Raw genomic sequence first — 72,089 nt, 5'->3', positions numbered from 1 at the left:
GTTTAGGTTTTGGAGTTTAGGGTATAGAGTTTATAAGACCTTAGTAAGTGCTTTCAATCTTTAGGTTTTAGGGTTTATAAGACATTTGTAAACGATTTTAGGGTTTATCCTTTAGGCTTTTAGCATTAGGATATAGGATTTGGGGTTTGGGGTTTATGGTTTGGAATTTAGTGTTCAGGTTTTATAGCACCTTAGTAAATTCTTCTAATAAACACTTAAATAAAAGTTACAAAATTATTTTTAATAGATCATAAAATTCTTAGGTTTTATGGTTTAGGGTTTGGGGTTTGGGGTTTAGGGTTTAGTGTTTAGGGTTTATAACTTTAGTAAATAATTTTAATAAACACTTAAATAAAAGTTACAAAACTCTTGTTAAATGTTATAAAAAGGTTAGGGTTTAGGGTTTAGGGTTATAACACTATTAAATGCTTTTAATAAACACTTTAAAAAGTTACCAAAATGTATGTTAATATGTTATAAAATTCTTAGTGTTTAGGGATAGGGTTTGGGATTTATAGCACTTTGATAAATTATTTTAATAAGAACATAAAAAAAGGTTACAAAACACTTGTTAAAATGTTATAATATGCTTAGGCTTGAGGGTTTAGGATTTAAAATTCTATAAAATACTCATGGTTTAGCATTTAGGGTTTATAACACTTTAGTAAACGATTTTAATAAACACTCAAAAAAAAGTAAGAAAACACTTGTTAAAATGTTATTAAATACTTAGGGTTTAGATTTTAGGCCTTAGGGTTTTGGGTTTTGGGTTTAGAATGTTATAAAATGCTTACGGTTTAGGATTTAGGGTTTATAACATTTTAGTAAATGCTTTTGATAAACACTTCAATAAAAGTTACAAAAAGCTTGTTAAAATATCATTGAATGCTTAGGGTTTAGGTTTACGGTTTAAAATGTTATAAAATGCTTAAGGTTTAGGGTTTATGGTTCACAAGACTTTAGTAAATTCGTTTTTATAAACACTTAAAAAAAGTTATGAAACACTTTTTAAAATGTTATAAAATTCTTAGTGTGTAGGGTTGAGGATTTAGTGTTTAGGTATAACACTTCAATAAATTCTCTTAATAAACACTTAAAAAAAGGTTACAAAACACTTTTTAAAATGTTATAAAATGCTCACGGTTTAGGGCTTAAAATGTTATAAAATGCTTAGGGTTTATAAAGCTTTAGTAAATTCTTTTAATAAACACTTAGAAAAAAATTACAAAACACTTGCTAAAAAGTTATAAAATGCTTAAAGTTCAGGTTTGATGGACACTTTAGTAATTTCTTTTAATAAAAACTTTAAAAAAAGTGACAAAACTCTTGTTAAAATTTTATAAAATTCTTAGGGTGTAGGTTTTATGATTTAGGGTTTATAGCACTTTAGTAAATTCCTTTAATAAACACTTAAAAAAAGTTACAAAAATCTTATTAAAATGGTATAAAATATTTATTGTTTTGGGTTTTAAAATGTTACAAAATGCTTGCTAGATTCTAATAAAATGCTTAGGGTTTATGGTTTATAAAAATTTAGTAAATTATTTAAATAAACACTTAAAAAAAGTTTTTAAGGCTTGTTAAAATGTTATTAAATTCGTAGGTTTTAGGGTTTGGGGTTTAAAATGTTATAAAGTGCTTATGGATTAGGGTTTAGGGGGTGTGGATATTAGGTTTTATGGTTTATTTTTATAATGATTTATTAAATTCTTTTAATAAACACTTTAAAAAGTTAAAAAATGGTTTTTAGGGTTTAGCATTTTTTGGGGTTTTCAAGGCTTAGGGTTTTTTTTAGGGTTTAGGGTTTATTGTTTTTTAGGGTTTTGGGGTCTTTATGGTTTATGGTCTTTTAGGTTTTTTAGGGTTTAGGGCTTAGGGATTAAGGTTAAGTGATTAGGGTTTAGGAGTTTAGGGTTTATAGCACTTTAGTAAATGGTTTTAGTAAACACTTAAATGAAAGTTACAAAACACTTTTTAAAATGTTATAAAATCCTTAGGTTTTAGGGTTTGGGGTTTAGGGCTTATGGTTTAGGTTTTGGAGTTTAGGGTATAGAGTTTATAAGACCTTAGTAAGTGCTTTCAATCTTTAGGTTTTAGGGTTTAGGGTTTATGAGACATTTGTAAACAATTTTAGGGTAATTTTAGCATTAGGATATAGGATTTGGGGTTTGGGGTTTAGGTTTTAGGTTTTATAACACTTTAGTAAATTCTATTGATAAACACTTAAAAAAAAGTTACAGAATACTTTGTAAAATGTTATAAAATTTTTAGTGTTCACGATTTACCGTTTGTGGTTTACCGTTTGGGATTTAGGGTTTCTAGTTTACAGTTTAGGTTTTAAGGTTTATGGTTTAGGATTTATAACACTAAAGTTACAAAACACTTTTTAAAATATTAATAAAAATTTAGGGTTTAGGGTTTAGGGTTTAGGGTTTCGGATTTATGACACTATAGTAAATTATTTCAATAAACACTTAAAGAAAAGTTTAAATTTTTTTATAAAATGTTATAAAATGATTAGTGTTTAGTTTTTAGGGTTTGGTGGTTTAGGGTTTAGGATTTCTGGTTTATAGTTTAAGGTTTATAACACTTTAGTAAATGCTTTAATAAACACTCAAATAAAAGTTACAAAACACTTTTTAAAATGTTTTAAAATGCCTAAGGTTTAGGTTTTAGGGTTTATAACACTTTAGTAAATGCTTTTACTAAACACGTATATAAAATTTAGAAAACGGTTTTTAAAATGTTATAAAATACATAGGGTTTAGGTTTTAGGGTTTCAAGTGTAGTGTTTGGGGCTTAGGGCTTAGGTTTTATAACAATTTAGTAAATTATTTTAACAAAAGCTTAAATAAAAGCTACAAAATGATTTTTAAAATGTTATAAAATGATTAATGTTTAGGGTTTAGAGTTTAGGGTTTGGGGTTTATGGTTCAAGGCTTAGGTTTTAGGGTTTATAAATATTTAGTAAATTACTTTAATAAAAAGTTAAATAAAAGTTACAAAACACTTTTCAAAATGTTATAAAATACTTAGTGTTTAGGGTTTTGGGTTTTGGGTTTAGGTCTAGAAAATTCTTTTAATAAACACTTAAATGAAAGTTACAAAATGCTTTTTAAAATGTTATAAAATGATTAGTATTTAGGGTTTTGGGTTTGGGGTTTAGGGTTTAGGTTCATGTTTTAGGATTTGTGCTTTATAAGGATTTAGTAAATTCTTTTAAAAAACACTTAAATAAAAGGTAGAAAACTCTCTTTAAAATGTTATAAAATGCTTAGGTCTTAGGGTTTGGGGTTAGGGTTTAAGGTTTAGGGTTTATAAGGGTCCAGTAAATGATTTTAACAAACACTTAAATAAAAGTTACAAAACAATTTTTAAAATGTTATAAAATGCTTAAAGTTTAAGTTTTAAGGTTTAGGTTTTAGGGTTTAGGTTTTGAGAGTTTAGGTTTTAGGGTTTAGGTCTAGAAAATTCTTTTAATAAACACTTAAATGAAAGTGACAAAAAGATTTTTAAAATGTTATAAAATGATTAGTATTTAGGGTTTTGGGTTTGGCGTTTGGGGTTTAGGGTTTAGGTTCATGTTTTAGGATTTAGGGTTTATAAGGATTTAGTAAATTCTTTCAAGAAACACCTAAATAAAAGTTAGAAAACTCTTTTTAAAATGTTATAAAATGCTTAGATTTTAGGATTTAAGGTTTAGGTCTTAGGGTCTCATGTTTGGGGTTTAGAGTTTAGGGTTTAGTGTCTATGGTTTATAACACTTTAGTAAATTATTCTAATAAATGCCATAATAAAAGTTACAAAATCATTTTTAAAATGTTATAAAATGATTAGTGTTTAGGGTTTGGGATTTAGGGTTTACGGTGGTTTAGTGTTTAGGGCTTATGTTTTATAAGACTTTAGTAAATGGTTTTAATCAAGGTTTAAATAAATGTTATAAAATTCTTCTTAAAATGATATAAACTGCTTAGGGTTTAGTGTTTACGGTTTAGCCTTTGGGATTTAGGGTTTAGGGTTTAGAAGACCTTAGTAAATGATTCTAATAAACACTTAGATAAAAATTCCAAAACACTTTTTAAACTATTATAAAATGCTTAGGGTTTAGGGTTTTGCATTTTGATTTTAGGTTTTATGTTGAGGGTTTAGGGTTTAGGTTTTAAGGTTTAAAACACTTTAGTAAATTCTTTCAATGGACACTTAAATAAAAGTTACAAAATGGTCTTTAAAATGTTATAAAATGCTTAGGATTTAGGGTTTCGGGTTTTGGGTTTAGAGTTTAGGCTTTAGGGTTTATAACACTTGAGAATATTCTTTTAATAAATACTTAAATAAAATTTATGGACTACTTTTTAAAATGTTATAAAATTCTTCGTGTTTATGGTTTAGAGTTAAGCGTTTGAGGTTTATTATTTGGGGTTAAGGGTTTAGGGTTCAATGTTTTGAATTTAGGTTTTATAACAGTTACATAAAAGCTTTTAGTAAAATTTACAAAACACTTTTTAAAATGTTATAAAATTATTAGCATTTACTCCTTAGGGTTTAGGGTTTGGGGTTTGGGGTTTAGGGTGTAGGTTTTAGGGTTTAGGGTTTAGGGTTTAGGGTTTGGCGTTTGGGGTTTAGGGTAGAGTGTTGAAGGCTTATATAATGCCTAGGGTTTACGGATTTGTAGTTTAGGGTTTAAGGTTTAAGGTTTAGGTTTTAAGGTTCATAACACTTTTAAAATGTTTTAAGATGAATAGGGTATGGGGTTTAGGCTATAGGGTTTAGGGTTTAGGGTTTAAGGTTTTAAGTCTAGGGTTTAGGGTTTAGGTATTATAACACTTTAGTAAATTCTTTTAATAAACATTTAAATAAAAGTCACGAAACAATTTCAAGAATGTTATCAAATACTTAGGATTTAGGGTTTACAGTTTAGGGTTTAGGGTTTAAGGTTTAATTTTTATAAAAATTTAAGGTTTGGGGTTTAAGGTATAGGTTTAGGGTTAAGCATTTAAATTTTATGCATTAAGGATTAGGGTTTACGGTCTAGGTTTTATAACACATTATAAAATGCTTAGGGTTTAAGTTTTAAAATTTTTCAGTTTGGGGTTTAGGGTTCATGGTTTTGGGTTTATAACACCTTAGTAATAGTTTTAATAAACACTTACATGAAAGTTACAAAACACTTTTTAAGATGTTATAAAATGCTTGGGGTTTAGTGTTTAGGATTTGGGGTTTACGGTTTATGGTTTAGGGTTTGGGGTTTAGGGTTAAGGGTTTAGGGTTTAGGGTGTAGACATGACCCACCCCAACTTAAGGGGGTATCTTTTGCTACATATGACACGTAATGCATTCATCATGTTGAGCGTCGAGGATTTGTGAAGAAAAATAAACAAAAGGAAACAACTTAGTGAAGAAGGGTGCAAATACAAAGGTCAAGGTATCTCATGTACCACAATTTTCTCCCTCCTACACTCAAATACCGAAGTGTTGTCTTCCCTTATTATTTACACTCAAGGGTTTATGGTTTAGGGATTAGGGTTTGGGGTTTAGGGTTTAGGATTGAGGGTTTATAACATTTTAGTAAATTCTTTTAATAAGCACTTAAATAAAAGTTACAAATAGTTTTTAAAATGTTATAAAATTCTTAGGCTTTATAATTTAGGCTTTAGGGTTTATAACACTTTAGTAAATGTTTTTAATATATAGTTTAATAAAAGTTACAAAACACTCTTTAAAATGTTATAAATTAATTAGGGTTTATGTTTTGGGGATTAGGGTTTAAAGTTTATAACACTTCAGTAAATTATTCTAATAAACAAGTAAAAAATGTTACAAAACACTTTTTAAAATGTTATGAAATGCTTAGGGTTTAGGTTTTAGGGTATAAGGTATAGGGTTTAGGGCTTGGGGTTTAGGTTTTAGGCTTGACGGTTTATAACAATTTAGTAAATTATTTTAATAAACACTTAAATAAAAGTTACAAAACGCTTTTTGAAATATTATAAAAGGCTTAGGGTTTAATGTCTAGGGTTTAGGTTTTTCAGTTTAGGGTTTAGTTTTTATGGTTTAGGGTTTATAACACCTTACTAAATTATTTTGATAAAAACTTAAGTAAAAGTTACAAAACTATTTTTAGAATGCTATAAAATGCTTAGGGTTTAGGTTTTATAAGACTTTAATTAATTCTTATATTAAACACTTAAATAAGACTTAAGAAACACATTTTAAAATGTTATAAATTGCTTAGGGTTTAGTAAATCCTCTTAATAAATAGTTAAATAAAGGTTAGAATTTTTTTTAGGATGTTATAAAATGTTTAGGTTTTAGGGTTTATGGTTTGGGGTTTCGTGTTTAGAGTTTAGGGTTTATTGTTTATAACACTTTAGTAAATTATTCTAATAAACAATTAAATAGAAGTTACGATATGTCTTTTAAAATGTTATAAAAATATTAGGGTTTAGCATTTATGGCTTAGGGTTTAGGGTTTAGAGTTTAGGGTTTAGGGTTTAGGGTTTTCGGTTTAGGGTTTAGGGTTTAGAGTTTAGGGTTTAGGGTTTAGAGTTTAGGATTTAGGGTCTAGGGATTAGATGTTTAGGGTTTATAGCACTTTAGTAAATGGTTTTAGTATACAATTATATAAAACTCACAAAACACTTCTTAAAATGTTATAAAATACTTATTTTTAGGGTTTGGGGTTTAGGGCTTAAGGTTTAGGGTTTAGGTTTTGGATTTTAGGGTTTAGAGTTTATAGGACCTTAGTAAATGTTTTCAAAATTTAGGCTTTAGTGTTTAGGGTTTATAAGACCTTAGTAAATGATTTTAGGTTTAATCCTATAGGCTTTAGGCATTAGGATATAGAGTTTGGGGTTTGGGGTTTAGTGTTTAGGTTTTCTAACACTCTAGTAAATTCTTTTAATAAACCCTTAAATAAAAGTCACAGAACACTTTCTAAAATGTTATAAAATTCTTAGTGTTTAGGGTTTACTATTTGGGGTTTACAGTTTGGGATTTAGGATTTCGGGTTTAGGATTTAGGTTTTAGGGTTTGTGGCTCATGGTTTATGGTTTAGAATTTATAACACTAAAGTTGCAAAATGCTTTTTAAAATATTAGAAAAAAATTAGCGCTTAGGGTTTAGGATTTAGGATTTATAACACGTAAATTATTCTAATAAACACTTAAATAAAAGTTTAAAACGATTTTTAAAATGTTATAAAATGATTAGGGATTAGGTTTTAGGGTTTGGGGGTTTATGGTTTAGGATTTTGGGTTTATGGTTTAAGCTTCATAACAATTTAGTAAATGCTTTTAATAAACACTTAAATAAAATTTACAAAACACTTTTTAAAATGTTGTAAAATCCTTAGGGTTTAGGTTTTAGGGTTTATAACACTTTAGTAAATGCTTTCAATAAACACCTAAATAAAATTTAGAAAATTCTTTTTAAAATGTTGTAAAATACATAGGGTTTAGGTTTTATAAAACTGCAGTAAATTATTTTAATAAAAACTTCAATAAAATGTACAAAAAGGATTTTTAAAATGTTATTAAATGATTAAGGTTTAGGGTATAGGTTTTAGGGTTTCGGGTTTACAGTTGAGTGCTTAGGTTTTAGGGTTTACAACAATTTAGTAAATTATTTTAATAAAAAGTTAGATAAATGTTACAAAACACTTTTCAAAATGTTATAAAATACTTAGCGTTTAGGGTTTTTGGTTTAGGGTTTAGGGTTTAATCTTTATAACACTTTAGAAAATTCTTTTAATAAACACTTAAATGAAAGTTACAAAATGATTTTTAAAATGATATAAAATGATTGGTATTTAGGGTTTGGGGTTTAGGGTTTAGGGTTCATGTTTTAAGATTTAGGGTTTATAAGGATTTAGTAAATTCTTTTAATAAACGCTTAAATAAAAGTTAAAATTCTCTTTTTAAAATGTTATAAAATGCTTAGGGTTTAGGATTTGGGTTTAGGGTTTAATGTTTAGGGTTTATAAGGGTTCAATAAATGATTTTGATAAACAATTAAATAAAAGTTACAAAACACTTTTGAAATTTTATAAAATTCTTAGAGTTTAGGATTTAAGGTTTATGGTTTACGGTTTAGGTTTGGGGTTTATAGTTTAGGGTTTAGTGTTTAGGGTTTATAACGCTTTAGTAAATTATTTTAATAAACACTATAATAAAAGTTACAAAATGATTTTTAAAATGTTGTAAAATGATTAGGGTTTAGGGTTTACATTTACTGTTTGGGGTTTAGGGTTTAGGGTAGTTTAAAGTTTTGGGTTTATGGTTTATAAGACTTTAGTAAATGGTTTTAATCAAGGCTTAAATAAAAGTTAGAAAATTATTTTTAAAATGATATAAATGCGTAGGATTTAGTGTTTACAGTTTGGCCTTTGGGATTTAGGGTTTAGGGTTTATAAGACCTTAGTAAATGCTTTTATTAAAGACTTCAATAAAAGTTCCAAAATACTTTCTAAATTGTTATAAAATGCTTATGGTTTAGGGTTTTTAGTTTTGATTTTGGGTTTTAGGTTTAGGGTTTAGGTTTTAGGGCTTATAACACTTTAGTAAATGCTTTTAATAAGCACTTAAATAAAAGTTACAAAATAGTTTTTAAAATGTTATAAATTGCTTAGGATATAGCGTTTAGGCTTTATGGTTTAGGGTTTCAGGTTTCGTGTCCGGAGTTTATGGTTTTGGGTTTATAACACTTGAGAAAATGCTTTTAATAAATACTTAAATAAAATTTATGGACTTCTTTTTAAAATGTTATAAAATTCCCAATGTTTATGGTTTAGTGTTAAGCAAGGATAAGTTTAGGGGCGAATGTTCGCCCTTTGGCGAAATTAAGGGGTTTTAAATTTTTAGTGGGTGAATATTTTGTATCATAGTACATTTTTACAAATCACCTCAAATAGCCCACCTTATTTTAAGGGAGAGGGTAAAAAAGGTAAATTTATCCCTTGAAATTAGGACTTACAACCTTCCATTCGCCCATTTTCAAGAATAGGTTTTATTTAAGTGAATCCTATGGGCCAAATACCATATTTATAAAAGAGGTATGGTAAATTAATAAAAATATAAATAAATGAGAGGTATGGTAAATAAATAAAACATTTTTTATATTTACTCCATAAGTCACCTTATATACATGTAAGGGTGTAAACAAATAAAAATATAAGTAAAGTGGAGGTATGGTAAATAAATAAAACGTCTTTTTATACTTACTCAAAAGGTATGGTAAATAAATAAAAATATAAATAAACCAGACATATTGTAAATAAATAAAACCTCTTTTTATATTTAGTCCATAACCCTCGTTTCTATTTATGAAGGCTCAAGAAAGAGGTTTTATTTAAGTGAATCCTATGGGCCAAATACCATATTTGTAAAAGAGGAATGGTAAATTAATAAAAATATAAATAAACGAGAGGTATGGTAAACAAATAAAACATTTTTTTATATTTACCCCATAAGTCACCTTATATTTACGAACACTCAAAAAATGGGTTATATTTAGGTGAAACCTATGGCCAAAATACTATGGGACAAATACCATGGACTAGATTGTTCTTAATACCGTGCAAAAAACTATTATTAACCCTAATATTAGAATTAATAAAAATAAAAATGGCACATGGTATTGACCCATGGTATTCACCAAAATGGCACATGGTATTGACCCATGGTATTCACCAAAATGGCAATGGTATTGACCCATGGTATTTGGAATGTAGCCTATTTGGGGGAATTAAACCAGCATGTAGCCTATACTAAGATTCACTAGGACTTTACAAAGTTTTTTTATTTAGTGAAAGACTCGCCAAGATCTTACAAGATTTTATAATTGAGTAAAATATTCGCCATGCCTAGTGAGAGATTCGCCAAAAAATTATATAAACATAATATATTATTAATAAAATCGCCTTCAAATCTTAGTAAACACTTAAATAATATCTACAAAACACTCTTTCAAATGTTATAAAATGTTTAGCATTTATGGTTTAGGGTTTAGGGTTTGGGGTTTAGGGTGTAGGGTTTAGCATTTGATATTTAGGGTTCAAGGTTTAGGGTAGAGTGTTTAAGGTTTATAAGATGCTTAGGGTTTAGGGTTTTGTGGTTTATAACACTTTAGTAAATTGTTTTAATAAACACTTAAATAAAAGTTACAAAACACCTTTTAAAATGTTATAAAATGATTAGGGCATAATTTTTAGGCTATAGGGTTTAGGTTTTAGTGTTTAGGGTTTATGGTTTATAACACTTTAGTAAATTCTTTTAATAAACACTTAAATAAAAGTTACAAAACAGTTTTTAAAATTCTATAAAGTATTGAGGGTTTAGGGTTTGGGTTTTAGGGTTTAAGGTTTAGCATTTTAAGTCTAGGGTTTAGGGTTTAAGTTTAGGGTTTAGGGTTTACAGTTTAGTGTTTAGGGTTAGGGGTTTATGGTTTAGAGTTTATGGTTAAGGGTTTATAGCACTTTAGTAATTTTTTTTAGTAAACACTTATAAAGGTTGCAAAATGTTTTTAAAATTGTTATAAAATGCTTAGGGTTTAGAATTTACGGTTTAGGATTTAGGGTTTGGGGTTTAGTGTCTAGGGTTTAGGGTTAAGCATTTGCGGTTTAGGCTTTAGGGATTAGGGTTTATGGTATAGGGTTTATAACACTTTATAACATGTTTAAGGTTTAAGTTTTAGGATTTTTGGTTTAGGGTTTAGGGTTTAGGGTTTGGGTTTTAGGGTTCATGGTTTCCTATTTATAACACCTTAGTAATTGTTTTAATAAAAACCTAAATAAAAGTTACAAAACAATTTTTAAAATGTTATAGAATGTTTAGGGTTTAATGTTTATGATTTGGTGTTTATGGTTTATGGTTTAGGTTTTTGGGTTTAGGGTTAAAGGTTTAGGGTTAAGGGTTTAGGGTTTAGGGTTTAGGGTGTAGGGATGAAACACCCCACCTTAAGGGGGTATCCACTACTACATATTACACATAATGCATTCATCCTATGGAGTCTCTAAGAGTTATGAAGAAAAATAAATAAAAGGATAAAGGTTTATGAAGAAGGGTGGAAAAGCAAAGGTCGAGGCATGTCATGTACCACAATTTTCTCCATCCTACTCTCACATATCTGGGTGTGGTCTTACATTATTATAGATACTCATAAAATTCTTAGGGTTTATGGTTTAGGGATTAGGGTTTGGGATTTAAGGTTTAGGATTTAGGGTTTTTAAAAATTTTAGTAAATTCTTTTCATAAGCACTTAAATAAAAGTTACAAAAGTTTTTGAATGGTTATAAAATTCTTAGGCTTTACCGTTTAGGGTTTAGGGTTTATAGCATTGTAGTAAATGTTTTTAATATACACTTAAATAAAAGTTACAAAACACTAATTAAAATGTTATAAATTAATTAGGGTTTAGGTTCTAGAGTTTAGGTTTTAGGGTATAAGGTATAAGGTTTACGGTTTGGGGTTTAGGGTTTAGGGTTTAGGTTCTAGGGTTTATAACACTTTAGTAATTTGTTTTAATAAAAACTTAAATAAAAGTTACAAAATTCTTTTTGAAATGTTTTAAAGGCTTAGGGTTTAGCGTTTATGGTTTATGGTTTATAGTTTAGGGTTTAGTGTTTATAACACCTTAGTAACTTATTTTCATAAAAACTTCAGTAAAAGTTACAAAACACTTTTTAGAGTGCTATAAAATGCTTAGGTTTTAGGGTTTCTAAGACTTTAGTCAATTATTATAATAAACACTTAAATAAAAGTTAAAAACACTTTTTAAAATGTTACAAATTTCTTAGGGTTTGGGGTTAAGAGTATAGGGTTTATAAGACTTTAGTAAATCCTCTTAATAAACACTTAAATAAATGTTAGAATTTTTTTAAGATGTTATAAAATTCTTAGGGTTTAGGTTTTAGGGTTTACGATTTAGGGTTTATGGTTTAGGGTTTTGTGTTTAGATTTTAGGGTTTAGGGTTTATAACACTTTAGTAAGTGATTTTAATAAATGTTGAACTATAAGTTACAATATGTTTTTTAAATTGTTATATAATCACTAGGGTTTAGCGTTTAGGGTTTAGGGTTTAGAATTTAGAGTTTAGGGTTTAGGGTTTAGGGTTTCAAGTTTTGAGTTTATGGTTTAAGGTTTAGGGTTTTTTGTTTAAAGTTTAGGGTTTAGGGTTTAAGGTTTAGGGTTTAGGATTTATGATCTATGGTTTAATGTTTATGGTTTAGAGGTTATGGTTTAAGGTTTATAAGACTTTATTAAATGATTTTAATAAACGCTTAAACAAAAGTCTTAAAATAATTTCTTAAATGCTATAAAATGATTAGGGTTTAGGGTTTAGGGTTTGGGATTTATTGCTTAGGGTTTTGGATTCAAGGTTTAGGGTTTAAGGTATGGGGTTTTGGGTTTAGGTTTATGGTTTAGTGTTTAGGGTCTACAACATTTTGGGAAATGCGTTTAATAAACACTTAAATAAAAGTTACAAAACAATTTTTAAAATGTTATAAAATGGTTAGGGTTTACAGTTTATGGTTTAGGGTTTGGGGTTTACGTTTTAGGGTTTAGGTTTTTGGTTTTAGGGTTTATTTTTTGTTTTTAGGTTTAGGGTTTATTTCTAAATGTTATAAAATTCTTAGTGTTTAGGGATAGGGTTTATGGTTTACGGTTTTGGATTTATAAAATTTTGATAAATTCTTTTAATAAGAACATAAAAAAAGTTACAAAATGCTTGTTAAAATGTTATAAAATGCTTGCGCTTTAGGGTTTAGGATTTAAAATTCTATAAAATGCTTATGGTTTAGGGTTTATATCACTTTAGTAAATTCTTTTAATAAACACTTAAAAAAAAGTAAGAAAACTCTTATTAAAATGTTATAAAATACTAAGGGTTTAGATTTTAGGCTTTAGGGTTTTGGGTTTTGGGTTTAAAATGCTATAAAATGCTTATGGTTTAGGATTTAGGGTTTATAACATTTTAGTAAATGATTTTAATAAACACTTCAAAAAAGGTTACAAAAAGCTTGTTAAAATGTCATTGAATGCTTAGGGTTGAGGTTTAGGGTTTAAAATTTTATAAAATGCTTAAGGTTTAGGGTTTAGTGTTCATAAGACCTTAGTAAATTCTATTTATAAACACTTAAAAAAAGTTGCAAAACAATTTTTAAAATGTTATAAAATTCTTAGTGTTTAGGGTTTAGGGTTTATGCCTTATAACACTTCAATAAATTATTTTAATAAACGCTTAAAAAAAGTTAAAAAAAACACTTTTTAAAATGTCATAAAATGCTCACGATTTAGGGTTTAAAATGCTATAACATGCTTAGGGTTTAGAGTTTATGGTTTAGGCTTTATAAAACTTTTGTAAATCCTTTTAATACACACTTAGAAAAAGGCTACAAAATACTTGCTAAAAAGTTATAAAATGCTTAGGGATTAGCTTTGAGGTACACTTTAGTAAATTCTTTTAATAAACACTTTAAAAAAGGTTACAAAACTTTGCTTAAAATTTTATAAAATTCTTAGGGTGCAGGTTTTAGGGTTTAGGGTTTATAACACTTTAGTAAATGCTTTTAATAAACACTTAAAAAAATTTACAAGGAACTTATTAAAATGTTACAAAATGCTTGCTAAATTGTAATAAAATGCTTAAGGTTTAGGGTTTATAACAATTTAGTAAACTCTTTAAATAAACACTTAAAAAAAAGTTACAAAGGCTTGTTAAAATGTTATAAAATGCTTAGGGTTTAGGGTTTGGGGTTTAAAATGTTATAAAGTGATTTTGGTTTAGGGTTTAGGGTTTATGGATTAGGAGTTTAGATTTTATAGCAGTTTAGTTAATGGCTCTAGTAAACACTTAAAAAAAAGGTACAAAACACTTTTTAAAATGTTATAAAATCATTAGGTTTTTTGGTTTGGGGTTTGGGCCTTGTTTTTAGGGTTTAGGCTTTGGCGTTTAGGGTTTAGAGTTTATAAGGCCTTAGTGTAGGAATTTACAGGGTAAGTTCCTCAGAAAGAACACCAAAAGGACACCGCTCACAACCAGATCACAAATCAATACACCAGTATTTTTGACGTGGTTAAAACCCTCAAAGAGGGAAACAGTCCACGGCCTACGCCAACGTGGCTACTACAGACAATTTATTAATCAAAGAATGAAAATTTACATAAGCTTCTCTCATGCACGGATTACACGAACAATGACCCTCCATGTGCTTTAAATAGAACTCATGGACCAATCGGGTGTCAAGCCACGGATCAAGTGTCGGTAATACCGAGGAGAGAGTGAACCGTCGGATCACTACATATCGTGACCGTCGGATTGTAAGTTACAAAATGTACAACAGTAAAGAAACATACTTTACCTAACTCTATACTAGACCAAGTTGAACTTAACTATTTCCTATGTGTCGGAATATCCTAACATCCCCCCTTAAGAACAACTTGGGATAGGATTGAAGGATTTACAAATATGACACAATAGGAGAAGGAAGGAGGCACTAGAGCCTATCCCCCCTTAGTGACAACTTCCTGAACTCCAAGCATATATCGAAGTTTAGTGAACTTCGCCTCTGTGAGAGCCTTTGTGAAGATGTCTACAACCTGATCATCTGTTGAACAATATTGCACTTCAAGAACATGGTCATGAATGAGCTTTCTGATGAAGTGCATGTGTAGTTCAATGTGTTTGCTGCGCTGATGCTGGACTGGATCTTTGCATAGCTGAATGGCACTTTGATTATCACACCAAAGTGTGGTTGGATGCTGCTGCTCAAAGCCAAACTCTGATAGGATCTGACGAAGCCACAAGGCTTCCTTACTAGCTTCCACAAGACCACGATACTCTGCTTCTACTGATGAAAGAGAAATGGTAGCCTGTTTCTTACAAGCCCATGTAATAGGTCCTGAACCAAGAGTGAAGACATAACCGGCAGTAGACTTCCGATCATCAGGGTCACTAGCCCAATCAGAATCAGTGAAACCAACTAATAGAGGAGCTGCTTTAGCACTGTAATGAATCCCAAACTGAACTGTACCTCGAACATAACGAAGTATTCTTTTAGCTTCTTTCCAATGACTTTCACGGGGGTTTTGCATGAACCGAGCAACAAGGCCAACAGCAAAGGAAAGGTCAGGACGAGTATGGGTTAAATACAAGAGTTTTCCTACAAGTTGACGGTATAATGTAGCATCAACTTCAGGAGAAGTACACGAGACTGAAAGTTTGACTCCAGACTGAAAGGGAGAAGGGGCTGGCTTACAGTCTTCCATGTGAAAATGACAAAGAATATCACAAGCATACTTGGACTGGGAAAGGGAAATACCCTCCTTGGATTGCAAGACTTGAAGACCGAGAAAATAGTGTAAGTGTCCTAAGTCTGTCATTTCAAATTTCCTTTTGAGGCTAGACTTCACATGGTTTATAAGGTTGGGATCACTACCAGTAAGGATGAGATCATCAACATAAAGGACAAGGATGATAAGAGAGTTGCCCACTTTCTTGGTGTAGACAGTATTGTCAGAATGACACCTAGAAAAGCCAGATTCTAAAAGAAAGCTATCCATTTTGGCATACCAAGCAAGAGGAGCTTGCTTGAGACCATAAAGGGATTTCTTAAGTCGACAAACAAGGCTGGAGTCTGTTTGTATGAAGCCAATGGGTTGTTCCATATATATTTCTTCCTGCAAGTCCCCATGCAAGAAGGCAGATTTAACATCCATCGGATGGACTTCCCATTTTAAAGAGGCAGCAAGAGAGAGAACAAGGCGAATAGAGTTCATTTTGGCGACAGGGGAGAAGGTTTCAGTGTAGTCAATGCCTTCAACCTGTGAAAAGCCCTTAGCAACAAGACGAGATTTATGTTTATCAACTTTCCCATCTGGTCCATACTTGGTTCTATAAACCCATTTACATCTAACAAGTTTGCATCCCTTTGGTAGAGGAACAAGATCCAATGTATCATTTGCCAACAATGAATGATATTCTTCATTCATAGCTGTTTCCCAATGTGGATGGCCTGAAGCTTCTGCAAAAGGGTCAGGATCATGATTTACTGGAGCTTGAGCCAGTAAAAAAGAGGCTCTTTCAAACTAAGAACGTGTACGTCGCTGATTTGTAGGATCACCGGCAAGATCACCTGCTGCATCCCGAGTAGCACGGACCCATCTTGGAAGTTGAGGATCCTGAGAAGGTGGGGGAGGATTATCATCCTCACTTTCATCATCTGAAGAAGAAATGTTTTCAAAAGTAGAAGAGGTAGGAAGAGGTGGCACATCCGCCGGACTAGGATCGCAGGCTCTGATACCATGTAGGAATTTACACGGTAAGTTCCTCCGAAAAGAACACCAAAAGGACACCACTCACAACCAGATCACAGATCAATACACCAGTATTTTTGACGTGGTTAAAACCCTCAAAGAGGGAAACAGTCCACGGCCTGCGCCAACTTGGCTACTACAGGAAATTTATTAATCAAATAATGAAAATTTACATAAGCTTCTCTCATGCACGGATTACACGAACAATGACCCTCCATGCGCTTTAAATATAACTCATGGACCAATCGGGTGTCAAGCCACGGATCAAGTGTCGGTAATACCGAGGAGAGAGTGAACCGTCGGATCACTACATATCGTGACCGTCGGATTGTAAGTTACAAAATGTACAACGGTAAAGAAACACACTTTACCTAACTCTATACCTAACTCTATACTAGACCAAGTTGAACTTAACTATTTCCTATGTGTCGGAATATCCTAACACTTAGTAAATGCTTTCAAGCTTTAGGGTTTAGGATTTAGGGTTTATAAGACCTTAGTAAATGATTTTAGGGTTTATCCTTTAGGATTTAAGCATTAGGATATGGGGTTTGGGGTTTAGGGTTTAGGATTTATAACACTTTAGTAATTTATTTTAATAAACACTTAAATAAAAGTTACATAATTCTTTCCAAAATGTGATAAAGTTCTTAGTGTTTAGGGTTTACCATTTGGGTTTTACAGTTTGGGATTTAGGGTTTAGAGTTTGGGGTTTAGGTTTTAGGGTTTATGGTTTATGGTTTAAGGTTTACGATTTATAATACTAAAGTTACAAAACACTTTTTAAAATATTAAAAAGAATTAGTGTTTAGGGTTTAGGGTTTATGATTTATAACACACTAGTAAATCCTTTTAATAAACACTTCAATAAAAGTTTAAAATGATCTTAAAATGCTATAAAATGATTAGGGTTTAGGTTTTAGGGCTTGGGAGTTTATGGTTTAGGGTTTCGGGTTTATGGTTTAAGGTTTATAACACTTTAGTAAATGCTTTTAATAAACACTTAAATAAAAGCAACAAAACACTTTTTAAAATGATGTAAAATGCTTAGGGTTTAGGACGTTTTTTAAAATGTTATAAGATGCATAGTGTTTAGGATTTTGGGTTTAGGTGTAGTGTTCGGGGCTTAGGTTTAGGTTTTATAACACTTTAGTAAATTATTTTAATAAACACTTAAATAAAATGTACAAAACGATTTTTAAAATGTTATAAAATGATTAAGGTTTAGGGTATAGGGTTCAGGGCTTGGGGTTTACAGTCCAAGGCTTAGGTTTTATGGTTTAGGGTTTATGTTTTAGGATTTATGGTTTATAAGGATTTAGTAAATTCTTGTAATAAACACTTAAATAGAAGTTAAAAAACTCTTTTTAAAATGTTATAAAATGCTTAGGGTTTAAGGTTTATGGTTTATAAGGGTTGAGTAAATGATTTTAATAAACACTTAAATACAAGTTACAAAACATTTTTTTAAATTTTATAAAATGCTTAGAGGTTAGGATTTAAGGTTTAGTGTTTATGGTTTCATGTTTGGGGTTTAGAGTTTAGTATTTAGTGTTTAGGGTTTATAACGCCTTAGTAAATTATTTTAATAAACACTCTAATAAAATTTACAGAATGATTTTTAAAATGTTATAAAATGATTAGGGTTTCAGATTTAGGGTTTAGGGTTTAGGGTGGTTTAGCATTTAGGGTTTATGGTTTATAAGACTTTAGTAAATGGTTTTAATCAAGCCTTAAATAAAGGTTACAAAATTGTTTTTAAAATGAGATAAAATGCTTAGGGTTTAGTGTTTACAGTTTGGCTTTTTGGATTTAGGGTTTAGAGTTTATAAGACCTTAGTAAATGATTTTAATAAAGACTTAAATAAAATTTCCAACACACTTTTTAAACCATTATAAAATGCTTAGGTTTTACGGTTTTGGGTTTTGATTTTGGGTTTTAGGTTTAGGCTTTAGGCTTTAGGTTTTAGGGTTTATAACACTTTAGTAAATGCTTTTAATAAACACTTAAATAAAGGACACAAAAATATTTTTAAAATTTTATAAAATGCTTAGGATTTAGTGTGTAGGCTTTAGGGTTTAGGGTTTAGGGTTTAGGGTTTCAGGTTTCGAGTTTAGAGTTTAGGGTTTAGGTTGATAACACTTGAGTAAATGCTTTTAATAAACACTTAAATAAAAGTTACATACTGCTTTTTAAAATGTTATAAAATTCTTACTGTTTATGGTTTAAAGTTAAGGGTTTAAGGTTTATTGTTTGGGTTTAGGGTTTATGGTTTAGGGTTTATAACACTTCCATAAAATATTTTAATAAAATATTAAATAAAATTTACAAAACACTTTTTAAAATGTTATAAAATGCTTAGCATTTGCAGTTTAGGGTTTAGGGTTTTGGGTTTAGGGTTTAGGGTTTAGGGTAGTGTCTTTAAGGTTTCTAAAATGATTATGGTTTAGGGTTTATGGTTTTCTTGTTTACTATTTAGGGTTTAAGGTTTATGACACTTTTGTAAATGATTTTAATAAAAACTTAAATTAAAGTTACAAAACACTTTTTAAAATGTTACAAAATTATTAGGGTATAGGTTTTAGGTTATAGGGTATAGGGTTTAGGGTTTATGGTTTATAAAACATTAGTAAATTCTCATCCCCCTCTCTTATCCTTATCTGATGATATCCACTTTTAAGATCTAGTTTTGAAAAATACTTTGCTCCAGTCAAGCAATCCATTAAATCTTCAATTCTGGGTAACGAAAATCTGTACCTGATTGTGATTTTATTGATGGCCCTCGAATCTGTACACATTCTCCAGCCTCCATCCTTCTTTGGGCTCAGCACTATTGGCAATGCGCAAGGACTCAAGCTTTCTCTAATCAGCCCCTTATCAAGCAATTCTTGCACATGTTTCTTAACTTCTTCATTTTCTGCAGGAGTCATTCTATATGCTGCTTTGTTAGGTAGGCTTGCTCCAGGAATCAAATCTTGATGACTGATTCTTCGAATGGGTGGTAATTCATTAGGAAAATCATCAACAGTAATATCACAATATTTCTCCAGCATTTCTTGAATTTCAATGGGTAAATCAAAAACTTTAGTAGAAGTCATTATTACCTTGGGCTTGCAAATTACAGGAAAATTTACCTCATTTTCTTCAATCTTCTTCAGGTATTCCTTTCCTCCAAGTAACAAAGTTTTTGGATCAGTCTTCTGTCCCGGTACATCTCCTTCTTGCAGAGGCAGCAATGTATGATTGACACCATCATTTCGAAACTTGTAGGTGTTTCTTTTCCCATCATGTATGGCTCCTCTATCATATTGCCAATGTCTTCCAAGCAATATGTGACACACATCCATAGGCATCACATCAAAAACACTAATAACATGAACTAAAATTATTAATATAGTGATAACATGAATTAAATAATGATAATGATTAGTATAGTAGTGTTACAAAATAATAACACATAAAACATAAAACAAACAAACAATATGTTAATAACAAGAATTAAATAATGATAATGATTAGTATATTAGTGTTACAAATTAGTAAAACATAAAACATAAAACAAACGAACAATATAGTAATAACATGAATTAAATAATGATAAGATTAGTACAATAGTGTTACAAAATAGTGTTATAAAATAGGAAAACAAAAAACAAAAACGAACAAACAATATAGTAATAACATGTATTAAAATGATTAATATAGTAATAGCATGAATTAAATAATGATAATGATTAGTATAATAGTGTTGCAAAATATTGTTACAAAATAGTAAAAGATAAAATATAAAACAAATGAACAATATAGTAATAACATGAATTAAATAATTATATTCATTAGTATAATAGTGTTACAAAATAGTGTGACATTATAGTAAAACATAAAACATAAAAGAAACAAACAATTAGTAATAATATGAATTAAAATTATTAATATAGTAATAACATGAATTAAGTAATGATAATGATTAGTATAGCAGTGTTACAAAATAGTGTTTCAAAATAGTAAAATATAAAACATAAAATAAACAAACAATATGCTAATAACAAGAATTAAATAATGATAATGATTAGTATATTAGTGTTACAAAATAGTAAAACATAAAACAAATGAACAATATAGTAATAACATGAATTAAATAATGATATTGATTAGTATAATAGTGTTACAAAATAGTAAAACATAAAACATAAAACAGACATACAATATAGTAATAGCATCAATTAAAATTATTAATATATTAATAACATGTATTAAATAATGATAATGATTAGTATAATAGTGTTACAATATAGTAAAACATAAAATAAAAAATAAATCTAGTAATAACATGAGTTAAATAATGTTAATATTTAGTATAATAGTTTTACAAAACAATAAAACCTAAAACAAACAAAAAAATACATTAAGAACATGAATTAAATAATGATAATGATTAGTATAATAGTGTTACAAAATAGTCTTACAATATAGTAAAATGTAAAACATAAAACAAAAAATCTATATAGTAATAACATGAATTAAAATTATTGATATAGTAATAACATAAATTAAAATCATTAATATAGTAATAACATGAATTAAAATTATTAATATAGTAATAAATTGAGTTAAATAATTATAATGATTAGTATAATACTGTTAAAATATAGTGTTACAAAATAGTAAAACATGAAACATAAAACAAATAAACAATATAGTAATAAGATGAATTAAAATTACTATAAGAGTAATAACATGAATTAAATAATGATAATGATTACCACAGTAGTGTTACAAAATAGTGTTGCAAAATAGTAAAACATAAAGCATAAAACAAACAAACAATATGCTAATTAGATGAATTAAACAATGATAATGATTAGTAGAGTATTATTACAAAATAGTAAAACATAAAAAAATAAAACAAATGTACAATATAGTAATAACATGAATTAAATAATGATATTGATTAGTATAATAGTGTTACAATATAGTAAAACAAAAAACATAAAACAAACAAACAATATAGTAATAACATGAATTAAAATTATTAATATAGTAATAACATGAACTAAAGAATGATAATGTTTAGTATAATAGTGTTACAAAATAGTATAAAATAAAACATAAAACAAAAAAACAATATAGTAATAACATGAATTGAATAATGATAATGATTAGTATAATAGTGTTACAAAATAGTAAAAAACAAAACATAAAACAAACAAACAATATACTAATAACATGAATTAAAATTATTAATATAGTAATCACATGAATTAAATAGTTATAATAATTAGTTTAAAAGTGTTACAAAATAGTCTTACAATATAGTAAAACATAAAACATAAAATAAACAAACAATATAGTAATAGCATGAATTAATTAATGATAATGATTAGTATAATAGTGTTACAAAATAGTGTTACATTATAGTAAAACATAAAACATAAAACAAACAAACAATATAGTAATAACATGAAATAAATAACGATAATGATTAGTATAGTAGTGTTACAAAATAGTAAAACATAAAATATAAAACAATCAAACAATATAGTAATAACATGAATTAAATAATTATATTGATTAGTATAATAGTGTTACAAAATAGTGCTACAATATAGTAAAACATAAAACAAAAAAACATTATAGTAACGAAATGAATTAAAATTATTAATATACTAATAACGTGAACTAAATAATGATAATGCTTAGTATAATAGTTTTACAAAATAGTAAAAAACAAAACAAACAAACAATATAGTAATAACATGAATTAAATAATGATAATGATTAGTATAATATTGTTATAAAATAGTAAAACATAAATATAAAACAAATGAACAATATAGTAATAACATGAATTAAATAATGATAATGATTAGTATAATATTGTTACAAAATAGTAAAACATAAATCATAAAACAAACAAACAATATAGTAATAACATGAAATAAATAATTATAACGATTAGTATAATAGTGTTACAAAATAGTGCTACAATATAGTAGAACGTAAAACAAACAAACAATATAGTAAAACATGAATTGAAATTATTAATATAGTAATAACATGAATTAAATAATTATAATGATTAGTATAATAGTGTTACAATATAGTAAAACGTAAAACAGAAAACAAATAGACAATATAGTAATAACATGAGATAAAGTTATTAATATAGTAATAACATGAATTTATATTATTAATATAGTAATAAGATGAATTAAATAATATTAATGATTAGTATAATAGTCTTATAAAATAGTGTTACAATATAATAAAACATAAAACAAACAAAGAAACAAACAATATAGTAATAACATGAATTGAAATTATTAATATAGTAGTAACATGAATTAAAATTAATAATATAGTAATAAAATGAATTAAATAATCTTAATGATTAGTACAGTAGTGTTACAAAATAGTAAAACATAAAACAAACAAACAATATAGTAATAACATGAATTAAAATTATTAATATAGTAATTACATGAATTGAATAATGATAATGATTCGTATAATAGTGTTACAAAATAGTAAAACATAAAAAATAAAAGAAACAAACAATATAGTAATAACATGAATTAAAATTATTAATGTATTAATAACATGAATTAACTAATCCTAATGATTAGTATAATAGTGTTAAAAAATAGTAAAACATAAAACATAAAACAAACAATATAGTAATAACATGAATTAAAATTATTAATATATTAATAACATGAAATAAATAATGATAATGATTAGTATAATAGTGTTACAAAATAGGGTTACAAAAAACATAAAAAACAAACAATATAGCAATAACATGAACCAAATAATGATAATTGTTAGCATAATCGTGTTACAAAATAGTAAAACAATATAGTAATAACATGAATTAAATAATGATAATGATTAGTATAATAGTGTTACAAAATGGTGTTACAAAATAGTGCTACAAAATAGTGAAACAGAAAACATAAAACAAACAAACAATATAGTAATAACATGAATTTAAATTATTAATATAGTAATAACATGAATTAAATAATGGTTGTGATTAGTATAGTAGTGTTCCAAAATAGTGTTGCAAAATAGAAAAACATAAAACATAAAACAAACGAACAACATGCTAATAACAAGAATTAAATAATGATAATGATTAGTATAGTGCTACAATATAGTAAAACATAAAACATAAAACAAGCAAACAATATAGTAATACCATGAATTAAATAATGTTAATGTTTAATATAATAGTTTTACAAAATAGTAAAACGTAAAACAAACAAAAAATACAATAATAACATGAATTAAATAATGATAATGATTAGTATAATAGTGTTACAAAATATTCTTACAATATAGTAAAATGTAAAACATAAAACAAACAAACAATATAATAATAACGTGAGATAAATAATGATAATGATGAGTATAATAGTGTTACAAAATAGTGCTACAAAATAGTGTTACAAAATTGTAAAATATAAAACATAAAACAAGCAAACAATATAGTAATACCATGAACTAAATAATTATAATGATTATTATAATTTTGTTACAAAATAGTAAAACATAAAACATAAAACAAACAAACAATATAGTAATAACATGAATTTAAATCATGAATATATTAATAACATGAATTAAATAATGGTAATTATTAGTATAATAGTGTTACAATATAGTGTTGCAAATTAGTAAAACATAAAACATAGAATAAACAAACAATATAGTAGTAACATGAATTGAAATTATTAATATAGTAATAACATGAATCAAATAATGATAATGATTAGTATAATAGTGTTACAAAATAGTAAAACATAAAACATAAAACAAACAAACAATATCATAATAACATGAATTAAAATTATTAATATAGTAATAACATGAATTAAATAATGATATTGATTAGTATTATAGTGTTACAATATAGTAAAACAAAAAACATAAAATAAACAAACAATATAGTAATAACATGAATTAATTAATGATAATGATTAGTATAATAGCGTTACAAAATAGTGTTACATTATAGTAAAACATAAAACATAAAACAAACAAACAATATAGTAATAACATGAAATAAATAATGATAATGATTAGTATAATAGTGTTACAATATAGTAAAACATAAAATATAAAACAATCGAACAATATAGTAATAACATGAATTAAATAAGTATATTGATTAGTATAATCGTGTTACAAAATAGTGCTACAATATAGTAAAACATAAAACAAACAAACAATATAGTAATGAGATGAATTACAATTATTAATATGGTAATAACATGAACTAAATAATGATAATGCTTACTATAATAGTTTTACAAAATAGTGAAAAATAAAACAAACAAACAATATAGTAATAACATGAATTAAATAATATAAGATTAGTATAATAGTGTTATAAAATAGTAAAAAATAAAACATAAAACAAACAATCCATATAGTAATAACATGAATTAAATAGTGATAACGATTAGTATAATAGTGTTACAGAATAGTGTTAGAAAAAGAATAAAACAAACAAAGAATATAGTAATAACATGAATTAAAGTTATTAATATAGTAATAACATGAAATAAATAACGAGAATGATTAGTATAATACTGTTATAAAATAGTAAAACATAAAATATAAAACAAATGAACAATATAGTAATAACATGAATTAAATAATGATAATGATTAGTACAATAGTGTTACAAAATAGTAAAACATAAAACATAAAACAAACAAACAATATAGTAATAACACGAAATAAATAATTATAATGATTAGTATAATAGTGTTACAAAATAGTGCTACAATATAGTAAAACATAAAACAAACCAGCGATATAGTAAGAACATGAATTCAAATTATTAATAAAGTAATAACATGAATAAAATAATTATAATGATTAGTATAATAGTGTTACAATATAGTAAAACATAGAATAGAAAACAAATAAACAATATAGTAATAACACGAATTAAATAATGATAAGATTAGTATAATAGTGTTATAAAATAGTAAAAAATAAAACATAAAACAAACAAATAATATCGTAATGATTAGTACAATAGTGTTACAAAATAGTAAAACATAAAACAAACAAACAATATAGTAATAACATGAATTAAAATTATTAATATAGTAATAACATGAACTGAATAATGATAATGATTCGTATAATAGTGTTACAAAATAGTAAAACATAAAACAAACAATTAAAATTATTAATATATTAATAACATGAAATACATAATGATAATGATTAGTATAATAATGTTACAAAATGGTTTTAAACAAACAATATAGTAATAACATGAATTAAATAATGATATTGATTAGTATAATAGTGTTACAATATAGTGTTACAATATAATAAAACATAAAACATAAAAGAAACAAGCAATATAGTAATAACATGAATTAAATAATTATAATGATTGGTATAATAGTGTTACAAAACAGTGTTACAATATAGTAAAACATGAAACATAAAACAAACAAACAATATAGTAATAACATGAATTAAATAATGATAATGATTAGTATAATAGTGTTACAAAATACTGTTACGATATAGTAAAACATAAAAACAAAAAACAAAAAATATAGGAATAAAATGAATTAAAATAACTAATATAGTAGTAACATGAATTAAATAATGTCAATGATTAGGATAATAGTGTTACAAAATAGTAAAACACAAAACATAAAACAAACAAGCAATATAGTAATAACATGAATTAAATAATGATAATGATTAGCATAATAGTGTTACAAAATAGGGTTACAAAAAACATAAAACAAACAAACAATATAGCAATAACATGAACCAAATAATGATAATGATTAGCATAATAGTGTTAAAAAATAGTAAAATATAAAATGTAAAACAAACAAACAATATAGTAATAACATGATTAAATAATTATAACATGATTAAATAATTATAATGATTAGTATAATAGTGTTAAAAAAATAATGTTCCAATATAGTAAAACATAAAACATAGAACAAACAAACAATATAGTAATAACATTAATTAAATACTCATAATTATTAGTATAATAGTGTTACAACATAGTGTTAAAAATAGTAAAACTTAAAACTTAAAACAAACAAAGAATATAGTAATAACAGCAAGTAAAATTATTAAGATGGCAATAACATGAATTAAATAATGATAATGATTAGTATAATAGTGTTATAAAATGTTGTTACAAAATAGTGCTACAAAATAACAAGCAAAAACATAAAACAAACAAACAATATAGTACTAGCATGAATTTTAATTATTAATATAGTAATAACATGAATTAAATAATTATAATGATTAATATAATAGCGTTACAAAATAGTAAAACATAAAACATAAAACAAGCAAACAATATAGTAATAACATGAATTAAATAATGAATTATGATTAGTATAGTAGTGTTACAAAATAGTGTTGCAAAATAGTAAAACATAAAACAAGCAAACAATATAGTAATACCATGAACTAAATAATGTTAATGTTTAGTATAATAGTTTTACAAAACAGGAAAACATAAAACAAACAAAAAATACATTAATAACATTAATTAAATAATGATAATGATTAGTATAATAGTGTTACAAAATAGTCTTACAATATAGTAAAATGTAAAACATAAAACAAACAAACAATATAGTAATAACATGAATTAAATAATGATAATGATGAGTATAATAGTGTTACAAAATAAAGCTACAAAATAGTGTTACAAAATTGTAAAATATAAAACATAAAACAAACAAACAATATATTAATAACACGAATTAAATGATTATAATGATTAGTATAATATTGTTACAAAATAATAAAACATAAAACATAAAACAAACAAACAATATAGTAATAACATGAATTTAAATCATTAATATATTAATAACATGAATTAAATAATGATATTTACTAGTATAATAGTGTTACAAATTAGTAAAACATAAAACATAGAACAAACAAACAATATAGTAGTAACATGAATTGAAATTATTAATATAGTAATAACATGAATTAGAATTATTAATATAGTAATAACATGAAATAAATAATGATAACGATTAGTATAATAGTGTTACAAAACAGTAAAACATAAAATATAAAACAAACGAACAATATAGTACTAACATGAATTAAATAATTATATTGATTAGTATAATAGTGTTACAAAATAATGCTACAATATAGTAAAACAAAAAACATGAAACAAAAAAAAATATAGTAATAAAATGAATTAAATAATTATAATCATTAGTATAATATTGTTACAAAATAGTATTACAAAATAGTGCTACAATATAGTAAAACATAAAACATGAAACAAACAAACAATATGGTAATAACATGAGTTAAAATTATCATATAGTAATAACATGAATTAAATAATGATAATGATTAGTATAATAGTGTTACAATATTGTAAAACATAAAATTAAAAAAACAAGCAATATAGTAATAAAGTGAATTAAAATTGTTAATATATTAATAACATGTATTAAATAATGATAATGATTAATATAATAGTGTTACAATATAGTAAAACATAAAACATAAAACAAACAATCAATATAGTAATAACATGAGTTAAATAATGTTAATGTTTAGTATAATGTTATGAAACCAGCTCAAGAAAAGATAGAAAAGATAGATCAACGCCTTAGAATTCAGCCTCTTCGAGGGGGCAACCTCCTTTACATTACATAAATGAACAATTCTTGGATGATACAAATGACAAAACCTCCTTTCTATATATAGGAGTCTAAGGAGTCACAATATAATCCAGCCGACCTAACAATAATAATATAAAGCCACAAAAATAACAATAGAGGGATTCTATGGGGCACAGAAATAACAATATGGGGGTAATAGGGGCACAACAATATAAATAAGGGGTATAACTACAATAGTAATGGGGTAATCACTAGTATTATAGGGACCCAACATGCCCCTCTCCTTCAAAAAAGTGTTGTCCTCAACGCTTGAGTAGTTCTGGATACTTCTGCATAAAATTCTCATCCTCCCATGTGGAATCTTCAGCGGATAAGTTCTTCCACTTGATAAGATACTCTGAAATTGATCGATTTCGTAGCTGTCGAGTTCTTGTTTCTGTGACTGCTTCCGGTTCCAATATAATTTTTCCTTCCTCGTCAAGTTCTGGCAATATTGTTTGAATTGGGAGCTTGTCACCTATAACCTTCTTTAAACATGAAACATGGAAAACTGGGTGCAATCGAGAAGCTGCAGGAAGCTCCAATTTGTATGCCATAGTACCAATCTTTTGCAACACCTTGTACGGACCATAATACTTTGGTGATAATTTATTATCCTTCTTAGCTTGCTTTAGGGACATTTGCTTATATGGTTGTAGCCGTAGGAATACCCAATCACCTACATCAAAACTTCTTTCACTGCGATGTTGATCTGCCTGTTGTTTCATTCTATTTTGTGCCAACACGAGGTTATCCTTTAAGAGTTGGAGGACTTGTTGTTGATGTTCGATGTGATGTTCCACTGCCTGAACCTTAGAATTTTCTCTTAAATATGATGTGATGGATGGTGGTTGATACCCATAAAGTGCCATAAATGGGGTCATTTTTGTTGCTGTATGGAAGGAAGTGTTATACCACCATTCAGCCAGAGGCAACCATTTGACCCATTGTGTCTGTTTATCAGATACAAAGCAACGAAGATATCCTTCCAAACATTTGTTTACTATCTCAGTTTGCCCATCAGATTGAGGATGATAAGATGAGCTATGAGCTAACTGAGTACCAAGACAAGAAAATAATTCTGTCCAAAAATTTCCAGTGAAAATGGGATCTCTGTCACTTACAATAATCTTTGGGTTTCCATGTAGCTTTTGAACTGTTTCCATAAATGCAGTAGAAACTGTACTGGCTTTAAATGGATGTGATAATGCACAAAAGTGTGCATACTTGGTAAGTCTGTCAACTACCACCATGATGACACTCTTTCCCTCAGACTTGGGTAAACCTGTGATAAAATCCATTGAAACCTCCTCCCAACGTTGGCTTGGAATGGATAAAGGTTGTAATAGACCCGGTGTCTTAATTGTTTCAACTTTATTTTGTTGGCAAACCAAACATTCCGCCACAAACTTTTGAATATCTGATTTAAGGCCATCCAAAAAAATTCCTTCTTAACCCTGTGGTAAGTTTTTAAAAATCCTGAGTGCCCTCCTAAGGGAGAAGTGTGCAATTCCATAAGAATCTTTTGTTTTAGCTGGGAATTCTTACAGAGGTATAAGCGATCTTTGTACCATAACGAATCATTTTTCCAGCTAAATGTATCAGAAGTACTGGAATCTTGTTGTAGCTTTCGAATAAGTGCCCACACTTCTTCGTCATTCTTCCATTCCTCCCTTGCTTCGTTTATCCAATCTGGTTGGATAATAGAAATGGCACACAACAATGCTTCCACATCCTCATCCTTTCTTGAGAGTGCATCTGCCACCACATTTTGCTTCCCTTTTTTGTAGATGATTTCAAAGTCATAACCCAACATCTTTGTGACCCACTTTTGTTGCTCTTCAGAGGATAATCTTTGTTCTAAAAAGTATTTAAGGCTATCATGATCCGTTTTTACCTTGAAGTGTCTTCCCATTAGGTAGGGTCGCCATTTCTTAAGTGCATGGAGTATTGCCAACATTTCCTTCTCATAAATAGCTTTGCTTAAAAACTTTCCCTTGATTGGACGACTTTCAAAAGCAATGGGTCTTTCATCTTGCATTAGAACAGCACCAATTCCATTTCCTGAAGCATCACATTCCACAATAAAGGTTTTTGTGAAGTCCGGTGTAGCTAAGACCGGTGCTTGGCACATTGCCTCTTTAAGATGTTCAAAGGCCTTTGTTGCTTCCGGAGTCCATGAAAATGAATCTTTCTTCAATAATGTTGTTAGAGGTGCTGCTATTCTCCCATAATTCTTAACAAACTTGCGATAATACCCTGTCAACCCAAGAAATCCTCGCAGATGCTTTATGGATGTGGGGATTTTCCATTCCTTAATGGCTTTAATTTTGCTAGGGTCTACCTTAACTCCTTCATGAGATACAATATGACCCAAATATTCCACCTCCTGGACTCCAAAGAAACATTTGGATCTTTTTGCATATAATTGTTTCTCCTCCAATAGTTGTAGCACCCTGTCAACATGTTCAACATGATCCTTCCAAGACTTGCTGTAGATTAGTATATCATCAAAAAATACTAACACAAATTTTCTAAGGAATGGTTTGAAAATTGAATTCATCAAACCTTGAAATGTTGAAGGTGCATTGGTAAGGCCAAAAGGCATGACCAAAAATTCATAATGACCCTCATGAGTTCTAAATGCCGTTTTCGGAATGTCTTCAATCTTCATTCTGATTTGATGATATCCCGAACGAAGATCCAACTTGGTGAAGTAAATTGATCCATGCAATTCATCCAGTAATTCATCAATGACAGGAATGGGGAACTTATCTTTAATAGTGAGCTTGTTGAGCTCCCTATAATCCGGACACATGCGCCATGATCCATCCTTCTTGTGCACCAATACTACTGGAGCTGAGAAAGAACTTTGACTCGGTTGAATTATACCAGCCTCTAGCATTTCTGCAACCATACGTTCAATTTCACTTTTTTGGACATAGGGATATCTGTACGGCCTGATGTTTGGAGGAACACTTCCTGGAATCAGATGAATAGCATGATCATGATCACGCATAGGTGGGAGACCTTTGGGAGTCTCAAATACCTTGGAATGATTGTCCAGGACTTTTTGGAGATCTGGAGAAATAGATGATTCCAATGTGGAAACATCTAGCGAACATAATTGTGCAATTACACCTCTTTGCTCCTTTTTTAGAAGCTTTGTCATGCCATTAGAGCTGATTATCTTTCCTGGTTTCCCTGCAATACCCCTTAATTCAACTTCCTTTCCTTCCGTAGAAAATTTGATGAAAAGTTCTTGAAAATTAAAAGCTATTGTACCCAAGGATTGTAGCCATTGGACTCCTAGTACAACATCAGCACCTCCCATTGGAATGGAAAGCATTGGGCTAGTCAATACATATTCTCCCATGGATAGCTTGATATTATGGCACTTTCCAGAGCAATTTATTGTTCCTCCATTTGCAATCATCACTTGACACTCTGGTGCTGGATATAGGAAGCAATTCAATTCTTTTGCTACCCTACAATGAATAAAATTGTGGGTGCTTCCTGAATCAATCAACACTATTACCTTTTTCTTCTTGATTTGTCCTTCTATCTTGATGGTTTGAGGAGTGGTAATTCCCGCCAATGCATTACAAGATATGGTCGGATTTATTTGTTCTTCATCTAGGCTTTGTTCCTGGAGTATATCTTCTTCTTTTGACCTTTCTTGCTCCTTTTCTTCTTCCTCTTCACAATCTATGTAGAATAATTTCTTCTCAGCACACTTATGACCTTTAGTGTATTTGCTATCACAACTGTAACAAAGCCCTTTTGCTCTTTTTTCTTCCAATTGTTGTGGTGTCAACCTTATAGGTTGTGGAAGACTAGGGGCAACAACACTTCCGTCTTTATAGTTGTGAGTGGTATGCTTCCTGGTTGCCATAATTTTGCTTTCCATTTTTCTTGCTAACCTGAATGCCTTCTCTAATGAATCAGGTTCCCAAAGGCGAACATCATGTTGGATATTATCCTTTAAAGACCCTATGAACACATCAATCCTATGCTCCTCTGGAATATCTTTTACCCTTATGTTCAATTTTTGGAACTCCTCAATGTGCTCCATTATTGAACCCTTTTGTTTGAGACTTATCAATTGGCTAAAAAAAGTGTTGCTTTTTGTATCCTCATAATGTGCTATCAATTCTTCCGTAAAAATTGCCCAAGTGATAAATTGTTTACGAGAGCAAAGCCATTGATACCATACAAACTGATTTGGTTCCAAATATACAGTTGCCATACGTACCTTTTGTGCATTTTGCACATTATTGAGATCGAAGAATTGCTCCATCTGTAATATCCATGTGGCGGGATCCTTGCCATCAAACTTCCTTATATCGATTTTTGGAATATGGTGATTCTTTGATCCAACATTAGCATCTATGGAATCATTATTAGCATTTCTTTAGTTCTCATCATGACTTTCCTTTACTACATTTTCACCATTAGTGACCCTTTCTTGTAGCAACTTCCTCAATTCTTCCATGTCTGTCTTCAAATCTATCTTCAAATCAGCCATGTTTCTCTTCAAATATATCTTCGAATCAGCCATCTTAGCTTCCATGCCCTTTATCTTAGATTCCATGCCATTTATCTTAGATTCCACGCCACTTATCTTAGCTTCTGTTAGCTTTTGTGAGCGTGACATTTGTTGCACTTGTTCTTGTAATTTTGATATATCATGTAGCATTTCTTCCTCTTCTTCATGAGTCATGCTAGAGCTTTCAGGTTCCTTACTAGGTGTTTGCATTTTCTTTCCTCGGGGCATCAGTTACCGATAATAATGCTTTACTATGCCCTTTGAATTCCGTTAAACCAAGCTTACAAAAAAATAAAAAAAAAACTACACACCTTTTTTCACTTTATAGAAGCCTGATATTGAATCTGATGTATCTCTGTAATTTCGGATCATCTAGTTCTGAAATTGCTACCTGTAGTAGCCTTCTGTGTCCTCTTTCCAATGCCACAAGTCTGATCCAAATTGGATTCTCCAAGGAAGAGTTATGTGAAATCTCCCACAGTGACTTGCTTTTAGACTGGTTCAGTAGAGCGAACTTGTACGACGTGCCACGAGTCACTGTTTCAACCTTTGAATCTAAAACACACACACAAGAAACTACAGTCCGTCCTCTTTCTGTACCTTCTTACGAAATTTCAATCCGATCCCCAGAGAGAAAGTTATGACGATTTTCCCCAGGTCACCTGTTTTGAATGTAATTCAGGAGTCTGCAAAAAGACCAACTTCCTCAGATCATATCTCCACAAATATCGCGCAAAAAGCTCTGAAATTGGACCCAAGGTTCAGCGCGATTTCTTCTCAAATGGGTTTTTTTTGCGACTTCTGAAACATCACAGAAAAAAAGTTATAGCGAAAATGCCACGATGACCTGTTTGGAGCAGCGAAACCCTAGAATCCAAAGCTCTGATACCAAATGTTATGAAACCAGCTCAAGAAAAGATAGAAAAGATAGATCAACGCCTTAGAATTCAGCCTCTTCGAGGGGGCAACCTCCTTTACATTACATAAATGAACAATTCTTGGATGATACAAATGACAAAACCTCCTTTCTATATATAGGAGTCTAAGGAGTCACAATATAATCCAGCCGACCTAACAATAATAATATAAAGCCACAAAAATAACAATAGAGGGATTCTATGGGGCACAGAAATAACAATATGGGGGTAATAGGGGCACAACAATATAAATAAGGGGTATAACTACAATAGTAATGGGGTAATCACTAGTATTATAGGGACCCAACATATAATAGTTTAACAAAATAGTTTTACAAAACAATAAAACATAAAACAAACAAAAAATACATTAATAACATGAAATAAATAATGATAATGATTAGTATAATAGTGTTACAAAATAGTCTTACAATATAGTAAAATGTAAAACATAAAACAAACAATCAATATAGTAATAACATGAATTAAATAATGATAATGATGAGTATCATAGTGTTAACAAAATAGTGCTACAAAATAGTGTTACAAAATTGTAAAATTTAAAACATAAAACAAGCAAACAATATAGTAATAACATGAATTATAATTATTAACATAGTAATAACATGAATTATAATTATTAATATAGTAATAACATGAGTTAAATAACTATAATGATTACTATAATACTGTTACAATATAGTGTTACAAAATAGTAAGACATGAAACATAAAACAAATAAACAATATAGTAATAAGATGAATTAAAATTAATAATATAGTAATAACATGAATTAAAATTATTAATATAGTAATAATGAACTAAAAGAATGATAATGTTATATAATAGTGTTACAAAATAGTAAAAATAAAACATATAACAAACAAACAATATAGTAATAACATGAATTGAATAATGATAATGATTAGTATAATAGTGTTAGTAAAAAATAAAACATAAAACAAACAAACAACATACTAATAACATGAATTAAAATTATTAATATAGTAATCACATGAATTAAATAGTTATAATGATTAGTTTAAAAGTGTTACAAAATAGTCTTACAATATAGTAAGACATAAAACATAAAATAAACAAACAATATAGTAATAACATGAATTAATTAATGATAATGATTAGTATAATAGTGTTACAATATAGTAAAAACTAAAAACATAAAACAAACAAACAATATAGTAATAACATGAAATAAATAAATATAATGATTAGTTTAATAGTGTTACAAAATAAAAATACAAAATATAAAACAATCGAACAATATAGTAATAACATGAATTAAATAATTATATTGATTAGTATAATAGTGTTACAAAATAGTGCTACAATATAGTAAAACACAAAACAAACAAACAATATAGTAACGACATGAATTAAAATTATTAATATACTAATAACATGAATTAAATAATGATAATGCTTAGTATAATAGTTTTACAGAATAGTAAAACATAAAACAAACAAACAATATAGTAATAACATGAATTAAATAATATAAGATTAGTATAATAGTGTTACAAAATATTGTTATAAAATAGTAAAAAATAAAACATGAAACAAACAAACAATATAGTAATAACATGAATTAAAGTTATTAATATAGTAATAACATGAGATAAATAATGATAATGATTAGTGTAATATTGTTATAAAATAGTAAAACATCAAATATAAAACAAACGAACAATATAGTAATAACGTGAATTAAATAATGATAATGATTAGTATAATAGTGTTACAAAATAGTAAAACATAAAACATAAAACAAACAAACAATATAGTAATAACATGAAATAAATAATTATAACGATTAGTATAATAGTGTTACAAAATAGTGCTACAATATAGTAAAACATAAAACAAACAAACAATATAGTAAGAACATGAATTGAAATTATTAATATAGTAATGACATGAATTAAATAATTATAATGATTAGTATAATGGTGTTACAATATAGTAAAACATAAAACAGAAAACAAATAGACAATATAGTAATAACATGAAGTAAAATTATTAATATAGTAATAACATGAATTAAATAACGATAAGATTAGTATAATAGTGTTATAAAATAGGAAAAAATAAAACAAAAAGCAAACAAACAATATCATAATAACATGGCTTAAAATTATTAGTATATTAATAACATGAATTAAATAATGTTAATCATTGGTATAATAGTGTTACAAAATAGTAAAACATAAAACAAATAAACAATATAGTTATAACCTGAATTAAATAATGATAATGATTAGTATAATAGTGTTACAATATAGTAATAACATGAATTGAAATTATTAATATAGTAATAACATGAATTAAATAATATTAATGATTAGTATGATAGTCTTATAAAATAGTGTTGCAATATAGTAAAACATAAAACATAAAACAAACAAACAATATAGTAATAACATGAATTGAAATTATTAATATAGTAATAACATGAATTAAATAATTATAATGATTGGTATAATAGTGTTACAATATAGTAAAACACAAAACATAAAAAATAAAAATATAGTAATAACATGAATTAAATAACGATAAGACTAGTATAATAGTGTTACAAAATAGTGTTATAAAATAGTAAAAAATAAAACATGAAACAAACAAACAATATAGTGATAACATGAATTAAAGTTATTAATATAGTAATAACATGAGATAAATAATGATAATGATTAGTATAATATTGTTATAAAATAGTAAAGCATAAAATATAAAACAAATGAACAATATAGTAATAACATGAATTAAATAATGATAATGATTAGTATAATAGTGTTACAAAATAGTAAAACATAAAACATAAAACAAACATACAATATAGTAATAACATGAAATAAATAATTATAACAATTAGTATAATAGTGTTACAAAATAGTGCTACAATATAGTAATACATAAAACAAACAAACAATATAGTAAGAACATGAATTGAAACTATTAATATAGTAATAACATGAATTAAATAATGTTAATGATTGGTATAATAGTGTTACAAAATAGTAAAACATAAAACAAACAAACAATATAGTAATAACATGAATTGAAATTATTAATATAATAATAACATGAATTAAAATTATTAATGTAGTAATAACATGAATTAACTAATGATAATGATTAGTATAATAGTGTTACAAAATAGTAAAACATAAAACAAACAAGAAATATAGTAATAACATGAATTAAATAATTATAATGATTGGTATAATAGTGTTACAATATAGTAAAACATAAAACATAAAACAAACAAACCATATAGTAATAACATGAATCAAATAATGGTAATGATTAGTATAATAGTGTTACAAAATACTGTTACGATATAGTAAAACATAAAACATAAAACAAAAAGAAAAAATATAGGAATAAAATGAATTAAAATAACTAATATAGTAATAACATGAATTAAATAATGTCAATGATTAGTACAATAGTGTAAAAATAGTAAAACACAAAACATTAAACAAACAAACAATATAGTAATAACATGAATTAAATAATGATAATCATTAGCATAATAGTGTTACAAAATAGGGTTACAAAAGCCATAAAACAAACAAACAATATAGCAATAACATGAACAAAATAATGATAACGATTAGCATAATAGTGTTACAAAATAGCAAATCATAAAACATAAAACAAACAAACAATATAGTAATAACATGAATTAAATAATTATAATTATTAGTATAATAGTGTTAAAAAAATAATGTTCTAATATAGTAAAACATAAAACAAACAAAAAATATAGTAATAACATTCATTAAATAATCATAATTATTAGTATAATAGTGTTACAACATAGTGTTAAAAATAGTAAAACATAAAACTTTAAACAAACGCATAATATAGTAATAACATGAATTTAAATAATGATAATGATTAGTATAATATTGTTACAATATAGTAAAACATAAAACAAACAAACAATATAGTAATAGCATTAATTAAATAATGATAATGATTAGTATAATAGTGTTACAAAATGGTGTTACAAAATAGTGCTACAAAATAGTGTTACAAAATTATAAAATATAAAACAAACAAACAATATAGTAATAACATGAATTTAGTATAATAGTGTTACAAAATAGTAAAAATAAAACATAAAACAAACACACAATATACTAATAACATGAATTAAAATTATTAATATAGAAATCACATGACTTAAATAGTTATAATGATTAGTTTAAAAGTGTTACAAAATAGATTAATATATAGTAAAACATAAAACATAAAATTAACAAACAATATAGTGATGACATGAATAAATTAATGATAATGATGAGTATAATAGTGGTACAATATAGTAAAACATAAAACATAAAACAAACAAACAATATAGTAATAACATGAAATAAATAATGATAATGATTAGTATAATAGTGATATAAAATAGTAAAACATAAAATATAAAACAATCGAACAATATAGTAATAACATGAATTAAATAATTATATTGATTAGTATAATAGTGTTACAAAATACTGCTACAATATAGTAAAACATAAAACAAACTAACAATATAGTAACGACATGAATTAAAATTATTAATATACTAATCACATGAACTAAATAATGATAATGCTTAGTATAATAGTTTTACAAAATAGTAAAACATAAAACACAAAACAAACAAACAATATAGTAATAACATGAATTAAATAATATAAGATTAATATAATAGTGTTACAAAATAGTGTTATAAAATAGTAAAAAATAAAACATAAAACAAACAAACAATATAGTAATAACATGAATTAAATAATGATAAGATTAGTATAATAGTGTTAGAAAATAGTAAAAAATAAAACATAAAACAAACAAACAATATCGTAATAACATGGCTTAAAATTATTAATATATTAATAACATGAATTAAATAATATTAATGATTGGTATAATAGTGTTACAAAATAGTTTTACAAAATAGTAAAACACAAAACATAAAACAAATAAACAATCTAGCTATAACATGAATTAAATAATGATAATGATTAGTATAATAGTGTTACAAAATAATTTTAAAATATAGTAAAATGTAAAACATAAAACAAACAAACAATATAGTAATAACATGAATTAAATAATGATAATGATTAGTATAATAGTGTTACAAAATGGTGTTACAAAATGGTGTTACAAAATAGTAAAACATAAGATATAAAACAAACAAACAATATAGTAATAACATGAATTAAATAATGATATTGACTAGTATAATAGTGTTACAAAATAATTTTAAAATATAGTAAAATGTAAAACATAAAACAAAAAAACAATATAGTAATAACATGAATTTAATAATGATTATGATTAGTATAGTAGTGTTACAAAATAGTGTTGCAAAATAGTAAAACATAAAACATAAAACAAACAAACAATATGCTAATAAAAAGAATTAAGTAATGATAATGATTACTATATTAGTGTTACAAAATCGTAAAACATAAAACATAAAACAAACGAACAATATAGTAATAACATGAATTAAATAATGATAATGATTAGGATAATAATGTTACAAAATAGTGTTCCAATATTGTAAAACATAAAACATAAAAAAACAATATAGTGATCAAATGAATTAAAATTATTAATATATTAATAACATGAATTAAATAATGATAATGATTAGTATAATAGTGTTACAAAACAGTGTTACAATATAGTAAAACGTAAAACATAAAACAAACAAACAATATAGTAATACCATAAGTTAAATAATGTTAATGTTTAGTATAATAGTTTTACAAAACAGTAAAATGTAAAACAAACAAAAAATACATTAATAACATGAATTAAATAATGATAATGATGAGTATAATAGTGTTACAAAATAGTGCTACAAAATAGTGTTACAAAATTGTAAAATATAAAACATAAAACAAACAAACAATATAGTAATAAAATGAATTAAATAATTATAATGACTAGTATAATACTTTTACAAAATAGTAAAACTTAAAACATAAAACAAACAAATAATATAGTAATAACATGAATTAAATAATGATAATGATTAATACAGTAGTGTTACAAAATAGTGTTGCAAAATAGTAAAACATAAAACATAGAACAAACATGCAATATGATAATAACATGAATTAAACAATGATAATGATTAGTATAGTAGTATTACAAAATAGTAAAACATAAAACAAAAAACAAACGTACGATACACTAATAACATGAATTGAATAATTATATTGATTAGTATAATAGTGTTACAATATAGTAAGACAAAAAACATAAAAAACACAAACAATATAGTAATAACATAAATTAAAAATTATTAATATAATAATAACATGAACTAAAGAATGATAATGTTTAGTATAATAGTGTTACAAAATAGTCTAAAATAAAACATAAAACAAACAAACAATATAGTAGTAACATGAATTAAATAATGATAATGATTAGTATAATAGTGTTACAATATAGTAAAACATAAAACATAAAACAAACAGACAATATAGTAAAAACGTGAATTAAAATTATTTATATAGTAATAACATGAATGAAATAATGATAAGATTAGTATAATAATGTTACAGAATAGTGTTATAAAATAGTAAAAAATAAAAAATAAAAAAAACAAACAATATCGTAATAACATGGCTTAAAATTATTAATATAGTAATAACATGAATTAAATAATGTTAATGATTAGTATAATAGTGTTACAATATAGTAAAACATAAAATATAAAACAATCAAACAGTATAGTAATAACATAAATTGAAATTATTAATATAGTAATAACATGAATTAAAATTAATAATATAGTAATAAAATAAAATAAATAATGTTAATGATTGGTACAATAGTGTTACAAAATAGTAAAACATAAAACAAACAAACAATATAGTAATAACATGAATTAAAATTATTAATATAGTAATAACATGAATTGAATAATGATAATGATTCGTATAATAGTGTTACAAAATAGTAAACATAAAACATAAAAGAAACAAACAATATAGTAATTACATGAATTAAATAATGATAATGATTAGTATAACAGTGTTACAAAATAGTAAAACATAAAAAATAAAACAAACAAAAAATATAGTAAAAACATGAATTAAAATTATTAATGTTGTAATAACATGAATTAAATAATGATAATGATTAGTATAATAGTCTTACAAAGTAGTAAAACATAAAACATAAAACAAACAATATAGTAATAACATGAATTAAATAATGATAATGACTAGTATAATAGTGTTACAAACTAGTGTTACAAATTCGTAAAACATAAAACATAGAACAAATAAACAATATAGTAGTAACATGAATTAAAGTTATTAATATAGTAATAACATGAATTAAAATTATTAATATAGTAATAACATGAATTAAATAATGATAATTATTAGTATAATAGTGTTACAACATAGTAATAACCTGAATTAAAATTATTCATATAGAAATAATATGAATTAAATAATGATAATGATTAGTATAATAGTGTTACAAAATAATGTTACAATATAGTGGTGCAAAATAGTACTACAAAATAGTGTTACAAAATAGTAGAACATAAAACATAAAACAAAAAAACAATATCGTAATAACATGAATTAAAATTATTAATATAGTAATAATATGAATTAAATAATGATATTGATTACTATAATAGTGTTTCAAAACAGTAAAACATAAAGCATAAAACAAACAAAAAATATAGTAATAACATGAATCAAATAATTATAATGATTAGTATAGTAGTGTTACAAAAATAGTGCTACAATATAGTAAAACATAGAACATAAAACAAACAAACAATATAGTAATAACATGAATTCAATAATGTTAATGATTAGTATAATAGTGTTACATAATAGTGTTGCAATATAGTAAAGCATAAAACATAAAACAATTAAACAATATAGTAACAACATGAATTGAAATTATTAATATAGTAATAACATGAATTAATAATGATAATTATTAGTATAATAGTGTTACAACATAGTAAAACATAAAACATAAAATAAACAATATAGTAATAACATGAATTAAAATTATTAATATAGTAATAACATGAAATAAATAATGATAATGATTAGTATAATAGTGTTAGAAAATGGTGTTACAAAATAGCAAAACATAAAATAAAAAACAAACGAACAATATAGTAATAACATGAATTAAATAATTATAATGATTAGTATAATATTGTTACAAATTATTGTTACAATATAGTAAAACATAAAACATAAAACAAACAAACAATACAATACAGTAGTAACATGAATTAAAATTATTAAGTTAGTAATAACATGAATTAAATAATGATAATTATTAGTATAATAGTGTTACAAAATAGTAAAACATAAAACATTGAACAAACAAACAATATAGTAATAAGATGAATCAAATCATGATATTGATTAATATGATAGTGTTACAAAATAGTAAAACATAAAACATAAAACAAACAAACAATATAGTAATAACATGAATTAAATAATTATAATGATTAATATAATAGTGTTACAAAACATTTCTACAATATAGTAAAACATAAAACATAAAAGAAATAGACAATATAGTAATAACATGAATTAAGTAATGTTGATGATTAGTATAATAGTCTTAAAAAATAGTTTTACAAAATAGTAAAACATAAAATATAAAACAAACAAACAATATAGTTATAACATGAGTTAAATAATGATAATTATTAGTATAATAGTGTTACAATATAATAAATTATAAAACATAAAACAAACAAACAATATAGTAATAACATGAAGTGAAATTATTAATATAGTAATAACATGAATTAAAATTAATAATATAGTAATAAAATGAATTAAACAATGTTAATGATTAGTACAATAGTGTTACAATATAGTAAAACATAAAACATAAAACAAACACACAATATAATAATAACATGAATTAAAATTATGAGTATAGTATAACATGAATTGAATATTGATAGTGATTGGTATAATAGTGTTACAAAATACTGTTGCAAAATAGTAAAAGATAAAACAAAAAACAAACAAATAATATAGTAATAACATGAATTAAAATTATTAATATAGTAACAATATGAATTAAATAATGATAATGATTAGTATAATAGTGTTACAAAATAGTAGAGTGTTGATAAACAAGTTGAACTAGTGTAGAATAAAGGGAGAGAGGAGATCAGAGCGATGGAGGCGGAGCACGGAGTTAGGGTTTCAGGCGATTTGATCTGCGCCGCCGCGGCCACTATAGATCTGAGATGTTTCGGAACAGATGGAAGCTGGAACGTGGAAGACCCAAAGCAAGATGCCACTCTCTGGGATCTGCTAACGGCCGAAGCTGGTCCAATGATTGTTGCATGGGCCGAAGGCAAACTAGGGCTTGGAATCACGGTAAGAGCTGACCCCTACGACGCTGGAAAGGAATACTCCGTGGCACGGTGCAGACAATCGACCCAAACCTTTCCAGATCAATGCGGCACTGTATCTGTGGAGTTTATAGTCTCAAGGATTTTTGAGTTTTGGAAAAATGACATAATGCTCTTAGAGATCAGGGTGCGCTAGCCACAGATCGCATGGAGCAAAGGCAAGAGGGGTCTGCAGGATGTAGATCTGCGCCCTCTTTCAGATCTGGTTTTATTTGTTGCAGATCCCGTTGAAAATGCGTCTCTCCGCCCAGATCGAGCTTTATTCTCCCAGAGCCATGGCAAGGAGCCCGAAGGCATACCAGATCTATTACGCATGCATCCGGATCCGTTACGGAAGCAGCTGGAAAAAGAAAGAAACACGCTTGTGGACCATGGCGACCAACCTGCAGCGGCAGATAGGAAATGTTTGGAGAATTTCGAGCCTGAGGTTAGGGTTTACAGCTCACCTACAATGAGATCTGCACAATATAAAATGCCCAGATTGGGAACGGTTGCTACAACAAATGCCGCAGAGCACGACAAGCCTCACAACCGACCAAACCTTGAAAAGGCAGGGTTCCACAGGAGTGATCCAATGCGTAGGGGTACGGATCTGACTCAACAAAGGCTCCACAGCATCGACCTAACCCATTCAGATGCAGATCTGATTCAGATCTTCATGAAAATGCTTGAAGGAAAACACTACTGCATGCGACTCAGGAAGACAACAAGCATTCAGGAATTAAAAAATGAAATACAGGGCCGCCATGGAATCCCAGAACGATTACAAAACCTCATTTATTCAGGGTTCAATCCGCAAGACAACAAAACCCTGCAGCATTATGGCATAGCTAATGATTCAACCATTAATCTAACCCTCCGACTGCGTGGCGGAAGCTCTGGAACCAGCTCTAAAAATGCAGGTTCCTTTCGGGATGCAGTAAAAGGAAAAGAAGAAAAAAGGGGAAGCAAAGCAACACCAACAACAGAATTGCCAGGACCCTACATCGTCGAACAAAAGCTAGAATCACCAACTCTTCAGGTATCAATACCAGAGGTAATTAATCTATATAATGATTTATCAAATACTGCAGTCATATGTAGATTCAATGGATTCTGGCCGAAATCAGATGCTCTGCATCAATGGATCTACACAAGGTGGACATCTAACTGTGAAATTTACCTCTGCCCTAAGGGGTTTTTCATAGTTAGTTTTGATACAGAACAGGAAAGGGACAGTATTATCAAACAGGGGCCATGGTTTTGGGGCAGTGCTGGACTCTTCACAACCCCCTGGTTTCCGGGATTTGATGCTACTACAATGAAGGTCTCAACCATGCCTGTATGGGTGAGGCTTCACGGGCTCCCACTGCATTTCTGGCATCATAAAGTGCTAACCGCCATTGGGAATTCTCTCGGGAAATTCATAAAAATGGATGAAGACAAAGCAGTTAGGGGTATCTTTACATTCGCCAAAATATGCGTAGAAGTGGATCTGAGTCAGGGGCTACCAGACCACATCACGCTAAACTTCAACAATACCTAATGGATACAACAGCTCGATTACAAAAACACAGCATTCTGGTGCAGAAACTGTTTGTAGACAAGGCATCTACAAAATGAGTGTCCATCAGCATGAAAGGACTGTAGGAAAACTAAGAAACAACAAAAAAAAACCAAAGGCTGGCAACACACAGAGCCATTGGAAGAAGAGGACGTCAAGGAGGACCCTCTAGAGGACCACATGGAACCAGAACCTCCAATGGGACAGAAACATACTCAGGAAGGCAAAAACCTTTCTTCTCATAAGGGGCTGATCATTACAGATCTACATCAAGAATTGCAATTGGAAGAGAGTGGCATAAAGAGAACCCATAGCTCGGAGGGCTCAGAATCAGACAAAGAACAACAAATGATCACCATGGGAAACCAGCTAGCTACAACTACACCCGCAGCTGATTCGGGAGGATGGCGCTGGGTAGAGAAGAAGAAGGGAAGAAAAGAATAGGCTTGCTGGAACATTTTTTATTTTTTTTCTGTTTTTTCTGAGTGGATCCTGTCCTTACAGGAATTTTCATTTGCTATTCAGTGTTATTTTCTTTTTTATGCTACCTGTTATTACAGGATCATCCATCTGCATATGCCTATGGCATCTACAAAATGTAATTTTATCAACATATGAATAAAATTACGACTTTTTCCTAGGGGAAAAAAGTGTTACAAAATAGTAAAACATAAAACATAAAACAAACAAACAATATAGTAATAACATGAATTAAAATTGTTAATATAGTAATAACATGAATTAAATAATTATATTGATTAGAATAATAGTGTTATAGAATAGTGCTACAATATAGTAAAACATGAAACAAACAAACAATATTGTAAGAAATGAATTAAAATTATTTATATAGTAATAACATGAATTAAATAATGATAATGATCAGTATAACAATGTTACATAATAGTAAAACATAAAACATAAAACAAACAATAAAGTAATAACATGGACTAAATTTTTGATATAGTAATAACATGTAATAAATAATGTTAATGATTAGTATAATAGTGTTACAAAATACTGTTACAAATAGTTAAACATAAAATATAAAACAATCAAACAATATAGTAATAACATGAATTAAATAACGATATTGATTAGTATAATGGTGTTCCAAAATAGTGCTACAATATAGTAAAACATAAAACAAACAAACAATATAGTAATAACATGAAATAAAATTATTAATATAATAGTAACATTGACTAAATAATGTCCCGGATGCGAGTGTTCAATCAACGTAAGGGTATGAAGGTGGCGCTTCACATGGGCAGGTGTCAGCACATGCGCGCCACGAGGAACCATGCAGCTCAAGTGAGCTGCTCTCACGCAGGGTTATTAATGTGGTTCGTTTACTCCTCTATCTACCTCCTGGTAAATTGTGCAATGGCGCTTCATAATGTTTGTGCTCCCGTGGCCTCCTCGCATTCCTCTGCAGTTTCTTGGCATTCCTCGGAGGCCTCTTCGCATCCCTCTGCTACCACTTCGCACTCCTCTGCGGTAGTGTTGGTAGCTCAGGGGCATTCACTCTCTGTGCCCAAGTCCATCTCCGTCTCAGACTCGAGAGTGTTTCACAAGAATTTAGCTCCAGTTCAACGAGCTCACGTTCCGGTTAGTTGCTCCCCTCCGTGTATTTGTGCGCTAGTCAATCCACTGTATACTGCAATGCCGAGAGAGCGTCCAAGAATGGATAGCAGACGTGGAGGCTCCCGTGGATGCGCCACCTCACAGAGGTCTTCCCCCATCTCTCCCTCCTCCTCGGTTTAGGTGGCACCTGAGCAAAATCGCCCTCAAGTTTCCAGAGCTGGAAGAGGCAGAGGTCACGGGCATGGAAGGCTGGTTGAATGTGAGCATGTGGTGCATCCAACAGTCCGCTATTGTATCCCCTACACTCTTGCCAATTCCACTTTCTTAGTCTCTGTTACTATTGAAAATTTTGCAAATATCAGCGGCCAGGCAGCAGCTCATCAGGAAATTCCGCTAGAACAAGGGACAGCGCCTCCAATTGACACTCAACACCCGGTCACAGGAATTTCTTCCTTGGCGACTCAAGCCGCCCCTGATGGTCCAAGTGAGCCTGCTCCGGGAGTCCCAACCGGCTCGGTGGTCCTTTGCTCAGACTCGAAAGACTCTTTGCAATTTGGGTGCAGGGTAGTGGAGGAACCCTACACTATGGATGACGACTGATCTTGGATGGCACTCTGCTCTCAGCAGCCTAAGAAGTAGGCGCATTACTCTGTTTTTGGAACTCGCAATTCTACCTGTGTCAGGTCATAATATGTGTCTATATGTCTCTGTGTCGACTGTTTGGATCTATGTCTATTTGTCCTTGTTCAGCGCTGCACAATAGTGCAATAGTTGTTTGTATCAGCTTGTCTGTTTCGCAATATTTAGAGTCTTAGGAGAAGATGTAACAGATGGAAGTCCACCATTTTTGGAAGGTGTTCGGCTGTGCTAATTGTCAATCTCATGGCAAGATTTTCAAGGCTACGGCCTTGTTGTAACATTTTGAATCTTTTTGTATAATAATAGAAGTAGACAGATTGAGAAAAAAAAACATTGACTAAATAATCACAATGATTAGTATAATAGTGTTACAAAATAGTAGAACATAAAACAGAAAACAAGCAAACAATATAGTAATAACATGAATTAAATAATTATAATGATTAGTATAATAATGTTACAAAATAGTGTTACAATGTAGTCAAACATAAAACATAAAAAAAACAAACAGTATCGTAATAACATGAATTAAATAATGAAAATGATTAGTATAATAATGTTATAAAATAGTGTGGCCCACGGGGCTTTGGATTGACGGTGAATGGGTGCGCTGTTAAGGCACTCCTTGCGATAGGTCACTGGTTCAATTCCCCGTGGGTACTTAGTTTAGTCTTAACCTAGAAAAAAAATGTTATAAAATAGTGTGGAAAAACAACAAAAAATAAAACACAAAACAAACAAACAATATAGTAATAACATGAATTAAAATCATTAATATAGTAATAACACGAATTAGATAATTATAATGATTAGTATAATACTATTACAAATTAGTAAAACATAAAACATAGAACAAACAAACAATATAGTATTAACATGAATTAAAATTATTAATATAGTAATAACATGAATTTAATAATGATAATATTTTTGTAAAAGTGTTACAGAATAGTAAAACATAAAACAAACAATATAGTAATAACATGAAATAAATAATGATAATGATTAGTAAAATAGTGTTACAGAGTATTAAAACACAAAATATAAAACAAATAAACAATATAGTAATAACATGAATTAAATAATGATATTGATTAGTATAATAGTGCTACAGTATTGTAAAACATAAAACATAAAACAAACAAACAATATAGTAATAACATGAATTATAGTTATTAATATAGTAATAACATGAAATAAATAATGATAATGATTAGTAAAATAGTGTTACAAAATAATAAAACATGAAACAAACAAACAATATAGTAACCACATCAATTAAAATTATTAATATACTAATAACATGAACTAAATAATGATAATGATTAGTATAATAGTGTTGCAAAATTGTATTACAAAATAGTAAAACATAAAACATAAAACAAACAAACAATATATTAATAACATGAATTAAATAATTATAATTATTATTATAATAGTGTTACAATATAGTAAAACATAAAACAAATAAACAATATTGTAATAATATGAATTAAAATTATTAATATAGTAATAACATGAAATAAATAATGATAATGATTAGTATAATATTGTTACAAAATAGTGAAACATAAAATATAAAACAAATGAACAAGACAATAATAACATGAATTAAATAATTATAATGATTAGTATAATAGTGTTACAAAATAGTAAAACATAAAACATAAAGGAAACAAACAATATAGTAATAACCAGAATTAAAATTATTAATATAGTAATAACATGAATTAAATAATAATAATGATTACTATAATAGTGTTACAATATAGTAAAACATAAAACAAACCAACAATATAGTAATAACATGAGTTAAATAATGTTAATGTTTAGTATAATAGTTTTACAAAACAATAAAACATAAAACATAAAACAAACAAAAAATACATTATTAACATGAATTAAATAACGATAATGATTAGTATAATAGTGTTACAAAATAGTCTTACAATATACTAAACTGTAAAACATAAAAAAAAAAAATGGTAATATCATGAATTAAAATGATTGATATGATAATAACATAAATTAAAATTATTAATATAGTAATAACATGAATTAAATAGTGATCATGATGAGTATCATAGTGTTACAAAATACTGCTAACAAATGGTGTTACAAAATTGTAAAATATAAAACATAAAGCAAACAAACAATATAGTAATAACATGAATTAAACAATTAAAATGATTAGTATAATACTGTTACAAAATAGTGTTATAAAATAGTAAAACATAAAACAAACTTACAATATAGTAATAAAATGAATTAAATAATGATATTGATTAGTATAATAGTGGTACAATATATTAAAACAAACGTACAATATACTAATAACATGAAATATAATTATTCATATAGTAATAACATGAACTAAAGAATGATAATGTTTAGTATAATAGTGTTACAAAATAGTATAAAGTAAAACATAAAACAGACAAACAATATAGTAACGACATCAATTAAAATTATTAATATACTAATAACATGAACTAAATAATGATAATGATTAGTATAATATTGTTACAAAATAGTAAAACATAAAACATAAAACAAACAAACAATATATTAATAACATGAATTAAATAATTATAATTATTATTATAATAGTGTTTCAATATAGTAAAACATAAAACAGAAAAAATATAGTAATAACATGAATTAAATAATGATAAGATTAGTATAATAGTGTTACAAAATAGTGTTATAAAATAGTAAAAAATAAAACATAAAACAAACAAACAATATAATAATAACATGAATTAAATAATGATAATGATTAGTATAATAGTGTTACAGACTAGTGTTAGAAAAAGAATAAAACAAACAAGGAATATGGTAATAACATGAATTAAAATTATTAATATAGTAATAACATGAGTTAAATAATAATAATGATTAGTATAATAGTGTTGCAAAATAGTGTTACAATATAGTAAAACATAAAACAAATAAACAATATTGTAATAACATGAATTAAAATTATTAATATAGTAATAACATGAAATAAATAATGATAATGGCTAGAATAATATTGTTACAAAAATATTAAAACGTAAAATATAAAACAAATGAACAAGACAGTAATAACATGAATTAAATAAATATATTGATTAGTATAATAGTGTTACATTATAGTAAAACATAAAACATAAAGGAAACAAACAATATAGTAATAACCAGAATTAAAATTATTAATATAGTAATAACATGAATTAAATAATAATAATGATTAGTATAATAATATTACAAAATAGTGTTACAATATAGTAAAGCATAAAACATAAAACAAACAAACAATATAGTAATAACATGAGTTAAATAATGTTAATGTTTAGTACAATATTTTTACAAAATAGTTTTACAAAACAGTAAAACATAATACATAAAAGAAACAAAAAATACATTAATAACATGAATTAAATAAGATCATGATGCGTATTATAGTGTTACAAAATAGTGCTAGCAAATGGTGTTACAAAATTGTAAAATATAAAACATAAAACAAACAAACAATATAGTAATAACATGAATTAAAATTATTAATATAGTAATAACATGAATTAAATAATGATAATGATTAGTATAGTAGTGGTACAAAATACTATTGCAAAATAGTATAACATAAAACAAACAAACAATATGCTAATAACATGAATTAAATAATGATAACATTATTATAAAAATGTTACAAAATAGTGTTATAAAATAGTAAAAAATAAAACATAAAAAAAAACAAACAATATAATAATAACATGAATTAAATAATGATAATGATTAGTATAATAGTGTTACAGAATAGTATTAGGAAAAGAATAAAACAAACAAGGAATATAGTAATAACATGAATTAAAACTATTAATATAGTAATAACATAAGTTAAATAATGATAACGATTAGTATAATAGTGTTGCAAAATAGTGTTACAATATAGTAAAACATAAAACAAATAAACAATATTGTAATAACATGAGTTAAAATTATTAATATAGTAATAACATGAAATAAATAATGATAATGATTAGTATAATAGTGTTACCAAAATAGTCATATAGTAAACTGTAAAACATAAAAAAAATGGTAATATCATGAATTAAAATTATTGATATAATAATAACATAAATTAAAATTATTAATATAGTAATAACATGAATTAAATAATGATATTGATTAGTATAATAGTGTTACAATATAGTAAAACAAACGTACAATATAGTAATAACATGAATTATAATTATTCATATAGTAATAACATGAACTAAAGAATGATAATGTTTAGTATAATAGTGTTACAAAATAGTATAAAGTAAAACATAAAACAAACAAACAATATAATAATAACATGAATTAAATAATGATAATGATTAGTATAATAGTGTTACATAATAGTGTTAGAAAAATAATAAAACAAAGAAGGAATATAGTAATAACATGAGTTAAATAATGATAATGATTAGTATAACAGTGTTGCAAAATAGTGTTACAATATAGTAAAACATAAAACAAATAAACAATATTGTAATAACATGAATTAAAATTATTAATATAGTAATAACATGAAATAAATAATGATAAAGGTTAGTATAATATTGTTACAAAAATAGTAAAACATAAAATATAAAACAAATCAAGACAGTAATAACATGAATTAAATAATTATATTGATTAGTATAATAGTGTTACATTATAGTAAAACATAAAACATAAAGGAAGCAAACAATATAGTAATAACCAGAATTAAAATTATTAATATAGTAATAACATGAATTAAATAATAATAATGATTATGTAATATCCCTATTGTAACTAACCCTGAGTAAAAGTAATTTTTAATTACAAAACTTACGAATCAGTTATTGAACCGATTCTTGATTTCCATGGAACTAAACGAGGGGAAGCTTCTCGTCCCTTTGACATTTGTATAGTTTCTCCCCGTGCGATCGTAGGGGTATGGATCTGACGGTTAGGCTTCTGGAGAGAGGGTTGAGGTAACCACCTTCCCCTCAAGCTCCACGTCTGATGGGTATTCCTGCGATGAGGCTAGGTTTAAGGGCGCTCTCCAACGGCAGGATGGCTTCAGAGAGAAATGGCTGGGATAGTTAGCAGTTAGTATCGGAACTGATTCTTGGATTCGGAACTGATTTTTGAGAACTGATTCTTGGTATTGGGGTGGACAAAAGGATCAATGATGATTATCGTAGAGGGAGGAGCGCCTCTGAGGGAAGTTATAGATGCTGCCGCTGAACATAATTTGGCTCTCCCTCACTCGCTCTATTGGGAGGGGATTACCATCGGAGGGCTGCTCAGCACCGGGGCACATGGCAGCTCTCTGTTTAATAATGGAAGTGCAGTTCATGAGTATGTTGTTGGCATGAGATTGGTGGTACCTTCACCTCCGGGTTATGCGAGTGTTGTGAGCTTCGATGAATCCCATCCAGACCTGAATGCTGCTAAGGTTTCTCTCGGCCTTCTTGGAGTCATTACGCAGAGAGTTGCTAGCTGTGTCATTGGAAAACTACATCATCTCTCGTAGAGGACTTGCGTGGAAGCGTTGTTGATCCGCTGAGATCTATGGACTGTGTAAAGTCATTTTGAAATCTATTGAGTGCCAAGTGTGGATCGAGCCTGTGTGAACACTTTGAGAGGAGTCGCGCCCAACTGGTGAAAGGATTGGGTGGTAAAGTGCTACCGAAGGTGTGTTGCAATGAAACATTGGAAGACGTTGAAAAATGCATTACAACTTTTCCAGAAATACATCTTGAATTTGAGCGTGTCGTGGCTGTTGCAGTTGTTCACGCAGAGTGAGTATGTGTGCCAGCTCTTCGTTGGAGCTATAATGCTGCAGATCTGAGGCGGGGGGCCTGCAGACTTGAGTTCAAATATGCAAGTTAACAAGACCTGAGCATGCTCTATGGCGACCAGTTCTTGAAGAACGTGGAATAAACGTGTGGACATAAAAGCTAAGTATATGTAGTTTTCTTTCTAGAAAATTACATGTGAATCTTGTGTTAAACACTTTAAGATTCTAGTTAACTTCTGATGTTTGAATATGTATTACATGCATGAAGCTATTCATGTATTTATGTTGTTATAGTTTGTTTGCAAGACCATGGGAATACTCGTGTACGAGTATTAATTTCCGCCTTGGTTTTAGAATGCAGTTTAATATACAAGAACGACCATGTTTATTCACTCTTTTGCTGCTATTTACGAAGATTTATCTTGGACAATAGGAATCTGGTTTTGATTCTTTTCTCGGTTTTACATGAACTAATGAGTTAAAACTCTTAAAGAGAGTTATGCATTAGTAAACATTGTGGAGGTCAAACAATATTATTTGGGTATATATGCTAGTTAAATAGTAAGTCATGCTTGCTTACGCATATGAGTGGATGCTAAAGGATCTCTTTCAAACATTGATTATTGGTTCTTTAATATGGTATCTAATTCTTGTTGCCCAAGCTTGTTGTCAACACCATTGACAGGAAAACGATGGTGAATGATGCCACAGAAAAGTGTTGTTTAAGTTTGTGGCAGGAAGAGGATCAAGGGTTCATGCAGATGAGTTCGAGTTGCAGGAACACACATTGCTAGAACAATCATACCACAAGGAATATTGTATGTGGCGGTATGTAAATAAATGATTACATGAAAACTGTATTAGCTTTTAGCTAGTTATGTGACAGCTTAATGATAATTCATTGTAATGATTTTAATAGCAATGGTTAAGGAATGAAATCCCTTATGAGCCATTGAGTGAGGGGTGAAAACCCTCACGAGCATTTAATAATAAGATTAAACGTTTGCTGTTTTTCACCCTACGGGGTTTCCAGGGTATATCACTGTTCAATGGTGTAATTGATGTGATCGTCTTTTGTGTCAGTTGGATGATGTTGAATCATTGATTTTGATGGTTCTTTATTTGATGGTATGATCATAATGTCCAAATTAATATGGTTATGGTAATCGTGAAATGGATGCAAGGAATTATGAGATAGTTTATATTATTACACTACCATGGTTGGGGTTAATTGTTATGCAACTTACTGACTGTTATTGCAATTTAATTGATGTATTAATGAACACTATCTCTAATGGTTAATGATGATTGTGGAGTTATGAATTTGATAAATTACTAGTGGGTAATTTGTATAAAAATTCTAACTTCCTACTTTTACATACGAGGTTACCGGGGTATGTGACAAGTGGTATCAGAGCTAAAGGTTGCAGTACTGGCGCCTTTGGGAATTGGTAAGCGGAAAGGATATTGAGGTACACCATCAGTAGGCATTAACTCAGGTATGAGTTTAATCATTCACATATTGATTTACATAGTACACTATTTTGGCATGATAAGTGTGATTCGTGTTTAAACTGCTTTGAGTAGAAGTAATAAGGTTGCTGCATAACTATGTTTCATGACATTGGATTCCTGATGAGGATAAAAGACCATGAAAACTTTTGTCGCACTTAAGAACAATAATGAACCCTCATTACACGTAAGAACACTATTGAACACTCATTGAGGAAAGTGACAACGAACTACCAGCTTTTGCTTTGCAAATATGGCAATAACTATGATTCATTTATTAAACAAAATTGAAGTTACAATGAACGAAACTTAATGAGTCAATGCATGAATATAAATTATGGGGAACATCCTTGAATAGGATTTTTTTAAAAGGACATTAGAAGAACCCCTTAGATATTGAAAACATGCAATGAGTCAAACAGCGAGACTTGATTGTCATAACTAATTTTTGATTAAGTTTTGCCATGATTTCATTAAGACGATTGGTAGTTGAGATTGGTTAGTGTTGTATGACTAACCCATAGAACTTATATGCATTAATTGAATTGGACTTAAGATTATTACAATTCGAAAAAAAGTGAAGGTTGATTGATGTCACACGCATGGAATGTGTGTATGAAGATTTTTACTCTCTCTGTGCTATAGTTCCATTTGTTTATGAGAAGAGTTCTTAATTTTATTCACCATGAGAATGCATGATGAATAGTATATGCTTATGTCTTAATAGAGTAACGATGATTACCCTCTAATTAAGAGAAATCCATCAGCATGGTATGTGTTTATGTTAATCATTACTTGTTGGGAGATAAAAACCATTGGAGCCTTGATTTAACGATGGTTGAATTTATCTCTACTATGGGAATGATGGATTCCTTATGCATGTTGCATTCCAGGGTGAAGTTAATTGTAGAGGCATGATCAGTGGGTAACATTTCTAGGACCCACTCATGGTATAATTACATGCGATAATTATTCATAAATAGACTACCTGTGTTAATACAGTTGTTAGTAAAACTCTAATTACCTTCCCCAACTATAGATGCTTCCAAGGGAAAAGAAGCAAGGAGAAGGAAGAAGACCGTGCTGTAAGGACAGACGGAGATGGGAAAAAGAATCACTGAATCTGGTGATGACCAGATAGTGCTCGATGTGCATGTGAGTATTCCCTTGACCATGCTTAAGGAGTTGGAAAATGATAACTATAGTGTGTTGATAATAATGATTTTTGTAATGTATCCTTGTAGTCATTATTCTGGAATGGTCACATAGTAGTGTTATGATAGTTGTTGCATATAGCACCAAGTGGTAACTCTGTTGCATGTGTGACACTTAGGAGATTATGCTTCTAATTGCATAAGTAGAGCAATTGCTTCTGGTAAGGGTGGTTCAATTTATTAGTTATGCATGTTGAACCAAGGAAAAGTAACTCTATTCTTTATAGAGAATAATCAGTTGTGTTTTATTAAATAGTTGGGAATATGGGGTTGATTTCTACAGTAAAAATTGATTCTTTAAATGTTTTCTTGGTAGAGAAAATATGATAATGCTTGCAGTAAAAGATTGGTTATTTTATATGTTTTCTTAGTAAATAAAATAGGTAGTTCTTCCTAAAAAGACTACATGTGAGTCTCGTGTGAGAAATGTTTGTCTCTTGTCATTTTTCTTGGAATAAAATCCTTGCTAAATATAGTTTCATTCTAAGAGTGTGCATACTTCATTTATGAAGATAAAGTATTTTATGAGAATTTTCTTGAAAATAAAGGTAGAGGATTCTTTCCTTAAAGACACATTAGAATAGTGTTCATAAAAGAACCAAAATCATTACTTGTTTCATGGAAAGAACTATGTGCATTGAAGTAAAGTAATTGTGTTAGGAGAACACATGTTGCATAATGATAGCTATTGTGACTTTGGAACTATGACTCTGTGTGTACATAGAGAGAGTGATCATGTTAACTTTCTTGAAGACAATAATCTTTTGAAGAGATTGTCTTGCTAGATGAGTTGTGTTGATTTCTTGATTTTGGATGGATAAGTAAATCTTGTTCTGTATCTTGATTTTTTTTATACATAAAGATGGATATCTTTAATAATTCCCTGAAAGGGAAGATAGAAGAATGAGGTTAAAATGACTTCCTTTAAGAAAGGGGTATGTAGTTTGTTGTATGAAATGATGGTAGTATTCTAGTGAAAGGCTTATATGATAAGCAATGGTATGCACAAAGATTAGTCATTGTGATATAGAGTTATGATCTTTGTATGTTATAGAGATTATGTTTAAGTACATTAACAATGCATGACCCAAGCTAGCCATAGAAAACGTAAGATAATACTCCATTAATGATGATTTGAATTGGAACAACAGACTATGGCAAAATTGGGAATGCTGAGAGTATTAACTCAACTGTTGTTGACATTTATACATCAATGAGTATTTGCATATGCTTTTATACATAACAATATTGTATGCATGAAACTTCTTGGAAATTGAATATGTGTTAACTTATGCATATTTATAACTAACGTTTCTGATGGGATTAAGTGGTGGTAGCTTAATGGCAACAAGAAAACTCATCACATAAATTGCTGCAATGTGAAATGCAATCATAAATGAGAAAGAATGATGTTATATGATATGCATGAATTATGTTATTTGGGAAATTTTCATGCATACAACGTGTATGATAGATATGGTTCCCATCAATCTAGATGTTGTGGACCCATGATGAGGGATAAGTGTAAATGCATGGTATACATGCATGTTTGTTGTGCTAATAATAATGTTCATATGGTTCATTGTGTAAATTACTTTGAGAAAGAGTAATAAAAGAGGAATTTAACATGCCACACAGTTGCGGATAGTTGGGTTGATGGAAGTTACCTGCCCGGAGGGGCTGACGGTACTTGTCTGCCCGGATTGTGAAAGGCTGGAATGCCTTGGGTTGATGGAAATTACCTGCCCGGACGGGTTGATGGTACTTGTCTGCCCGGAGTTGGGTTGATGGCAGCTACCTGCCCGGAGGGGTTGATGGTACTTGTCTGCCCAGATTTCCTCTCCCTGGAATTCTTGAGCTGGTTGGCCAATGGAATTCCATGTTAGACCTGGTAAGGTCTCTATCAAAGAAACTGTCTGGATGTGAAAATGACTCGTTTTGGTTGTGGAAACCAGTTCCCATGGGTTGGGAATTCTTTAGCCTATTAGGGTGCTCATGGCTAAAGAAATGAACGAATCAGCTATATGATATGTTGAAGATGAATTCTATATATAGTTGTGTAAAATATGTTATGCACGTTTAACAGAAAATGAGTTTAGTACTCAATAAGGAGTTATTGGAAATTTTAATTCCTTTATTGTATCATTAATCTTGTAGGAAATTTTAATTCCTTTGTTGTATTAATTTTAAGTAGGCACCTAGCCATGAGATCCATCTTCCAGATGGAATTCTCTCCCCCGAGCTATCTTGCAGGCCTCAAGCCCTCAACAAGATCTGTGCACCTTGTGCCTGGTTATCTGGTCCCAACCAGACTTAACCAATTTCCTCAGTATTTTCTCCTTTTCCTTTTTCCCTTGGAAAAGATCACTTATGTCTGTCCCAACAGCCCAGAACTTCCTCCCTACACCCAGGACTTTTCTTGTTTTGGGAGGGCAGTTCCAATCAGTTATTACAACTGATTTCCTTTCTTTGAAATCCACCTCTTAGAGGCTGTCAGCATTTCAAGAAAATATTTCATTTATTCAATAATGTAGTTTATCACAATTTTGTTTCTTTTAAACATAAACAACAACTACTACTTTATTGTCTTTTACCATAGTAAAATTCACATTTACAACTACTGGGGTCATTACACACTTTTTGAAATATTAATAAAAATTTACGGTTTAAGGTTTAGGGTTTATGGTTTAGTGTTTAGGGCTTAGGATTTATGACACTATAGTAAATTATTTTAATAAACACTTAAAGAAAAGTTTAAAAATCTTTCTAAAATGTTATAAAATGATTAGTGTTTAGTTTTTAGGGTTTGGGGGTTTAGGGTTTAGGATTTCTGGTTTATAGTTTAAGGTTTATAACACTTTAGTAAATGCTTTTAATAAATACGTATATAAAATTTAGAAAACGGTTTTTAAAATGTTATAAAATACATAGGGTTCAGGTTTTAGGGTTTCAAGTGTAGTGTTTGGGGCTTACGGTTTAGGTTTTATAACAATTTAGTAAATTATTTTAATAAAAGCTTAAATAAAAGCTACAAAATGATTTTTAAAATGTTATAAAATGATTAAGGTTTAGGGTTTAAAGTTTAGGGTTTGGGGTTTATGGTTCAAGGCTTAGGTTTTAGGGTTTATAAAAATTTAGTAAATTATTTTAATAAAAAATTAAATAAATGTTACAAAACACTTATCAAAATGTTATAAAATACTTAGTGTTTAGGGTTTAGGGTTTTGGGTTTAGGTTTTAGGGTTTAGGTCTAGAAAATTCTTTTAATAAACACTTAAATGAAAGTTACAAAACACTTTTTAAAATGTTATAAAATGATTAGTATTTAGGGTTTTGGGTTTCGGGTTTGGGGTTTAGGGTTTAGGTTCATGTTTTAGGATTTATGGTTTATATGGATTTAGTAAATTCTTTTAAAAAACACCTAAATAAAAGGTAGAAAATTCTTTTTAAAATGTTATAAAATGCTTAGGTCTTAGGGTTTGGGGTTAGGTTTTAAGGTTTATGGTTTATAAGCTAGTAAATGATTTTAACAAACACTTAAATAAAAGTTACAAAACACTTTTTAAAATGTTATAAAATTCTTAGAGTTTAGGATTTAAGGTTTAGGTTTTAGGGTCTCAGGTTTGGGGTTTAGCTTTTAGGGTTTAGGTTTTGAGGGTTTAGGTTTTATGGTTTAGGTATAGGAAATTCTTTTAATAAACACTTAAATGAAAGTTACAAAATGCTTTTTAAAATGTTATAAAATGATTAGTATTTAGGGTTTTGGGTTTGGGGTTTGGGGTTTAGGGTTTATAAGGATTTAGTAAATTCTTTCAAAAAACAACTAAATAAAAGGTAGAAAACTCTTTTTAAAATGTTATAAAATGCTTAGAGTTTAGGATTTAAGGTTTAGGTCTTAGGGTCTCATGTTTGGGGTTTAGAGTTTAGGGTTTAGTGTCTATGGTTTATAACACTCTAGTAAATTATTTTTAAAAAAGCCATAATAAAAGTTACAAAATCATTTTTAAAATATTATAAAATGATTAGGTTTTAGGGTTTACGGTGGTTTAGCGTTTAGGGTTTATGGTTTAGAAGACTTTAGTAAATGGATTTAATCAATGCTCAAATAAATGTTAAAAAATTCTTCTTAAAATGATATAAATTGCTTAGGGTTTAGTGTTTACGGTTTAGCCTTTGGGATTTAGGGTTTAGGGTTTATAAGACCTTAGTAAATGCTTCTAATAAACACTTAGATAAAAATTCCAAAACACTTTTTAAACTATTATAAAATGCTTTGGGTTTAGGGTTTTGCATTTTGATTTTAGGTTTTACGTTTAGGGTTTAGGGTTTAGGTTTTAAGGTTTAAAACACTTTAGTAAATTCTTTCAATAAACACTTAAATAAAAGTTACAAAAAAGCCTTTAAAATGTTATAAAATGCTTAAGATTTAGGGTTTCAGGTTTTGGGTTTAGAGTTTAGGCTTTAGGGTTTATAACGCTTGAGAAAATGCTTTTAATAAATACTTAAATAAAAGTTATGGACCGCTTTTTAAAATGTTATAAAATTATTAGTGTTTATGGTTTAGAGTTAAGAGTTTGAGGTTTATTATTTGGGGTTAAGGGTTTAGGGTTTAGGTTTTATAACACATATGTAAAATATTTGAGTAAAAACTTAAATAAAATTTACAAAACACTTTTTAAAATGTTATAAAATTCTTAGCATTTACTCCTTAGGGTTTAGGGTTTGGGGTTTGGGGTTTAGGGTGTAGAGTTTAGGGTTTAAGGTTTAGGGTTTAGGGTTTGGGGTTTTGGGTTTAGGTAGAATGTTTAAGGCTTATATAATGCTTAGGGTTTAAGGATTTGTAGTTTAGGGTTTAGGGTTTGAGGTTTAGGTTTTAAGGTTCATAACACTTTTTAAAATGTTTTAAGATGAATAGGGTATGGGGTTTAGACTATAGGGTATAGGGTTTAGGGTTTGGGTTTTAGGGTTTAGGTTTAAGGTTTTAAGTCTAGGGTTTAGGCTTTAGAGTTTAGGGTTTAGGTATTATAACAATTTAGTAAATTATTTTAATAAACATTTAAATAGAAGTTACAAAACAATTTCAAAAATGTTATCAAATATTTAAGATTTAGGGTTTACAGTTTAGGGTTTAGGGTTAGGGGTTTATGGTTTAAAGTTTAGGGTTTAGGGTTTAAGGTTTAGTTTTTATAAAATGTTTAAGGTTTGGGGTTTAAGGTTTAGGGTTTGGGGTTTGGGGTTTAGGGTTTACGATTTAGGGTTTTGTGGTTTAGGGTTTAACGTTTAGGTTTTAATTTTTACGGTTTATAACACTTTAGGGTCTGGATTTAGGCTTTAGAGTTTGGGTTTTAGGGTTTAGGGTTTATGGTTTTAAGTCTAGGGTTTAGGGTTTAGAGTTTAGGGTTTACATTTTAGGGTTCAGGGTTAGGGGTTTATGGTTTAGAGTTTAGGATTTAGGGTTTATAGCACTGTAGTAAATGTTTTTAGTAAACACTTAAATAAAAGTTACAAAACTTTTTTAAAATTGTTATAAAATTCTTAAGGTTTAGGATATAGGGTTTTGGGTTTAGGATTTAGAGTTTAGGGTTAAGTGTTTGCGATTTAGGCTTTAGGGATTACGGATTAGTGTTTAGGGTATATAACACTTTGTAAAATTCTTAGGGTTTAAGTTTTAAGATTTTTGGTTTAGTGCTTAGGGTTCATGGTTTCAGGTTTATAACACCTTATAAATCCCTTTAATACACACTTAAATAAAAGTTACAAAACACTTTTTAAAATGTTATAAAATGCGTAGGGTTTAGTGTTTAGGATTGGGGGTTTGGGGTTTACGTTTTAGGTTTTGGGGTTCAGGGTTAAGGGTTTAGGGTTTACGGTGTAGCGATGAACCACCCCACATTAAGGGCTTACACGCCGCTACATATTACACATAATGCATTCATCCCATGGAGCCTCGAGGAGTTATGAATAAAAATAAATAAAAGGAAAAAGGTTTATGAAGAAGGGTGGAAAAACAAAGGTCGGGGTATCTCATGTACCACAATTTTCTCCCTCCTACACTCACATACCCAGGTGTGCTTTTCCATTATTATAGATACTGGTAAAATTCATAACATTTATGGTTTAGGGATTAGGGTTTAGGGTTTAGGATTTAGGGTTTATAAATTTTTAGTAAATTCTTTGAATAAGCACTTAAATAAAAAGTTACAAATAGTTCTTAAAATGTTATAAAATTCTTAGCCTTTAGAATTTAGGGTTTAGGGTTTATAACACTTTAATAAATGTTTTTAATATAAACTTAAGTAAAAGTTAGAAAACACTCTTTAAAATGTGATAAATTAATTAGGGTTTAGGTTTTAGCGATTAGGGTTTAAAGTTTATAAAACTTTAGTAAATTATTTTAGTAAACATGTAAAAAAAGTTACAAAACACTTTTTAAAAATTTATGAAATGCTTAGGGTTTAGGTTTTAGGGTATAAGGTATAGGGTTTAGGGTTTAATGTTTAGGGTTTAGGGTTTATAACACGTTAGTAACTTGTTTTTAATAAACACTTAAATAAAAGTTACAAAACTCTTTTTGAAATGTTATAAAAGGCTTAGGGTTTAGCATTTAGGGTTTAGGTTTTTCAGTTTAGGGTTTGGTTTTTATTGTTTAGGGTTTATAACATCTTAGTAAATTATTTTGATAAAAACTTAAGTAAAAGTTACAAAACTCTTTTTAGAATGCTATGAAATGCTTAGGGTTTAGTGTTTTTAAGACTTTAGTAAATTCTTATAACAAACACTTAAATAAGAGTTAAAGAAATTTTTTTAAAATGTTATAAATTGCTTAGTGTTTAGGGTTGAGAGTCTAGGGTTCATAAGACCTTAGTAAATCCTCTTAATAAACACTTTAGTAAAAGTTATTATTTTTTTTAAGATATAAAATTCTTAGGGTTAGTGTTTATGGTTTATGGTTTGGGGTTTGGTGTTTAGAGTTTAGGGTTTACGGTTTATAACACCTTAGTAAATGATTTTAATAAACACTTAAATAGAAGTTACAATATATTTTTTAAAATGTTATAAAATAATTAGGGTTTAGCATTGAGGGTTTAGGGTTTAGGGTCTAGGGTTTCAGGTTTAGAGTTTAGGGTTTATGGTTTAGGGCTTGTGGTTTGCAATTTAGGGTTGAGGGTTTATAACACTTTAGTATATTCTTTTAATAAACACTTAAATAAAAATAATAAAATGATTTTTAAAATGTTATAGAATGCTTAGGGTTTAGGGTTCAATTTTCACGGTTTGGGGTTTAGGATGAAATGTTTAGGGTTTAGGGTTAGGTTTTATGATTTAGGGTTTAGGGTTTGGGGTTTAGAGATTAGGGTTTAGGGTTTATAAGAATTTAGTAAATGATTTTAATAAACAATTAAAAATAAAATTTTCAAAATACTTTTTAAAATGTTATAAAATTATTAGGGTTTAGGGTTTGGGATTTAAGGTTTAGGGTGTAGGGTTTAGGATTTAGGTTTCGGGTTTGGGTCTAGGTTTAGGGTTTACTGTTTAGGTTCTACAACATTTTCATAATTGCTTTTAATAAACACATAAATAAAAGTTCAAAACAATTTTTAAAATGATATAAAATGGTTAGGGTCTAGGGTTTAGGGTTTGGAGTTTGGGGTTTAGTGTTTAGGGTTTACATTTTGGGGTTTAGGGTTTATGTTTTTGTGTTTAGGGTCTAGGGTTTTGTGTTTATGGTTTAGGGTTTATAACACTTTAGTAAATTATTTTAATAAACACTTAAATAAAATTTACAAAATTCTTCTTAAAATGCTATAAAATTCTTACGGTTTATGGTTTATGGTTTAGGGCTTGGGGTTTAGGGTTTAAGGTTTAGGTTTTTGGGTCTAGGTTTTAGGGTGTATGGTTTAATGTTTGTAACAATTTAGTAAATTATTTTAATAAACACTTAAATAAAAGTTACAAAACACTTGTAAAAATGTTATAAAATGCTTAGGGTTTAGGGTTTACTTTATAGGGTTTACGGTTTATTATTTAGGGTTTATGGTTTAGGGTTCGGGGTTTATGGTTTAGAATTTAGTGTTTAGGTTTTATAGAACCTTAGTAAATTCTTCTAATAAACACTTAAATAAATGTTACAAAATTATTTTTAATAGATCATAAAATGCTTAGGTTTTACGGTTTAGGGTTTTGGTTTTAGGGTTTAGGGTTTAGGGTTTAGAGTTTATAACTTTAGTAAATCATTTTAATAAACACTTAGATAAAAGTTACAAAACTCTTGTTAAATGTTATAAAAAGGTTAGGGTTTAGGGTTTAGGGTTATAACACTATTAAATGCTTTTAATAAACACTTTAAAAAGTTACCAAAATGTATGTTAAAATGTTATAAAATTGTTAGTGTTTAGGGTTAGGGTTCGGGATTTATAGAACGTTGATAAATTATTTTAATAAGAACATAAAAAAAGGTTACTAAACACTTGTTAAAATGTTATAATATGCTTAGGCTTGAGGGTTTAGGATTTAAAATTCTATAAAATCCTCATGGTTTACCGTTTAGGGTTTATAACACTTTAGTAAATGATTTTAATAAACACCTAAAAAAAAGTAAGAAAACACTTGTTAAAATGTTATAAAATACTTAGGGTTTAGATTTTAGGCCTTAGCGTTTTGGGTTTAGAATGTTATAAAATGCTTACGGTTTAGGATTTAGGGTTTATAACATTTTAGTAAATGCTTTTGATAAACACTTCAAGAAAATTTACAAAAAGCTTGTTAAAATATCATTGAATGCTTAGGGTTTAGGTTTACAGTTTAAAATGTTATAAAATGCTTAAGGTTTAGGGTTTATGGTTCACAAGACTTTAGTAAATTCGTTTTTATAAACACTTAAAAAAAGTTACGAAACACTTTTTAAAATGTTATAAAATGATTAGTGTGTAGGGTTGAGGATTTAGTGTTTAGGTCTTATAACACTTCAATAAATTCTTTTAATAAACACTTAAAAAAAGGTTACAAAACACTTTTTAAAATGTTATAAAATGCTCACGGTTTAGGGCTTAAAATGTTATAAAATGCTTAGGGTTTGTAAAAAATTAGTAAATTCTTTTAATAAACACTTGGAAAAAAAATACAAAACACTTGCTAAAATGTTATAAAATGCTTAAAGTTTAGGTTTGAGGGACACTTTAGTAATTTCTTTTAATAAAAACTTTAGAAAGAGTTACAAAACTCTTGTTAAAATTTTATAAAATTCTTAGGGTGTAGGTTTTATGATTTAGGGTTTATAACACTTTAGTAAATTCCTTTAATAAACACTTAAAAAAAGTTACAAAAATCTTATTAAAATGTTATAAAATATTTATGGTTTTGGGTTTTAAAATGTTACAAAATGCTTGCTAAATTGTAATAAAATGCTTAGGGTTTATGGTTTATAACAATTTAGTAAATTATTTAAATAAAAACTTAAAAAAAGTTTTTAAGGCTTGTTAAAATGTTATTAAATTCGTAGGATTTACAGTTTGGGGTTTAAAATGTTATAAAGTGCTTATGTATTAGGGTTTAGGGGGTGTGGATATTAGGTTTTATGGTTTATTTTTATAACGATTTATTAAATTATTTTAATAAACACTTTAAAAAGTTAAAAAATGGTTTTTAGGGTTTAGCGTTTTTTGGGGTTTTCAAGGCCTAGGGTTTTTTTTAGGGTTTAGGGTTTTTTAGGGTTTAGGGTTTATGGGTTTTTAGGGTCTTGGGTTCTTTATAGTTTATGGTCTTTTAGGTTTTTTATGGTTTAGGGCTTAGGGTTTAAGGTTAAGGGATTAGGGTTTAGGAGTATAGGGTTTATAGCACTTTAGTAAATGGTTTTAGTAAACACTTAAATGAAAGTTACAAAACACTTTTTAAAATGTTATAAAATCCTTAGGTTTTAGGGTTTGGGGTTTAGGGCTTAGGGTTTAGGTTTTGGAGTTTAGGGTATAGAGTTTATAAGACCTTAGTAAGTGCTTTCAATCTTTAGGTTTTAGGGTTTAGGGTTTATAAGACATTTGTAAACGATTTTAGGGTTTATCCTTTAGGCTTTTAGCATTAGGATATAGGATTTGGGGTTTGGGGTTTATGGTTTGGAATTTAGTGTTCAGGTTTTATAGCACCTTAGTAAATTCTTCTAATAAACACTTAAATAAAAGTTACAAAATTATTTTTAATAGATCATAAAATGCTTAGGTTTTATGGTTTAGGGTTTAGGGTTTGGGGTTTAGGGTTTAGGGTTTATAACTTTAGTAAATCATTTTAATAAACACTTAAATAAAAGTTACAAAACTCTTGTTAAATGTTATCAAAAGGTTAGGGTTTAGGGTTTAGGGTTATAACACTATTAAATGCTTTTAATAAACACTTTAAAAAGTTACCAAAATGTATGTTAATATGTTATAAAATTCTTAGTGTTTAGGGATAGGGTTTGGGATTTATAGCACTTTGATAAATTATTTTAATAAGAACATAAAAAAAGGTTACAAAACACTTGTTAAAATGTTATAATATGCTTAGGCTTGAGGGTTTAGGATTTAAAATTCTATAAAATACTCATGGTTTAGCATTTAGGGTTTATAACACTTTAGTAAATGATTTTAATAAACACTAAAAAAAAAGTAAGAAAACACTTGTTAAAATGTTATAAAATACTTAGGGTTTAGATTTTAGGCCTTAGGGTTTTGGGTTTTGGGTTTAGAATGTTATAAAATGCTTACGATTTAGGATTTAGGGTTTATAACATTTTAGTAAATGCTTTTGATAAACACTTCAATAAAAGTTACAAAAAGCTTGTTAAAATATCATTGAATGCTTAGGGTTTAAGTTTACGGTTTAAAATGTTATAAAATTCTTAAGGTTTAGGGTTTATGGTTCACAAGACTTTAGTAAATTCGTTTTTATAAACACTTAAAAAAAGTTATGAAACACTTTTTAAAATGTTATAAAATGCTTAGTGTGTAGGGTTGAGGATTTAGTGTTTAGGTCTTATAACACTTCAATAAATTCTCTTAATAAACACTTAAAAAAAGGTTACAAAACACTTTTTAAAATGTTATAAAATGCTCACGGTTTAGGGCTTAAAATGTTATAAAATGCTTAGGGTTTATAAAGCTTTAGTAAATTCTTTTAATAAACACTTAGAAAAAAATTACAAAACACTTGCTAAAAAGTTATAAAATGCTTAAAGTTCAGGTTTGAGGGACACTTTAGTAATTTCTTTTAATAAAAACTTTAAAAAAAGTTACAAAACTCTTGTTAAAATTTTATAAAATTCTTAGGGTGTAGGTTTTATGATTTAGGGTTTATAGCACTTTAGTAAATTCCTTTAATAAACACTTAAAAAAAGTTACAAAAATCTTATTAAAATGGTATAAAATATTTATTGTTTTGGGTTTTAAAATGTTACAAAATGCTTGCTAAATTCTAATAAAATGCTTAGGGTTTATGGTTTATAACAATTTAGTAAATTATTTAAATAAACACTTAAAAAAAGTTTTTAAGGCTTGTTAAAATGCTATTAAATTCGTAGGGTTTAGGGTTTGGGGTTTAAAATGTTATAAAGTGCTTGTGGATATTAGGTTTTATGGTTTATTTTTATAATGATTTATTAAATTCTTTTAATAAACACTTTAAAAAATTAAAAATGGTTTTTAGGGTTTAGCATTTTTTGGGGTTTTCAAGGCTTAGGGTTTTTTTTAGGGTTTAGGGTTTTTTAGGGTTTATTGTTTTTTAGGGTTTTGGGTTCTTTATGGTTTATGGTCTTTTAGGTTTTTTAGGGTTTAGGGCTTAGGGATTAAGGTTAAGTGATTAGGGTTTAGGAGTTTAGGGTTTATAGCACTTTAGTAAATGGTTTTAGTAAACACTTAAATGAAAGTTACAAAACACTTTTTAAAATGTTATAAAATCCTTAGGTTTTAGGGTTTGGGGTTTAGGGCTTATGGTTTAGGTTTTGGAGTTTAGGGTATAGAGTTTATAATACCTTAGTAAGTGCTTTCAATCTTTAGGTTTTAGGGTTTAGGGTTTATAAGACATTTGTAAACGATTTTAGGGTAATTTTAGCATTAGGATATAGGATTTGGGGTTTGGGGTTTAGGGTTTAGGTTTTATAACACTTTAGTAAATTCTTTTGATAAACACTCAAAAAAAAGTTACAGAATACTTTATAAAATGTTATAAAATTTGTAGTGTTCAGGATTTACCATTTGTGGTTTACCGTTTGGGATTTAGGGTTTCTGGTTTACAGTTTAGGTTTTAAGGTTTATGGTTTAGGATTTATAACACTAAAGTTACAAAACACTTTTTAAAATATTAATAAAAATTTAGGGTTTAGGGTTTCAGATTTATGACACTATAGTGAATTATTTCAATAAACACTTAAAGAAAAGTTTAAAATTCTTTATAAAATGTTATAAAATGATTAGTGTTTAGTTTTTAGGGTTTGGTGGTTTAGGGTTTAGGATTTCTGGTTTATAGTTTAAGGTTTATAACACTTTAGTAAATGCTTTAATAAACACTCAAATAAAAGTTACAAAACACTTTTTAAAATGTTGTAAAATGCCTAAGGTTTAGGTTTCAGGCTTTATAACACTTTAGTAAATGCTTTTACTAAACACGTATATAAAATTTAGAAAACGGTTTTTAAAATGTTATAAAATACATAGGGTTTAGGTTTTAGGGTTTCAAGTGTAGTGTTTGGGGCTTAGGGCTTAGGTTTTATAACAATTTAGTAAATTATTTTAACAAAAGCTTAAAGAAAAGCTACAAAATGATTTTTAAAATGTTATAAAATGATTAATGTTTAGGGTTTAGAGTTTAGGATTTGGGGTTTACGGTTCAAGGCTTAGGTTTTAGGGTTTATAAAAATTTAGTAAATTACTTTAATAAAAAGTTAAATAAAAGTTACAAAACACTTTTCAAAATGTTATAAAATACTTAGTGTTTAGGGTTTAGGGTTTTGGGTTTAGGTCTAGAAAATTCTTTTAATAAACACATAAATGAAAGTTACAAAATGCTTTTTAAAATGTGATAAAACGATTAGTATTTAGGGTTTTGGGTTTTGGGTTTGGGGTTTAGGGTTTAGGTTCATGTTTTAGGATTTGTGCTTTATAAGGATTTAGTAAATTCTTTTAAAAAACACCTAAATAAAAGGTAGACAACTCTCTTTAAAATGTTATAAAATGCTTAGGTCTTAGGGTTTGGGGTTAGGGTTTAATGTTTAGGGTTTATAAGGGTCCAGTAAATGATTTTAACAAACACTTAAATAAAAGTTACAAAACACTTTTTAAAATGTTATAAAATGCTTAGAGTTTAAGATTTAAGGTTTAGGTTTTAGGGTTTAGGTTTTGAGAGTTTAGGTTTTAGGGTTTAGGTCTAGAAAATTCTTTTAATAAACACTTAAATGAAAGTTACAAAATGCTTTTTAAAATGTTATAAAATGATTAGTATTTAGGGTTTTGGGTTTGGGGTTTGGGGTTTAGGGTTTAGGTTCATGTTTTAGGATTTAGGGTTTATAAGGATTTAGTAAATTCTTTCAAAAAACACCTAAATAAAAGTTAGAAAACTCTTTTTAAAATGTTATAAAATGCTTAGATTTTAGGATTTAAGGTTTAGGTCTTAGGGTCTCATGTTTGGGGTTTAGAGTTTAGGGTTTAGTGTCTATGGTTTATAACACTTTAGTAAATTATTTTAATAAATGCCATAATAAAAGTTACAAAATCATTTTTAAAATGTTATAAAATGATTAGGGTTTAGGGTTTGGGATTTAGGGTTTACGGTGGTTTAGTGTTTAGGGCTTATGTTTTATAAGACTTTAGTAAATGGTTTTAATCAAGGTTTAAATAAATGTTATAAAATTCTTCTTAAAATGATATAAACTGCTTAGGGTTTAGTGTTTACGGTTTAGCCTTTGGGATTTAGGGTTTAGGGTTTAGAAGACCTTAGTAAATGATTCTAATAAACACTTAGATAAAAATTCCAAAACACTTTTTAAACTATTATAAAATGCTTAGGGTTTAGGGTTTTGCATTTTGATTTTAGGTTTTATGTTGAGGGTTTAGGGTTTAGGTTTTAAGGTTTAAAACACTTTAGTAAATTCTTTCAATAGACACTTAAATAAAAGTTACAAAACGGTCTTTAAAATGTTATAAAATGCTTAGGATTTAGGGTTTCGGGTTTTGGGTTTAGAGTTTAGGCTTTAGGGTTTATAACAATTGAGAATATGCTTTTAATAAATACTTAAATAAAAGTTATGGACTACTTTTTAAAATGTTATAAAAGTCTTCGTGTTTATGGTTTAGAGTTAAGCATTTGAGGTTTATTATTTGGGGTTAAGGGTTTAGGGTTAAGCGTTTTGAATTTAGGGTTTACAACCGTTACGTAAAAGCTTTTAGTAAACACTTAAATAAAATTTACAAAACACTTTTTAAAATGTTATAAAATTATTAGCATTTACTCCTTAGGGTTTAGGGTTTGGGGTTTGGGGTTTAGGGTGTAGGGTTTAGGGTTTAGGGTTTAGGGTTTAGGGTTTGGGTTTTGGGTTTGGGGTTTTGGGTAGAGTGTTTAAGGCTTATATAATGCTTAGGGTTTAAGGATTTGTAGTTTAGGGTTTAAGGTTTAAGGTTTAGGTTTTAAGGTTCATAACACTTTTAAAATGTTTTAAGATGAATAGGGTATGGGGTTTAGGCTATAGGGTTTAGGGTTTAAGGTTTTAAGTCCAGGGTTTAGGGTTTAGGTATTATAACACTTTAGTAAATTCTTTTAATAAACATTTAAATAAAAGTCACAAAACAATTTCAAGAATGTTATCAAATACTTAGGATTTAGGGTTTACAGTTTAGGGTTTAAGGTTTAATTTTTATAAAAATTTTAAGGTTTGGGGTTTAAGGTATAGGGTTTAGGGTTAAGCATTTAAATTTTAGGCATTAAGGATTAGGGTTTACGGTCTAGGTTTTATAACACATTATAAAATGCTTAGGGTTTAAGTTTTAAAATTTTTCAGTTTGGGGTTTAGGGTTCATGGTTTTGGGTTTATAACACCTTAGTAATAGTTTTAATAAACACTTACATAAAAGTTACAAAACACTTTTTAAGATGTTATAAAATGCTTGGGGTTTAGTGTTTAGGATTTGGGGTTTACGGTTTATGGTTTAGGATTTGGGGTTTAGGGTTAAGGGTTTAGGGTTTAGGGTGTAGATATGACCCACCCCAAGTTAAGGGGGTATCTTTTGCTACATATTACACGTAATGCATTCATCATGTTGAGTGTCGAGGATTTGTGAAGAAAAATAAACAAAAGGAAACAACTTAGTGAAGAAGGGTGCAAATACAAAGGTCGAGGTATCTCATGTACCACAATTTTCTCCCTCCTACACTCAAATACCGAAGTGTGGTCTTCCCTTATTATTTACACTCAAGGGTTTATGGTTTAGGGATTAGGGTTTGGGGTTTAGGGTTTAGGATTGAGGGTTTATAACATTTTAGTAAATTCTTTTAATAAGCACTTAAATAAAAGTTACAAATAGTTTTTAAAATGTTATAAAATTCTTAGGCTTTATAATTTAGGCTTTAGAGTTTATAACACTTTAGTAAATGTTTTTAATATATAGTTTAATAAAAGTTACAAAACACTCTTTAAAATGTTATAAATTAATTATGGTTTATGTTTTGGGGATTAGGGTTTAAAGTTTATAACACTTTAGTAAATTATTCTAATAAACAAGTAAAAAATGTTACAAAACACTTTTTAAAATGTTATGAAATGCTTAGGGTTTAGGTTTTAGGGTATAAGGTATAGGGTTTAGGTTTTAGGGTATAAGGTATAGGGTTTAGGGCTTGGGGTTTAGGTTTTAGGCTTGACGGTTTATAACAATTTAGTAAATTATTTTAATAAACACTTAAATAAAAGTTACAAAACGCTTTTTGAAATAATATAAAAGGCTTAGGGTTTAGTGTCTAGGGTTTAGGTTTTTCAGTTTAGGGTTTATAGTTTAGGGTTTAGTTTTTATGGTTTAGGGTTTATAACATCTTACTAAATTATTTTGATAAAAACTTAAGTAAAAGTTACAAAACTATTTTTAGAATGCTATAAAATTCTTAGGGTTTAGGTTTTATAAGACTTTAATTAATTCTTATAATAAACACTTAAATAAGAGTTAAGAAACACATTTTAAAATGTTATAAATTGCTTAGGGTTTAGTAAATCCTCTTAATAAATAGTTAAATAAAAGTTAGAATTTTTTTTAGGATGTTATAAAATTTTTAGGTTTTAGGGTTTATGCTTTGGGGTTTCGTGTTTAGAGTTTAGGGTTTATTGTTTATAACACTTTAGTAAATTATTCTAATAAACAATTAAATAGAAGTTACGATATGTCTTTTAAATTGTTATAAAAATATTAGGGTTTAGCATTTATGGTTTAGGGTTTAGGGTTTAGAGTTTAGGGTTTAGGGTTTAGGGTTTTCGGTTTAGGGTTTAGAGTTTAGGGTTTAGGGTTTAGAGTTTAGGGTTTAGGGTTTAGGGATTAGATGTTTAGGGTTTATACACTTTAGTAAATGGTTTTAGTATACACTTATATAAAACTCACAAAACACTTCTTAAAATGTTATAAAATACTTATTTTTAGGGTTTGGGGTTTAGGGCTTAAGGTTTAAGGTTTAGGTTTTGGAGTTTAGGGTTTAGAGTTTATAGGACCTTAGTAAATGTTTTCAAAATTTAGGCTTTAGTGTTTAGGGTTTATAAGACCTTAGTAAATGATTTTAGGGTTTATCCTTTAGGCTTTAGGCATTAGGATATAGAGTTTGGGGTTTGGGGTTTAGTGTTTATGT

This window comes from Pinus tabuliformis, chromosome 9 (genome assembly GCF_031772625.1).
Source record: "Pinus tabuliformis cultivar Carrire ecotype Pingquan chromosome 9, CPIR1, whole genome shotgun sequence".
NCBI lineage: Eukaryota > Viridiplantae > Streptophyta > Pinopsida > Pinales > Pinaceae > Pinus > Pinus tabuliformis.
This window is presented reverse-complemented; position numbering follows the sequence as displayed.